Raw genomic sequence first — 66,988 nt, forward strand, 5'->3', positions numbered from 1 at the left:
CACTGCCCTGCAGCATCTGAGTTGGTGCTTTGAAATGCTCACTGCTTTTTCCTGCTCCTCCTGCCCAGAACACGAACGCATCCGCCAGCAACACCAGCATTTCCACCAGCAACCAGTTGGATGCCACCAAAGGGGTAGACAAGAGAGGATCTGTAAAGAAGCACTCAGGCACTGTTGGGAGTGACAAGGAAGAGAAGAGAAAGCAGAGCAAGGTTTCCCTGATGGATGCCTGCCCAGCCGTGCGTGTGCAACACTCAGACGCAGAACAGGGGGCTCTGAGTGACAGCGAGAACTTGGCCCTGAGGTTTAAGATCTATGAGGCATCGCAGAAGTATGTGGCGCATATCTTGTCATTCTGGGACAGGGTTCAGGGTATCCTGCTGTCCCCTCTGAACCAAGCGGAGGTGCGGCACAAAGCAGAAGCCCGGCGCCAGCCTGCCTTGAGCCACGGGAGCCAGCAAAACAGAGGGAAAGAGCATCAGGTGACACTGGAAAAGGAGTGCAGGAAGAAAGAGCGCCTGGAGGAGTCTGTGAAGAAAGAGCGCATGGAGAAGGAGAGCACCAAGAAAGAGCGCCTGGAGAAAGAGGGTGTGAAGAAAGAGCGCCTGGAGAAGGATTGCTCCAAGAAAGAGCGCGTGGAGAAGAAGCGCACGAAGAAGGAGCGGCTAAAAAATCTGGAGGCTCTTGAGGACTCCGCGTTATCTGAGCTGGAAGGGGAAGGTGCAGAAGGGTCATGCAGAGGCCAGCGTGGCAGGGTGCCCTGCTTGACCATCGAAGCACTGGGCTCAGAAGATGTGACCAGGAAGATCCTGGAGAGCAGCAAGCTGCCAGTGGCAGAGCAGGTAAAGCCCTGTGAAGCTCAGGTGCTGAGCCTGCCATGCTCTGCCCTGGTGCATTGCGTCCCACGGACAAGGGCACAGAGCCTTGTCCAGGCCACTGTTCCACAACGGCTCCGGAGCAGCCCCGTGGCTGGAGAGGTTCTCACCATCCCTCAGACGGGTGCAAAGCGGGAGTGCTCTCTCTTCAAGCATCCTGTCCGTTCAGTTTCCCAGTGTGGAAATCATTCCAGATGGTTCCAGGGCAGGGCAGCTCACGGTCGGTGTTGCCTTCAGCTGAGTCACTCAGAGGAGAGATTTCTCTCTAGGTCTCAGCTGTAGGTCCTGGCACTGCTCTGGAGCCTGCCCACCCCACTGGGCGTAAAAAAGCACTGTACTCCCTAGAAATAATAATTTTAAAAACCCCATTGCCAAAAGCTCAGTGCCTTTAAGGAAGTGGGAGGTTGAAGGTGACGGGAGTATAAAGAGAGTTTTCTCTTCTGCTTTAGATCTTGGATGAGCTGGGACTGGGTCCCTCTGGGCCTCCCATTCCCCCTCCTGCTTTGTACTCCGTGATCCGCTACCCAGAGAAGCGAACGGCCCCTGCAGCAGGAGAAGCCCTCCAGCACTTCCAGCTTGTTGTGCCAGAAGGTGCTGTTGCGGAAGGAGAACAGGCGGCGACTGTAAGTGTCGTGGATGCCCCCGCTGTGCCCGCAGTGAAGGTTTCAGGGCAGGGGCCAGGCTGCATGGGGGCACGGGGGGCAGGCGAGATGGAAAAGAATCACTGTGGAAGGGCGGTCAAATCATGACGGGGCCACGTGTCCGCAGGCATCCCTTCTGTCTGTCCAAAAGAGACAGCTGTGCTGTCTCTCTGCTGAGAAATAGGATGGTTCTTTATCATGAGAGAAAAGAGCCACAGCTTTCTTTCCAGGGTGGGATGTCTCCAGGCAGGTCTGACCTCTCTCTCTCTTCTCTCTCTCCCCTTGCTGTTAAGACCTCCAAGAAACAGGTCACTCCAACAAGGGGGCGGTCAAGGAAGGAGAAAGCTGTGGGTAGCCCGAAGACTCTGAGGAAGAAGCGCAGCTCCAGCCGGGGCAGCAGAGATCTCCAGAGGCCGGACACAGGAGCACCCACATGTCCTCCCAGGTTGGACCAAAGTGATGTGGACACGGTTCCATCCCCAGGGAGACCTGTCAGGCGAGCTGTGAGGCAGGAGGTGACCCCTCTGCTTCGCAGCCATCTCGCCAGACAAGGTCCCTCATCTCCAGCTCTGCAGGCACCCTCGGCCGGTGCCTCCATGGCATGGCAAGTCCACAACCCTCCGTTCCTCATTTGCTTCTTCCCAGTGTTTGAAATCTCCTTTTTAATTGCCAGGCTGAGCAGCTGTCGGTGGATAGTGCCTGCCCACGGTGAGGTGCAACTGAAGGTCCACTTCAGCTCCACGGAACTGGGCCAGTTTGAGCAGACGCTGCATTTTGAGATCCTGGGGACAAAGCGTCTGTACCAGCTGCCCTGCAGGGGCACCTGCCTGTATCCCGCCATCAGCCAGGACCCGCGGTAAGGCTGGCGCGTGGGAGCCCTCACGCATGGCTCCCCCTGAACTCAGAGCCAGGGCTGCCCCTTGTACCCCTGTGACCTTCTGGCTTGGGCACAGCGTGCTGCCTGAGCAGCCCAGCATCTTCCCGTGCTTGGAGCTGGGAACCAGTCCTGGTACCTCAGCCACCCAGAAGGGTTATGGCTTTCTGACCAGGTTTCCTACCTAGGAGCATCTCACAGCTCCTCATTCCCTGTTTCTCTCCCCAGGCTGGTGTTTCCCCACCAGAGGGAGAGCAAGGAGGATGAGGACATCATCTCCAAGAAGTATGTCATGGACACGGGTGTTTTCCACTTTGGACCGCTGCTGTGTGGGAAGCCAAGAGACGGGTACGTGCTCCCAGCCCTGAGTTAGCAGCTGATGCTCACACAGAAGGCGGAAGAAGCCATGTGCCTGGCATACTGTTATTTTTCCAGGTGCCTTTCCACTTAGATTTTGTAAAACGCTCTTTGAGTGCGTGACTGCATCGTCACACCTCTGGCATGGAGGCACCAAGTATAAGGGCAGACATCAAAGCAACGCAAGGATGAACCCATATTCCGTGCAATGTGCCCCAAAGTGATCCTTTTTCTTAGCCTGCTCGTGGGAACATGGTCTTCCAGTGCAGCCTGCCGCTGCCCGGACACGGTGCTTTCCTCAAGATGTGATCAAGGCTGTGGTCCTGGCATCTCCTCTGCAGCCTTTTCCCCTTTTGTGGACAGGTACAAGGAGCTGCGCTATCCCAGCAACTGCGAGAAGATAACCATCCTGAACGTCAGCCCCTTGGAAGCAGAGGTGCATTTCTCCTTTGAGCGCGATCTCCAGGAGAGCACGTTCCTTTTAGAGCCTCCCAGCATGAGGCTGCAACCGAACGAGAAGCAGGTAGGAGACAGGCAGGTAGGACAGGCAGCGGTGGCAGTGCCCAGGAGCTGTTTCTCTTGCTGACTGAATGCTCTTGTGTGTTTGTTCTTGCGGGGACGGGGCTAGGAGCTGAGCGTTTGGGCGTACCCCACTTCAGCCGGCCTGGTGGAAGACAAGCTCATCTGCTGCGTTCAGGGGAACCCAGAGCCGGTGGTCTTCCGCCTGTGCTGCCAGGGGGTGCAGGTGGAGCTGGGGGTCAGCCCCAAGGAGCTGTCGTTCAACACGCTGCTTCTGCCCAGGTCAGTCACCCCACAGCCCCTCGCCGGGGACGAGAGCTGTCAGCCAGGGCTGCTCCAAGTTCCATTCAACTGCAAGACTAACATGCCCATCAAGCAGCTGGTGCTGAGTGTCTCTTTTTGTCTGCAGGAAGGACAATGAGACCCTGGCCCTGCAAAACCGCACACCGCTGCCCGTGGCCTGGCGGCTCATTGGGCTGGAAGACCTGGGCGAGGACTTCTCGGTGTCAGAAGACAGCGGCATCGTGGGTCCCCACACGGAGTTTGCTGTGCAGCTGCGTTTCAAGGCCACAAAGGCTCTCAGCATTCTGAAGACGATCCAGCTGGAGGTGAGGGGGACTGTGCCCTCCCTGGCAGAGCAGGGCAGAGTGATCAGCCCTGTGCTCTTAGGGATGGAGGCTGCTTGAAGGGTACCCTGCAAAGAGGGCAAAAGGATGAGCTTCCAGAGATTCTTTCCTTCCTGCACTGCTGGGGGGCCGTGCCCTTAGCAGCAAGGGGCTCTTGGGGACGAAGTGACTGCTCGGGTGCCCTGGTAGCTGAGCTCCATGGGGCAAGTATATTGGGAAGTCAGGAAGAGATGGGCCTGACAGGGACAGGGGTGCTACGACCCCAGCTTCTGCTGCCTCCAGCTGGGTTTGCCAGCACACGCGCTGCATCCCCGGGCATCCACGTCACCTCAGAAAACCAGCCGCTGCCTCTGCAGGGCTTACGGCTGGGTTATGAGGCTGCGCCCTGAGCCCGCGCTACAACCACCTTGCTGCTGTGCCAGGTTGAACGCTGTCCTTGGGTTGTCCAGACTTTGGCATGCTCGCTGCACCCGTCCTGGCCTCTGTCTGGGGCTCTTGACAGAGAGCGACAAACTCTCGCCCTGGGAGGCTGTTCCCCATGGTTTCGGGGATGCATTTCAGTGAGGACGCTGGGTGATTGAAGAGGAGAGGGTTGGTTGTCGATGCCCCCTGCTCTGGGACACCTCACGCCTGTGGTGGCTTTAAGATCCCTTTGCTTCCCAGGGTGCTTTAGCAGCCACGCGGCTGCTGGCGGAGAGAAGAGTTGGGCTGACAGGGTTTCTTACTGCGGCAGAACCCCGCTGGGTCAGCCCGGGAGATGAACAGGTTAGGAAAGCTTGTGTGCTCACAGCGCTTGTCACGCAGGGGAGGCCATGGGGGAAGCAGCCTGTAGAGACAAGGACTCAGATATTGTCTAGCAAAAGAATGGAGGAGAAGGGGCTAAGCAGTGCTTGTTTCTTGTCACCTCAGGTTTCAGATGCAGAAGACATCTTGGGGGTCGTTCAGACCGAAAACATCAAGCTCTCTGCAGAGGCCTGCGAGCCTGCTCTGAGCACCAGCGTTTCTCAAGGTCAGGGGGTGCCCCCGAAACAAAGTAATGCGGGTGCATGGCAGTGCCTTTGCAGATGGGCAACCAAAGCACTTCTCCACTGCTGCCAGAGCTGGGCGCTGAGGTCCCCCAGCGTTTGGGTGCGGGGTTGTCCCTGCTGGGCACGTTTGGGCAGCAGCCCCTATGGCCATTCATCACGAGCACTCCCCAGGGCTGTGGTGTGAGGGGTGGGAGGGTACAGGTGGGTGATGGGCAAGGGAAAGGGACCCCAGCCAGCATGATGGCAGGGGACCAGCGGTTCCTTCCCGAGCTGCTGGCTCTGCTTTGGTGATCAGCCCCTCCACTGTCTCTTCTCTCTCCTCTGCAGAACAACTGGGCCAACTTCCAGTCAGCGAAAACCATCAGCATGGCCCGTGCCAGCCAGAGGAGGTCAGAGAAGAGCATGGAGGTGACCTCCAAGCCCCACCAAGTGTGCAGAGCCAGGGCCGGGCTGCAGCTCTCTATCCGGCTTGGTGGGGAGTCCGGCGTATCCCTCTTCGGCCTCATCCTCCTGCCCAAGGCACAGGGACCCCTCACCATCACAGCCGGCGGCACCACTACCTCCGTCCCCTTCAAAAACCTCTTCCCGCAGCCCCTGGCCTTTCCAGACCCAGTGGAGCACCTGGCCTTCACCATCAGGGGCCCTGAGAGCTGGCGTGCCAGGAAGATCGCCTCCATCACCATCTCCTTGGAGGGTGGCCTGTACGCTGACGAGGCCCCTTTCACCAGCAAGGTGCTGCTCTCCTGCCCGGGGAGGGGCAGGCATCTCCTGGGTCTACCACCTCAGGGGCCTCCCCCCTCCCCAGTGACCTGTGCCCCCTTGGGAGGTCCCTGGACAAAGCTGCCCCTCACCCATAGTCTATTAAAAGAGTTCTCATTGGTGTCTATTCATCTTAATTTAAGCTGGATCCATCAAATTAGTGGTTGTAAAAGTAGAGTATGTTGCAGAGTTGCATTCTAATAGAGAAACAATTTGGGACTTAGCGGCCAGAGATTAATATTGCCCATGTAGAAAATCAGAGCAAAGAAAAACACACCTTGATTTCTGGCAGCTGAGCTGGGTGCGCTGGGATGCAGAATAACACCAAGTCCTTGACTCCCTGGCAGCAAGGGTTGACCGGTAGCGGAAGCCCCAGAGCCCTATTGCTTCCTGTGACCATCCCGAAAAACTGTCTTTTGAGATCTCGTTGATTTATGGTTGCTTTTCAGCATGTTAGTCCTTCATGGTGAAGCGGGGCCAATCCTGGGTGCCTTGCCTTACCGTTCTGGGTGGTATGAAATGGGTTTGTTTGTCAGCACTTGCCCCCTTTTCCCAGTTGAAAACACAGCCTCTCAACATCACTTGTAGCCTTTGCGTGTCGGTCTCTTCAGGGGTTTTTAGCACGTTACTGAGTGAAGACTGAGATCAAATTTCCTTGCCAAAGGCTGGTAATGGTTTTCCCATCTCATTTGTGCAACTATCCCCACGAATGCCGTGCTGATCTCCCGAGTTCCAGTTCTTTGTGCCCTTCAGGCACTGACAGAAGGATCAAACGGAGCCGTTTCTGCCAGCGCTGCGCTCAGCCCGCGGCTGTTCAGTGCTCACTCGTTAGGCAAGAGTTTGGATTGCCATCGAGCCCTCTCTTGTGACTCCTGATGGGAGCAGAGCTGGCTTCAGCTCTTAAGAATGAAATTTGCTAACAGAATGAGCCGGTGGCTGTAGACGCTTATACCCAGCAGGACCTTCAGGAGACATTCAAGCGCAGGAACCCTTTCCACCAGCCAGGAGAGGCCAACAGAACACGCAGCTGACGGGGTGTGCCAGCCGTTCCTTGCTAACAGTCCTTTAGAAAAGGCTTTGGGGCACAGCCACCCCAACAAGCAGTTCACCAGTTGTGTGCCGCCTTTCTTGTGCACACGGGTGTGTTCCTGTTTGCGTGTGTGGAAATCCCCAGGATCAAACAGCTTTTGCTGTGCAGCTCATCCAAGTGCGCTTTTGTTTTGAAGGATATCTGTATTTTTCTGAGTAGATGAAGGGATGTTGTTTTGCCTGGCCATTGCATATTTTCATTTGGCCGGCAAATGAGTGCAGGTTTTACATGTTTCTGTTTCTGGGTTTCTGTACCAAACATGGAACAAACGTGTGAGGCAGAGGAGGGAGAAGTCTGGGGAGGTTTGAGAGTTCATTCTCCGGAGCCACGGCTCCCTCGTCTTGCCGTGAGGGTCCGTCCTTGGTGAGCGACAGCTACAGGGGCACGGGAACAGCCTGTTCAGCGGGAGTGGTGCTGGGTTCCCACCTTCTTGGACGGTCTTTACCGTTGCTGTTTCCTGGTTCAGAGAGAGACTTCAGTTGCAAACGTGGTCCAAGCCGCACGTGGGAGGCCTGCACGCAGCTCCCTTGGCCTTGTCACCGTGTGTGACAGTCCAGGTCCCCTTGTGCGGTGGCTGTAAGCTCCTTGAACAGCAAGGGCTTTGTCTGGAGGATCTGCAGTTTCTCCTGGCCGTGACAGCCACTCTGGTAGGACAAGCCTGTCACACACTGGACTTTTATCTGCTAGCCTGTTATTAATCCTTACCCAAACGTTTTCATTCTCAGCGCTTGCCGTCACGGATTGGTATTCTTCAGAAGAAGCTGTGTGCCTTTTTCCTCAGGGTTGGCTCTGCTGCACTGACAAGGGTTCCAGCTGATGGGCTGTGGCTCGGCTTTCTGATCTATCTTGAGACTGCTTGCTAACGAATTTTGATTGCAATTATTCATGCCAAGTGTTTTTTTCATTGCCTTCCTGCTTTGGAAGCGAGCTCCAGATTCGGGAGCTGGGGGAAACCCTTCTGTGTCCTAGAGTGTGGTGGTTTAGCCCAAGTCACCACACAGCTTCTCACTCACCCTCCCCCTGCCCAGTGGGATGGGGGAGAGAAGCTGGGAAGAAAGGAAGACTTGTGGGTTGAGATAAAAACAGTTTACTGAAATACTAAAAACTACAAGGATAACAGAATATAAGGATATTAATATCTACAAAATATACAAAATGGACAGTGTAGGATTTCTCACCACCCGATGTCCGAATGACCAACACAGCCCGTCCCGAGCAGCGATCACGAAAGGACACCGAGCAGCAAGCAAAGGGGGAGAGCAAGCCAGCAAGGGAGAGGGAACGATGCCAGCAAGCAAGAGAGATGGAAAGAAGATGGATGCCAAGGGTGCATGCCAGAATGGAATGCCCAAATGGATGCCCCCTCCCATGGGCAACCCCCCCTTCTATGCTGAGGATGACGTTCATGGCATGGAATACTCTCTTTGGCCAGCTTGGGCCAGTTATTCTGTCTGTCTTCTGCCCAGCTTCCCACATCTGCACGTTAACGAGACTTTAACGAGACTTGGCAAGCCAGACAGTGTCCGTGGTCTCCTTCACAACAGCTCCTATCATCAGAGTGTTTTTGCCAACAGTCTTCACAGATGAAATCCAAAGCACACCAGCTACTGAGACGAAAATTAACTCCATCCCTGCTGAAACCAGGACACAGACGTAGGAGATGACGCAAGAAATACTGCTCAGATACCTGAATTTCCTTCCAGCTGGAAGGTCTTTGTTGGGGAAGTCTTTACACTGCAGGCGGTGTTCACTGAAGCTGATTTTAGAGATGCTCTAGACTGTCCGCATTGGCTGTTGGTGCAAGGAGTTTGGAAGTCTCATTCAAAGGTCTTTGACATGAGGGCTGGGTTGGAAGGGCCTGTGAGAAGGACTGTCAGGTTGCTTTTGGTGGAAATAGCCTTGAATGTCGTTTTACTGAATGACAGGGAAATGGCAATGCTCAGAATTGTATTCAAACTCACAAACAGTTCTATGAAATGTTTGTGTTCCCAATATAACCGTACAAAAACAGCGCCTAAAACATCGGGAATGGCAGGTTAGAAAGGAAAGGGAAAATGTGGATGTCTGCGTTTTGCTGCTACAGACCTTAAAAACGGACTTCTTCAGTCCTTCCAGTCAACTTAGACACTGCCCGCTGGTGATGATAAACCTTATTTGAATTTGGATAGATCCTAAGATGCTAGCCTGCCTGCCCGTTTTTGAGTGTCCATAGTTGGTGTTGAAAGCCAAGCCAAACCACTGAGCACAAAGCAACTCAGCTCTCTCTCTGTCTGAGCAGGTATTGAGCAAATTCTCTCTTCCCGTGCTGTGCCACGTTCTGTTCTGGTTTTGTTTAGTGAGGGGGGACTACGCTGGCAGCTGCTCTAAGAAGCTTCTAGAAGTTTCCCCCTTGTCCAGTGGACTCGGCCGGGCCTAGGGCGGACCTGCTGCTGGCCAGGGCCTAGCCAATTGGTACCAGAATGTTCCGTGATAACGCCTCTGCGATAACGTATTTAAGAAGGGGAAAAAAAAAAAAAAAAAAAAAGAGAAGATGTGAAGGAGCTGAGCGGGGGCAGGGAGGCGGAGGCACGAGCCCTGCACCCCTCACCCTCTGGCCTCCCGTCGGGCGGCGTCTGGGCCTGACTCAGCCTGGCCCGGCTGCAAGGAGCGGAGAGGAGATGAGATGGGAATGAGATGTGAAGAGACCCTGAGAGGCGTCTGCCTGCCTGTTGTGAAGGATTTCTGTGAGAGGAACGGCTGCAGGTCAAGGCACGGCCGGGGAGCTGCAGCTAGGCCATGAGACTGTTCCAGCCTGCTAAATAAACGCCTCAGGAGGTCAGGATGGGATTCAGACAGCAAGAAGAGAGTAGGGTCAGTCAGCTCTCCACATCTATATTCTGACGTATTTTATGGAAAACCGGTAAAGGTCAGGGAGATGAGGACAAGAAGGAACACAGACACTCGCCTGCCCAAAAAAGTAAAAACCAAGGACCGACAACTTCCTCTACTTGTTTGCATGAGGGTCCCAGTTTTAAGCAACCCTGTTACTCTGGCCAGGACAAACAATCCTTCAGGATACACATCCTTGTTAGGTTCAGAAATGTTTGCAGCACGAGGTTCTCAGAGGAGCCAGACAATTCATTCTCTGGGTCCAAGAGGGTCCAAGCACTTGCTCTACATTTTTAGGGCTTTCTCTGCACAAGAAGGTCTGTTCTGGGGGCAAGCTGCTTCAGGTCTCTACCAGAGGAGAGACAAGGACAACTCCCAGGTGCCTGAGCCCTTCTCTGGCAGCAGAGACAGGGAACTGCAGCAAGAGCGACTCCAGGGATACCTGGATCAAGAAAGAATCAGCTGACGATGCCACAGAATTGGAGTTGCTTTGCAGAACAGCAGAGTGTGGGCGCGCATTCAGATGCACAACTGCAAGAATTCCTCTTGTGATGCCGTACTTTGCGCCCCAGCCTCTCTGCTTGGATGGCACGGGCCAGCTGTCGCATTTTTGTGACAGCTCCCATCGTGTCCGCACAGTACCGGCACCAGTTCCACCACAGCTGTGAACAGCAGTTGCCCCACTGGGGCAGAGAGGGACAGGGTCACAAAACCTCAAAAGTGCCAAAACCAGCCCCATCCCCACTGCCAGGGCAGGAGGGAGCAGCACACAAAGGTGGGCATGGCCAGGCCACGGGTGCTGGCCCCATCCCTTCCCCTTGGACAGAAAATTCACCTCCCCGCAAAAATCACACTTGGGGTGGGAAATGGTGGGGATGGGAGACTGTTGGAGTAGGAAACCGTGACAGGGCTGAGAAGTCATGGCTGGGTTGGGAATCCATTGTGGGGATGGGAAATGAGCACTGGGGACAGGAAATCATCAGCGGGACAGGAAATCCTTGAGCTGGGGAGTTGCTGTGGTAGGAAAAGTCAAACCCTGGCAAGGCTGGCTGAAGCAGGTGCTGGCGCAGTGTTCGCCATAGGGACGCAGGCTGGTTGTCCCCCAGAAACCTGACTCTGACCAGCTGCCATGGCAGGTACAGCAGCAGGCTCCAGCTCCTCCTGGGGCTCCTGCCCTCCAGGTAACCCCCTGTCGGACCCACCTGCCAACAGCTCACCCCATCGCCCCGCTTTGCTTCCCCCACAGAGAAGCTCCCTCTCCAGCTGTCGATGCCGCCCAAGGTGCCCGGTGTGAGCTTCATGGTTCCGGGCGTGCCGCCGCCGGTCCCCGCCTGTGTGCTGCCCTCTGTTCCAGAGCTGCCGGGGTCCTGTAAGCCTGCCCAGGTCCACCCCGTCACCTACCAGGTGCCACAGGCCAGCGTCTGGCACGGGGTGCCAGGGCCCCTGGGGGCCGCGGGGAAGTTGCAGCAGCTCCCCGAAAGCTGGCAGCTCCCTCCCGTGGTGCAGCTCCCCTCCATGCCTGCTCCCTGTCCCCCTGCCCGTGGCTGGGAACAGCAGGTGGTGAGGGGGACACTGGTGTCCCACCAGCCGACGGGGCTGGGGCTGTGGGCTGTGGTGCAGGGGGAGCCCCTCTACCCCACAGGCTCCTGCCCGCTGCATATCGCTGCCTGCCACGGGCCCCCGCCACCCTGCCGCCCTGCAGCTCAGCATTGGGTGCAGGGCCCCCCTGCGCTCCGCACCCTGCCCGGCAGCACCCAGAAGCCATCACAGGCCTCCAGCGAGGATGGGGAGACCACCAAGAACAGCGTCCCTGCCACCAGCCCACGCCAGCCTGTCCTCGCTCTGCCCACTGGCAGAACCACAGCAAAGCCCCAGGGTGAGCTTTGCGGGGTGACGGAGCCTGCAGGCGAGTGGCCAAGCCGAGGAAATCTTGCATCGCCCCGCGGTTGGCTCGGCTGTGTTTGCTTTTCCTGCAGCACTGAGCACGCTGGAAGTTCCGGGCAAGCCTGCTCATGTGCCCGAGAAGGGGCCAGCCGCTCTCACCCAGCCCTTTCTGGAGCAGCCAGCGCACGCCACCAGCAACAACACGCTCAGCCGACCCCACGCTGCGCACCCTGAGGACACTGTCCCCAGTGTCCCCGACAGCCCCAGCTTGGCCGCTTTCCTCCACGAGCTCCCCGACCTCTCCCAGTACGGGACGGAGGGCGGCTGCCATCAAGAAGGAGTGGTGCTGGCAGGCCTGGGGGACAGCAAGGACACCATCCCTCATGTCCCCGACTTTACCGCCTTCCTCAAGGAGCTCCCCGACCTCTCCAAGTATGTGGCTGAGTGCAGCTGCCCACAGGAGCAAGTGGCACTGGCAGGGCTGGGGGACAGCCAGGGCACCGTCCCTCACGTCCTGCTTTTCCCCAACAGCCTCGCCAGCACTGCTTTCCTTCCTGAGCACCACAACTTCTCGGGGGACGTGGTGGTTGGCAACTGCCCCCAGGACCAAGCTGTTGAGACGCAGCGAGGGGACGGCCAGGACACCGCCTTGACTGCCAATGTCGCCAGCTTGACTGCCGAGGCCCTCGCTGAGCTCCTCGACCTCTCTGAGTACGTGGCGGAGGGCAGCTGCCTCAAGGAGTGAGTGGGGGCAGCGGGGCTGGGGAATGCTGAGGACGCTGTCCCCGATGTTGCCAGTGTCCCCCGCTTGACCACCTCCCTCAACAAGCTCCCCCACCTCTTGGAGTGCAGGGCAGAAGGCGGCTGCAACAAGGAGCAAGTGGTGGCGGCGATGCTGACTGCGGGATACAGGGCCAGGCGGGTGGGAGGTGCCTGCGAGCACCACGGGGCGGACCTAGGGATCACAGGGTCAGGGGGCGGTCGGGTGTACGAGTAGCGGGGGGTATATAAGGCTTTGTGACGCAGCAGTAAATTGGCATTCAGAGCTAGACACCATGTGTCCGTCTCTTGTGTACCTGCGTAGGGAGTTGCGCAGACGGACAGGCGCCTAAGCCGTGCTGCCGATCGAGAGGTGACAATTGGTGACCCCGACGTGATAAGGCAGGCCTGCATTGGTGAGGGAGGCGCGCAGTAAGGCGTCTCTGTTTCAGCTGCTCGATATGGCTTCGATGGAGCAAGTGGTGAGTATGCTGAAAGGCGTGGGGCAGCAGGTGGAGAGCCCTGTGCATAAGAAGGACCTGGACCCGCTCTTCCGTTGGATGGTGCGGACAGGTATAGCGGCCGCTCCTTCTCACTGTGTGAGTAAGGGGGCCCTCGAACAAACAGCAGAGGAACTATTCCAGAGAGCCTGTGTTGGGAACAAAGAGGCTCTCTCCGGTCTTCTGCCGGCATTAGGCTCCCTCCGGGCCATGCTGGAGAAAGCAAAAGACTGCAGGGGTGCGTGGCAGGCGGCATGTGCTTTGCTGCGGCCTGAGGCTTGGAACCGCCCAGGAATGTCCCTTCCCAAGCCTCTAACAAAGGACCAGCAGGAGCCGTGCCCAAAGGGGTTAGTGGGTCCGGGCGCCAGGCACCGCTCCCCAGCACCCACTCGGTTGCAGGACGACCGAGCGAGAAGGCGGGCAACGGACAAGGGTGCAGGGAGGAACAGGGTGGGGGAACAAATTGTGAGAAGGTTTGCGTCCCAGCTAAAGTCGTGGAGGGAAAAGAAAATGGCGGCGGGGAAGAAGATGGCGGGAGGGGTCCGGAGAGCCGTTACTGGAGCCATTTACAGTGCCGCTCCACACGCTCCCCTCTGGCCCTTCAGCGCCGTCTGAGTGTCAGATGTGGGGAAGAGAGGGTGGTGGGGCGTACTGGGGTTTGGGAAAAGGGGGATTGGTCCGGATTCCCGAGGCGCCTCCAGAGGGCACCGGCTCCGGAGCCAAGGGGACGAGTCCCCTCTTCAGTGCCCCCGCCATATGGGGTACCGATAGCAGGGCGAGAGGATAAGGCGCTGCTCCCAGAGCGAGCAAGGGAAGAAATACAGGAGAAAGAGGGAAGAGAGAAAAGGCTTGAGGAAAAGGTAGAGGAGTTACGAGAAGAAATGAAGCGCTTGGTGTGCAAAGAGGGGGCACCGAATAAGGAGAGGAAGCGAGCAGCAGCAGAACGCTGGACGATCACCGCACGGGAGTGCATGCTTGCTGATTGCACGCTGCAGCCTGAGGAGGGGCCAGCGCGAACGGCATATCCAGGGCTGATCCAACCAGGGGGAAACCGTGCTTGGAATCCGCTTGATTACAAGCTTTTAATGCAGTTGCGGAAAGCTGTGACAGAAGGGCGTATCATGGGACCCTCTGCACAACTGCTGTTGGACACCATCGCCATGGGCGGCCCATTAATATTTGATTGGCGACAATGCGCTCGTGCTTGCCTTACTCCTGCTCAAGTCCCCATCTGGGAGCAGATGCTGCGAGAGGAAGGGGAAAAGCTGCTATTGCAGGCGAGAGATGAGCCAGACCATCCCATTTATGGGGCCCACATAGATATGTTGCTAGGCGCGGGACCCTGGCTCGCTCCGCAAGATCAAGTTGAGTTGCCACTTCCTGTGCTGATTGCTGCAGCTGGGCTCGGGCGACAAGCCTTTGAGCGTATGAATCCTGTGCTCTCAGGGACACCGAGTTATCTCCATATAAGACAAGGCTCAAATGAGACTTTCGGCCACTTCGCAGACAGAGTGCAAACTGCAATAGCAGGGTCCTCTTTCCCAGCAGCTGCACAGGAAGTGCTAGTGCGAGACTGCGTGCGTACAAACTGCTTAGCGGCGTACACGCAAGCTCTTGCAGCGCTCCTGGCTACGGCTAGTGTGAGGGATATCATCCAGCGAGGGTGCGAATTTGGTCGCACATAGGAAACAGCACCGCTAGCTGAGACAAGCGGGCAGCAGCAAGCAAAAAGCAATGGATGACAACAACGTGCCCAACAAGCCAGCTAGAACCCGGGGGGCTGCCGGGGGGAAAGGTGCCCCACACCCCCCTGACCGCTGCTGGAACCTGGACAGAGAATGAGAGGAGCACAAATCCCCCACAACACGTCACCTGCACTCACCCACTTCAGCCCCAGCCCTCTCCCAGACCTCTGCTTCTTTCTTAATTCATTACAGGTTGGATGTTTGTTTCCTAGCACCTCTGTCTGCGGCCGTTCCTGCAACAGGAGGGGAGGGGCTTAAATCAGTCCCTGCCGCACGAGTAGCTCTGACCCTCCACCTCTGCCCCCAGCCTAGGAGGAAACCCCGTGGGTCCGCATGGAGACGCTTCATCAGAACCTTAATGCCCAGACTTGGGGTAAGGAAACTAGAAAGGGCTCTTAAAAATCTTCCGCTCCCATGGAACCACAGACCATTGCACAGCAGATGCCACTTGAGCCTTGCAGCAGGAAAATTCTTCTGTAGCCCTGAGAGTAGGACCGACCCCTCTGGGACTTGAGGTGCTCACCCTGCAGCAAGGAGGTGTCTGTGCATCCATTCATACCGCCTGCTGCACCCGCGTTAACAACTCAACAAACCAAACGCCGTGTCCGGGCCATTTCAAACATCTTCAGCCCAGCTTCAGTTTAATCTCTGCTGTGAAAAGGCCCAGTAGTGGGGTCCTCAAAACCTCCTGCACCTTCGGGGGGACAACACAAATCTACAAGTGGGCTGTAAGCGCAGGCGGTGCCTAAAGGAAATGACAGGAATTCAGCTTCAGAGCTGTAGATTTCCAAGGACTGCTTCACTCCAGCGCCAGGCCACCAGGCCAGGCCAGTCGTTATTCATTTTAAGCTTCATCGCACTCTAGGAATTGCTAACTGCTGCTTCATTCTTTCCCCTCACGCTGCGGAGACCGCTGCTGCCACTCTTTCCTTCAGGAAGCCGTTCAGGTCACTTCACAGCCGCACAGAGCGACGGGATGAGTCAAGGCAGCGGCTGAAACGTAAATAGGCAGTCTCAGCCGCGACACGCGCTCAGAGCCAAACCGCTTCTGAGCTCTGCTGCACTGACTGAGCGCACTGGTGAGTCAGGGTCACCCTGGGGAAGCCACCAGAAGCCGGTACCTTCTGCTCCAGCCCCGCTGCAGCAAACCCCGCTGTCCCAGCATCCAGCCCAAGGAGCAGCGGCTGTCCTGGCTGTCCCCTCTGGAACCCACGGACACACTCGCTGTCCTGGTTTCGGACGCTGCGGGCGAGGAGAGAGCCCGTGGCGCGTGCCCAAACGTGGGCCTGAGCCATCAGCAGCCCGAGCTGCGCCCCCCTGGCCAGAGCAGGCAGCCCCCCCAACACGAGCAGCCCTCCCCGGGCCGGGCACCGCGCAGCAGCACCCACAGCCGGGCCTGGCGCCGCCGCCACAGCCCAGGCTCCGCCCAGAGCCGCCCTGGCCGCGGGGATCTGAGGAGCCAGCGCCGGCCTGGGGCACGCAGCCACCGTCGGGGAGCGGGCGGCCACAGCCCGGGGCCTGCACCTGCGGGGGTGCCGGCTCTGATTGGTGCCCTGGGCTGTCACTCTGCCCGCATCTGCCTCTGATTGGTACCCGGGGCTGTCATTCTGCCCTTAGCTGGCTCTGATTGGTCTGCTGGGCTGTCACTCTGCCCTCCTCTGCCTCTCATTGGTTCGCTGGGCTGTCACTCTTCTCTTTTCTGTCTCTGATTGTTGCCTAGGTCTGTCACTCTGCCCTCGTCTTGCTCTGATTGGATCCTTGGCTGTCACTCTGCCCTGGTTTGGGCCTGCCCTTCCCTGTGTGGATGCTGCCTCTGATTGGCCCCCGGGGGGGTCAGGCTGCTGGGCTGCAGTGCCCGCCCTTCACCTGAGGCGCTGCGTCCTCTGATTGGCTGCGTGGGATGTGCCCCTTGCCCCTCCCATCAAGTGATGGGTCAGGCAGCTTATCAATCGTGCACGTGCTGCTCTCCCGCCAGCCGTGATTGGTGCCGCCGGCACGCCCCGCCCCGGCAGGCGGCCCAGCTCTCCTGGCTGTTCCCACCTTTCCTGTGGGCCTCCCAGCCTGAGCGGGCGTTTGGGTTTTGTACCCCCTGGCTCCCCGCGGCGAGAGCCGCATCCTCGGCCACGCTCCCTCCCTGAGAGCCCCGGGCCCTCCCCTCAAATAGGCAAACAAGTGCATCTGCAGGAGCCCGGGGGCAGCTGCGCCTGCGCTCCAGAGACGCCTGAAGCTGCCCTGAGCCCCAGGAGGCCCTGGCGCCTCGGCCTGCGCTGGGCCCTGCAGCCCCGCGGGGCCTGGCAGCGCTGGGGAGCCCCCGGGACAGAAGGGAGGGGCCGTGGTCGGCCCCCCTGGGGAGAGCGAGGGCTCCGTCCTTCCTTCTGGCCGCAGGAGGGTGCCCGGGGCGGGCACAGGGAACTGACTGCCTGCGAAATAGCGCTTGATTTGGGAGACTGACTGCGAAATATCGCTTGATTTGGGAGACTGCCTGCGAAATATCGCTTGATTTGGGAGACTGCCTGCGAAATAGCGCTTGATTTAGGAGACTGACTGCGAAATATCGCTTGATTTTGGAGACTGACTGCGAAATATCGCTTGATTTAGGAGACTGACTGCGAAATATTGTTTGATTTAGGAGACTGCCTGCGAAATATCGCTTGATTTTGGAGACTGACTGCGAAATATTGTTTGATTTAGGAGACTGCCTGCGAAATATCGCTTGATTTGGGAGACTGCCTGCGAAATATCGCTTGATTTGGGAGACTGACTGCTTGCGAAATATCGCTTGATTTAGGAGACTGCCTGCGAAATATCGCTTGATTTAGGAGACTGCTAGACAATGCCTAGCAATCCTGTTTGCCTTGAAACTCACTTCAGCTTGTCAGGGACTGGAATTTGTCAAGAAACTGGTATTTGTCAAGGACTGATATGTCTAGCAAAGGACAGAATGTCAGTTCAGATTCGGTCAGAAGTGGGAAACTGCTGAAATGCCCCAGTGAAAGGAGAGCGTGGGTGAACGACTGAAGCTCATCTCCAGGAAGATCAGACCCCTGGAGAAGGGAACGACCACCAGAGACAGCTCTGAAATGCTAACGCAAGTGGTTTTTTAATAGCCCCGCCTCGCTCAGGCACATGTATGTCTGTATTGTGCAATCCTATGGATGTGTGTACCTGCACCAGATAAATTTTGGATAAAATGTGCTGTCGGTGTGCGTGCTTTTGGAGGAGCGATCCCCCACGCACCCGGCGCCGAATAAACATGCCTGCTTTGTAACTCACTCCGACTTGTAGAGTTTGATCCGCGCGTCACGCTGACCCGGGGTGTCCTTGCAGCAAAGCCCCCGTTGCCCCACTGGAGCACAAGAACCCGGAGGGGAGGAAGGGGAGAGGCGCGTTAGGCAACCTGCCCCCTCCTGAGACAGCCCACAGCACGAAAAAGCACTCGCATCCTGCCAAGTTTGTCCCCGTGCACAGAGGTGGACACCTCCTGTGTGCTCTGGGCTGGCACAGCCTCCCCGAGTCGTGATCTGGAAAGTCTCATTTTTAAGGGACAATGTGTCTTTCATTACCCACAGCAATTTATTTCGCTGTCCCGTACCCGCGGTGTCAAAAGGAGGGCAGGAAAGCTGGTGGCGGGGCTGGCAGGCGTGTCCCAGAGGAGCAGCTGAGGGCTCTGGGTGGTGCACGGCGCGGAGCCATTGGGCACCAAAGCCAGCTCGGGTCGGAACCAAGAGGTTCCCCTCGTTTTCAGGGCCCAAAGCGCCATTTGTAGCACCAGCCCATCCTGTCAGTGCCCACCGCCCCACTTTTAGGGCCAAAATCCTCACTATTCGGGTCCCAACCCGTCTGCTCTGACCCCCGGCCTTTTCTGGGGGCCCAAATTCCATCCTGAGGGCCTAAACGCGGGAGGCCCAGCCCGTTGCCTGGCAACGCCCGCCCAGAAGTCAGGGGGGCGCCAGTGGGCCCAGGACAGCCAGTGCCATTTGAGTAGGCGGGGCCAAGTCACGTGATTGACAGTGAGCAAAGAGCCAATCCCAGGAAGCATCGCCCCAGGGCAGGGCGGGCACTGTGCCTGCAGAGAGTGACAGCCCGGGCCGCCAATCAGATGGAGGCCGAGCTGTGCAGCGCAGCGGCCTGGCCGGCAGAAGAAAGAGGATTTCTTGCGCGCTGAGGCCAAATTCACCCGCTGGCCTGTGCTCCTGCAAGAACAGCTGGGCGCAGTGCTCTGCAGCGCACAGTGTGCCCATCCGTCCCCAGCCTTTCCGTCTGCAGCGCCGTCGGTTGGCGTCAGACCAGGCCAGAGGCCGCTGCTGCTGCTTCAGCCCCAGGGAGGTGGGGTCCCTTGAAATGAGAGCGCTGGCGTGTGGGCAGTGCCAGCCACGGCGTCTGTGGGGACACAGAGCTGTGCCTGTGGCTGAAACGGCCGCTTCTGCCAAGCTCGTGGGCCCCGAAGGGCCCCTCTGGGTCTGGATTTGTGCTGTTGAGCCATCTGAATTCTCCAGGTCCTGGCCCAACTGCCCTTGTGTGAAGCCCTGCCTTGTGCCTACAGATCCTTTGGCTGTGTGACCCTGCCCCATGTCATGAGCCAGGAGGAGTTCCCAGGGGAATACTGCTGCCCTGAAGAGAAGAGGTGAAGGTGCTTCTCTCTGCTGCTAATGTAGCTCACGGCCAGAAAGACTGACCTGCCTCAAGCTGCTGCAACCTCTGTCAGGTCTTGCGGGGTCTTCATCTGGATGAGAACATGCAGGGAAATAACCAGGCCGTGGTATCCAGATGGCAATGTCTGCCTGGTGAAACGGGGCTGAAGGCGCTGTCCTTTGTCTGCTGCTCTGAGGCTGACGGACGGAAAGCAGTGGCTGGGAAGAACTGCAGGTCATATCTTGCCCTGCTGACCCGACCTGGGAGCCCTGTGTTTCCCTGTGTCTGGCTCATCTCTGCAGCAGCGTAGGGAAGAGAAGGAAAAACGGATTGGCCCACAGGTAACATCTGACTCTGAGCTGAAAGGATGGTGGGCGGAGGATGAGCTCAGGCCGTGCTCAGGATCGCAGTGCACACGCTCCCAGGGGAAGCGCGTTAATGACTGCGGTGCTACTCAGGGCCAGTTCTTGAGGCAAGGCCTTTTTGTCTGAGAGGAAACGTGGGGAAGATGAATAGCCGACGCGCTGTTTTTAAGTATTTGCCACTTGGACGTCCCGTGGGATTTGCCCAGGGCTCAGGGTTTGCAGTGTCGTGGACGGAGTCTTACTGAAATAGCGGCGATGCTCCCTGTGAAGCAGAAGTTAATCTGCAGAGACCTGGTTTGGAAGTGCTCTGGTTTGCCATCTTATGCAACTGGAGTTTCCCGCTGTGCTCGTGACGGCCAGCCAAGCAGTTCTGTTTCCTTAGCTGCAGAAGCATCTCTGGCCGTGAGATGAAGATGAGGGATCTGAGCCACAGTCAGCAGGCACTGACCTCCCTTGAGCCCCGTGCCAGAGCCTGCCCAAGAGCCCTGGGCAGGGGCACTCGGGTGAAACGCATCCGTTTGAAGGGAGCCCCGGTGCGCAGAGCGATGGAGCGCGGAGGCCGTGTGGAGCTCCTGGGTGAGGGAGTCAGGGGGAGCCTGGGTTCAGGAGAGAGTGGAGAGCTGTGTGTATCAGGCTGTGCTTCTTGGGGTGCTTTGTGAGAGCGACAGGGCCGGCTGTGCTGGCTGTGCGCGTGGGTGTCAGCCTGTGCCCAGAGCCCTGCCACGGGCAGGCTGGGAGGTGCGAGGTGCCAGCAGAGCAGGGCAGCGGGCTGAAGCAGGGTCCAAGTTATCACCAAGCGTGCCGGAGAGAAGAGCAGCTGGCCCCTTCTGAGGGCAGCGCTGGCACCTCTGTGGGCTGTGTGGGACTTGGCTTTTGGCATATTGGGCCAGAGTGGGTGTTTGCAGATGGTGTGTGGCTCTGCTCACGGTCAGTCCTGCAGGCTAGCTGGCTTGGTCTGAGCCCTGGCACAGGTGATAGAGCTGGGAGGAAGCCTTTGGGTCCTGCCATGAGTTTCTCTGGCCGCTGCTGTGTTTCAGGGTAACACCCCGAGGGATGTGGCTGTGCTGGAGCGGGGAGGCTGTGCTGGCGGCAATGTCAGAGATGCCTGCAGTGGCCATTGTGTGCTTTCCCTGAGCTGCTGTTGCTGCTGTGAGATGAGGCCCTGCTAGCCAGGCGCTCTGGTGTGCCTGCCCCAGCAAAGGAGGGAAGTGCGGCTGGTTTCTGTGGCGCTGGGGCAGCAAGGAGCGGGTCAGAGATCCCTGCTGATGGCGTGCGCTGCTCCTGCGGGAGTGGGTGGGCGCTGAGTGTCCCCGTCCCCTCTGCCTCCGTGTCCGCCATGGTGTTCCGAAGCCGCCTCCTCCCCTCTGTGTCCCTGCTGTCGCCATGGCGGTGTTGGGATGCCCTTGTTGCTACGGGAACGAGGGCAACAGTCCGGCTGAGAGCTGGGATCAAGCGGGTGAGTGTGCCTCGGTGTCCCCGCGGCGTGGGAAAGGTGAGGGATGCTGGTGAGCACCCCCGTGCTGACGTGGCTGCGTCTTGTCCCCTCTGAAAGAGGGAGGGCAGCCGTCGGTGCCGCTGAGCCCAGGCTGCTGAGGGTCGGGAGGAGGGGCTGGGGAGCGCGGCTGGGCAGAGACCCAGGGCTGTGGGGGAGCTCGCGGAGGGCTGACACCCCCTGTCCCACGCAGCGGTGTGGGGGCACCCCTTGTGTGAGAGGGGGGAGAGAGGCAGGGCTGCGCCTGGGCCAGGGCCACCTCGGGCCTGACAAAGCTCTCCTGGGAGCAGGTTGTGCTCCCCTCCTGTGGGATCCCTTCCCCTGCGACCAAGCTGCTTTTCTGGGGGAGGATTTGAGGGGTGAGGTGGCCTGTGGAGCAGAGTGGGGGCTCTGCTGCTGCCTGAGAGGCACCTGGGGGCGGCAGCGCTTTCCGTGTCAGGGCCTGGGAGCTGGAGCCCCTTCTTCCCCCGCAGAGCTGGACAGGGAGCAAGCTTTGCTCCCCAAAAGACAAACTGCCAAAACTTCTTCCTTTCTTCCCATGGGATGCCCTTGTGACTGCATCCAGGCTGTGGGTTAAACGTGGAGGAGACAGAGGCTGCCTGCCTCGCGGCTGCTGCTGTTGCCCTCCTCATCTTGCACGTGGCCTTTTGCATGTTCTGGCTCAGCCTGTCAATGAGGGGTGAGATTATTTGTGCTTGCTCTGTCTATAAAATGCGGTGAAGGCTTATGATGAGAAGTGCAACAGCTGGCCCAGCTGGAAGGGACTGCAAAGCTGACTCACCGCGACTCCCCTTGTGTTTTAAACCCTTGGGTGATTTTCTGGGGAGCGGTTCCTGCGTACACCTAGGGAAAACAGCAAGGCTGGACTGCTCCAGGAGGGTGCAGATTTCTCAGACAATCTGATCCCCACAGGAGTCTTCCTGTGATTTCCAGGAACTTGGAATGGGCTCTTGACAGGAGCCCCTCAGGAGTGGTACGGCTTCGCTCACCTGCTGCTCTGGATTCAGCCATGCACAGTCAGCTCTGACCGCGCGTCTGGCTGCTGGCTGCTGCCCTGGGGATCCACTCATAGTCCTTTGGGTTCTGCTCTTCCCTTCCAAAGTCGCCAGCTGCGTGGGAGCTCTGATGCATTGTGAACCAAAATGAAATGTGGGCCAGATGCCCGGCCAAGAGTGAATAAAAAGGCAGAGCTGGTGCAAGTTGGGAAGGCAGGAGAGCAGAGGGAAATGCTGGGAGAAGAGACAGTCGTAGTGTAAGGCCTTAAGGCAGGAGCCATAGCTGTACATGACAGCATGTGGAGCTGTGGATCTCCAGCAGCCTCTTGGAAGGGAGCTTGGTCCACCTCAGTGTCAGCTGAGAGTCGGCGTTTGTTTAAAGAGCGAGCAGGAAGGTTTAACACCAGGCTCCTGGTCATTCTCTCAGCTGTGCTGGAGATTTTGCACTGAATTGCAGGGTGACAGTGCCGCAGGGAGAAAGCACAGAGGAACTGGAATAAAAGGTGATAACAAAAGGGAAATCGTGCTGCTGTGGAGTGGGCCGTTGGCCTGGCAGGGCATGGTGGTCTGCGCTGGGTCCCCCTGGGGAATGCAACACCTGGCTCCATCCAGACAGCCTAGCACCATTCCTCTGTAAGAGTTTGTCGGGTGCAACGTCCTGCGCGGCTCGTTGGCAAGCTTTGATAAATGAGCTTTGCCAGTTAGCAGCCTTGCAGATTCACCTCCGGAGCAGAGCCATCAGGTCTCCTTTTCAAGCGAGCTCCCCTGTGTCAGCATGAATCCCAGGAGAAGTTGTACATTAATGTCAATGAAAACCTGCCAGCTGCCAGCTGGGTATGAAGGTGTTGGCTGGGTAGCCCTTGGCTGATGGCAGAGCAGTGGGTGCCTCTGAGGCTAGTGATGGGCTCCGCACGGGATGCAGAGACAAGAGAAGAGGGCTGGTGGGATCCTACGTGGTCGCTGAGGCCACTTCTCTTGTCTGCCTTCCTGGGGTTGTGTGGATCCCTGGCCTTTGAGACAAAACTGCATCTGGTGCTGATGTTTGGGTGGTTTCAGGAGGCTCAGTGGCTGTGGTCTCTCTGGGGGAGCAGGCAGAGCTCTGCTGACAGGTTTTGCTTTGGTTGTCGTCTTCCAGAAACAGAAGTGAGTGCTTCAGTCCTTCAGGGGCTGTTGAGAAGCGCTACCTAACTCTTGGGAAAGAAGACTTTGGTGCTTTTGATCAACCGGTTTTGCAGAGCTGTTCTTCATGCTCTCAGCAGTATCGCCCAGCCACGTGGCTGCTGCGGTGGGATTTGAGCAGTCCTGGCTTCCTCTGCCCTTGAGCCTTTGTGCAAACCTGGCCACCCTTGTTGGGGAGCCAGCAGCGATAAAGTAGCTTCCCTTGGCGCGCGCTCCAGAAGAGAGACTGGAGGGGGAAATAACCTTCTCCTGAGGATGGGCATCCCTTGGGTGGGCAAAACCGGGTTATTGAGGTGAATCTATTAAAAGACACAGTGAGTGTTTCTTGTACACGAAGGAATCCATTTCCATTGCATATTCATTTTGCTTTCTGTCTAGCTGTAGTTATTTATCTTACAATGTCACTGCAGCGTTAATCTCGGGGAAACGTCTGTTGATCCTGTGTTCTCACAGTGCGTCTTCCTAAAGCTCAAAGCAGCTGCACTGTTGAGGCAAAGGGCGGTAGGTGTGGGGCAGTGGCGGTTGGCTGTTCCCTAAGGGATGGGGGGCCGATGTGGATAACATTGGTGCCAGGGCAGGGACCCCACCACGGGGGCCAGCCCAGCATCCAGGTGGGCAGATGAGGCTGCAAACCCTGCAGCTCCCAAATAGCATCTTCAGAGGAAGCCAGCTGAGGCAGCAGCTCCCAAGGGGAAGGTGAAACGGCAGCCAAGCTGTTCTGCCATCCAGGCAGCCAGGACAGGCCAGCTCGGCATCCGAAGCAGCGAGACCTGCAGGAAGCACCTTGGAAAAATGCTCTGGGTCTCAAGCGCCAAAGGCTGGTGTTGCTCTGTCCACAGCAACTGAGATGATGTTCTTCACGCAGCTTTTCTTCCATGAGGCAAACAGACCAGCTAGTGGATGGTGATGAACTTAGGGGCAGCCAAGGTCTGGCTTTTGCTGAAGCTCTGAGCTGGGTCAGCCTTTTTGGAGGTGGCTTTATTGCGCAGTGTGCAGTGCGCTAAGGCCGTGGGGGTGCTGAGGCTGAGGGACTCCTTGGAAATGGCAGCTCCCATGACATTTTCCATCTCTGCTTCTCTTCTAGCTTGGTTCCGTGCTGCTGTTACTCTTTCAAGACAATGAAGAAAGGAGGACACACTCATCATCTCTGTGGGACAATGGAAGGTTTTGCCCCATCTCACCGGTGTGACCGTCTGCCTGCCATCACAGACACCAAGGGCAAAGCTTCCTTGCAGAGCCGCAAGCCTGCCTGCCCTGTGTTTAAGCTCCATCCTCTGAGGATGGAGCTGATGCCAGGCCAGAGCATGGAGATGGTGCTGGAAGGCTTCTCCAGCACTCCCCAGGTGAGGTTGCCCCGAGGGCTGAGCCTTTCCCATCAGATCACCTGCGCTGGGACTTCTTCTGCAGCCCCTTGACATTTCCCTGAGAAAATGAGCAAGTGCTTTCAAGGAACTGTTGTAGTGGCACAAGCAAGCTGCCACCATGGCGGTACCAGTTGCGTTCCTTGCTGGCCACCATCAGTTGCTAAGGCTTTTTCATGTTTCTGTAGCTACCATAAACCCACCTTGCTGCTAGCAAAAGATGGGCAGAAGGAAGCATTACTAGCTCAGGGGCAAACGGCAGGTTACGAGGTGTCACGTGCTGAGGTGGAAGGGAAAGGCAGAGAAAAGATGCTACACTTTGACTAGGAGCACAGGCAGAAAGTAAAGAAAAATGCAAAAAAAAAATGCAAAGCTTCTGGGGGAAGCAGCGAATAAAACAAAACACCGGTGAAGGGAGGGAGTGTCTGGGAACGACATTTTTTTCCTCTGTAGACAAAGATGGACAGAGGGCTGCTCTAGCTCTAAGTCCTGGAGGAGAAAAACAAGCACATTGTGCCAGCTCTGGTGATCACAGTGATGGTCCCCACGTGGGAAACTGTTCCCAGGGATCACTGTATTTGACAGCTTGACTTTTGTCAGTGTTTCCATAACTGCCTGCCCCAGTCTCGCAGCCAGCCCCGCTGTCCCAAGGGCAGCCAGGTCTTGCGGCACCCTTGGATGGCAGCTCAGAGAGGGAAATGTCAGCAGGATTGCTGGCTGTTCTCCTCCCAGGCCCCTTCTTTCCAGGGGAAATCCAGCTCCGCAGAGAAGCTGCCGGCTAACCCTGCTGCGCATTCCCTGCCTGCAGCATTCCTGGGCACAGATGTTTAAGCGAATGGGAACTAAATCTGCATTAAGCTCCTGCTGGTATGAGTGGTTTGAAGGTTGTTTGAAAGCGTTGCCTCAGTGGTAGCTTGAAGAAGACTTGATTACTCCCCTCGCTGACTGTGATGAGACTGTCCCAGTGCAGCTCTGAGCCCACAGGTTTAGCTGAAGAGGAGACAAAGGTACCAGAAAGGAAATAAAGTGCTCAGGGCACTGGTGAGGGTGTCTTGCCTGGAAAGCTGAAAGGGCATCTGTGGGCACAGCTGTGGCTTTGTGGCTCCTGCAGTCAAAGCCAAGACTCTGGGAGTGGGCTTTCCACCTTCCTTGGGTCTTGAGAACTTAATACTCCTCAGGCTGGTCAGAAGCCCAACTCCCTGCCTTGCCCGTGCGACACAGATGATTTGGAAGGCTGTAGGCTCAGAGGAGGAGTTGGGTTGTGGTGGTGTACAAGAAGGAAGAGTGAGAAATGAAAGGAGGAATTGGAGAAGTGAAACCATGGGAAATGAGGAAAAAGTCCTGAATGTAAGAGCATCTGGCTTAAGCAGAGGCTTTTCTTGTGAAGGCCAAGACCTCTCTTTCCTGGGGTGCTTTAGGAGGGCAGAGTACACGAGTGATCCCCTCTTGACCTGAAAGCAGGCTGGCTCCTTGGGTTTTTCCATGGATCCTTTCCACTAAGCTTCCAAGGCAGGGTCTGCTGGCGTTGGCCCTTCCAGCACCTCCTTCCCTTCATATGGTTCTATATTTTTAATCAGCTCCAACAGCTCTCCGTACGTATTGTGCTTAGCAAGGGGGCACATCAAAGCAATAATCCTTTGTGGCAGGGATTATTACGGCTGTAGGCAGCAGGTGACTCACAGGTGCCTTTTGTGGACGTTGGGGTGTAGCATTATGGACACTGGCGTGCAGAATAAATAGGAAGCAGCATCAAAAGAAAAGGGGGCTCTTGAGGAGACCAGTGGCTGTCACTTCATGGCAGCAGTACGGTCCGTGGCTGGGTGATGGTAAATGCAGGGTGTGTTCTGGATGCCGTGCTAGCACCCGCCGGGTGACCTGCGACTCTTGCACACAGGTGGTGAAGGAGCGGCTGCTGTGTCACGCCATCGTGGGAAGGGAGGGAAGGAAGAGGCAGATAATGCACATGGACGTCACGTGCGAGTTCATTGCTCCCGTCCTGCAAATGTCCTCCAGGGCAATCACTTTCCGGGTGGAGAAGGTAAGTCTCGGGACTGCATCCTGGCATTTAATAGCGTGGCCGAGGCCTGAAAGCCTGTGGGGTGCGTGTGCTTGTGCTCAAGGAGGAAATGAAAGAGCTTCTCCAAGTCAGAGACGGGACTTCTTTTTAACTTCAGCCAAGTAAAACTGAGATGACAGCTGCTGCGCTGAAGGGGATCATGGCCACATCCAGAGAGACACAAGGTTCTGCAGTCAGTGTGAAGGGAGGTTCTTGAGGATCCTCCAAGGCACGGTGAAGTCTGAACAGCAGTCCTGTAGGGAAGCAGAGGAAAACTGAGATTGCTGTCAGCTCCTCAGGGTGATGAGCAAAACCTGTCATCTCTTGTCTCTCTTTGCCTTCTCTGACATTGGTATGGATGCTAGCTCTTCGCATTTCCCCAACACTCACCTTCTTCAAAGGACCTGCAGACGTCTTCAGCTGCAGCGCTGAGAACAACCCAATTCAGGTGCCCTTTAGTCTCTGGATCCCAACTCCTGCGTGAACTTTCCCTCTCCCGTGAGATAAACATGGGTCTGACAAAGAGAAGATATTTCAGTGTTTAGTTTCTGTGTTTTCAGGTGTCTCCTCTGGTTCCCAGGCATCCTGAGAAGCACAAAATCCTGTGAGCTGGCAGTCCAGATTTAATTAGAAGCTTTTCAGCTCTCCCTGATGTCTGCCTGTGGTGTGCTTGACGCCACGCGCTCCGATTTATGGAGGGCTATGGCACTGCAGCTGTTTGATATCAGCACGCACAGCACTAGTTTCCCAGACACTGTCTGGTTTCTATAAACCATGCAGGAAACCCAGAGCAATGCCCCCTGTAGCAGGGGCCTCAGGAGACAGGTTGCTACCGGGCAGCTGAGGTTTCTCGCTGACTGTGTGTGCGTGTAAATGTTCCAAACTAACCTCAGGCTACTGCAGGCTCTCCACTACAGGGTAAATCCTATTCCCTCCGCTGTCCCCACACGGGATGCTGCAGTTTCTGAACATGGAGAGCATCTGATAGTCTTAGAGGAAAAACTTTTGGAAGGATACAAACTAATGAAAATCGTAAATAGAGATGTATGCATGTCTGGGGTTGAAAAAGTTGCAATGCGTCAGAAAGGGAAGGAGGTCCATGGCCACTTGAACTTGATTTTTTCCCCTTGTCTTCTGTTTCTGTAGCAACCCAGTGATGTCCTTTGCCTTCAGTACAAGTCTCTTTCTTTAAAAAACGACTCCTCCCTGCCAGTCAGCCTTGTCCTGGCCTTAGAGCAACCCTTCTTCATCTGCGATGCGCACCGGCAGCCCCTCCCTGCAGATGTCCAGGTGAGCAGCCGTGGACCTTCCTGCTGGTGGGTGTTGGAGAGGGAGGAGTGTGGTGGCGCGTTTCTGGTGGGAGGCCCTCCAGTAGAGAAGTTGATACTTTAGAGTCAGCAGTAGACTGGCCTGAACTAAATCAGATTTGAGACGAGCTGCTGAAGGAAACAGAATATCATCTGAATTGGGGAAACACACCTGGCTCTAAGACATGGAGAGAAGGCAGCAGGCAACTAGGTCTGGGCAAGCCGGGTAGTAAAGGCGTCTCTTGGAAGCCGTCCCAGCTCTCCAGCCGCCATCCTCAGACCACTTCTGGAGCTGCTTGCTCTCTTGGAGGGCAGCTCTGCCTTCAGCCTGGTGCCTGCCCTGCTGTTAGTGGAAGGTGTGGGACGTGGACCCTGCTAAACACGTGTTGTTGTAGGCACGGCCACCACTTCTGTGCCGTGCTGGTGACTAGCCCCGGCAAGGGTGAGGACGCAGTGCTGTTGTGCTTGTGTTGAGTGTGAGGATAAAGAAGTTTTTCTAGAGTCAGGGGAAAAGGCCCTGGCTTGCCAGAGTGCTCCTTTGGTGATGTACTCAGCATACAGCTTTGGTGGGTTCCGAGTACAGTAGAACAATATTTCTTTCCCCCTTGTATCGCTATCGATGCAGAGCACAGAGATGTGAGCCTGAGGCAGTCTCAGAGAAGACTGCTGTGGTGCTTGCGGTCAGGTGCACACTGTCCAGAAAATGAAGCATGACCTGAAGCCCACGTAGGGGTCACACTTTGAGCATTGACACGTTTTATGCCCTCAGACCTTGGGACTTCATCAGCTGGTGGTGAATACTTTTCATCTCCTTGCAGCCCATGAAGCTGGAGGTAGGGGAGGAGCTTCATCTCTTCATCAGCTTTAACCCTGCTTATGAAAAGGATTTGAATAGCCGGGTAGCAGAGAAGACTCTGAAGATACAGTTTCTAGAGCACCCGCATGTGGAGCTGGTCCCCGTTAGGGGAGAGGTCTACTTTCCCAGTCTCCGCATCCAGACCACGGCCCTGGACTTTGGCGGCATCTTGAATGACACCGAACAGGAGCGTTACGTCGAGATGACCAACTGCAGCCCGCTTCCTGTCCGGTACCACTGGATGCTCCTGCCAAACAGCCACGTGAGCCGGAGGAGGTATGTGCACCTCTGCCCTCTCCTTGAAGCTCTTCTTCCTGATGTCCTGCCTGTCCTTGGCAAAGACCAAGGCTGTTTGCCTGGGACCTGACAAACTGCTTTCCACTTTGCCTTGTGGAAATAACACCTGCCAGCTGTGGTCAGGGGAGATGCTCAGCAAACAGGTGATCTTCACCAGTTTGATGCTGGGAAGGAGACAATGTTCTCCAGCCAAGCTGGGGCTGTAGGATACTACCAGCACGTTTTGCAGAGCCGTAAGCTAGAATCCTGCTTTATTTCTGGAGCTACAAAGCCATGCTTAGGCCCTTGGACAAGCAGATGTATCATGTGGCCTCTTTTCCTTCCCTGCCAACTCTGTTTGTTGTCGTCTCGTACTAAGAAGCTACAACGGCACTGCCACCAGCACGCTGTGCTGCTGTCTCAGCCTCTTGCTGCTGTTTGGCTGTAGCCTCTGTACTGGTTCCCCTGGGAAGGAAAGCTGGCGTGGAAAGCTGCTTTCTCAGAGCTTGGTGGCCTGAGGCAAACAGCACCTTGGTGAAGTGAGTTTCCATCTGTTAACGTGCACGTCACCTTCACGAACCAGCTCTTGAGTGTTTCACAGCAAACGGCAGGTTCTGCTGTGGCTTCGGGTACAGCTGTAGATGTTGGCGGGAGGACTTGTCTGAGCATCCCTGGCGAGCAGGGCTGTCCAGCGCTGGCCTGTGGGTTCCAAGCCCAGGACCAGTCTTCCAGTTGCGCTGGAGCCCATCTCTCAACACATTGCTAGCAGTTCCTCCCGCTGTGGCCTCTCTGCACAGGGCAAACGTCTGGTCTGGACAGTTTTAATTACAGCAGCAAACGATGTTGCTGTAACGCTGTAGGAAACAAAGCCAAGTTTACCATTGGACATGGAAGTGCTGCTATTCCAAATACAAGAGATCACCACGAAACAGTTTTGTTGAGGGAACTGGGATCTGGCCCGGAGGAGACGAGCTGTTGGACCTGGAAATGAGCTGTTGCTCCGAGCAGGGCTTGGGGGAGAAGTCCTGGGAACTGGGGTAGCCCGTTCACAGCTGAGCCTTACCAAGTAACAACAAGTCTTCAGTGTGGCCCTTCTTGATGCACGGCGCCTTCAAGAACAGACCCTAAAAGGCAGAGGGAGGTCTGCAAGAGCAGGTGGAGGGAGGTGGGCAGGGAAGGAGGAGCAGGGCTGTAAGCTCTGCTTGGAGGCCTCTGCCATCTCCTGCTGAATTAGACTAGGGTTTAAGTACAAGCAGGCTCCATCCCTGCTCCAGCCTGATCGCACTTAGAGAACGCTACCAGCACTGCTGCTTGCTTGGACGGACCTACAGCTGTGGGTAATTGTCAAGGGAAATTTCAGGAGAAATATCCAGTAGAGCTGCAGATTCTCTCACTTAGGCCCTCTGGGTGTGGAAGGCACGGTCTGCAGGGGTGGGTGCTTTCAGGAGGGCACTGGGGGGTCTGTTGTAGCTCATCGCTGTCCAGATCTGCCCCTTTGTGTCTCAGTGTCACCTTTTTGCACAGTTCATGTGTCTTTTCTTGCTGCGCTTCTTACCTCCCCACAAGGCGTTCACCTCTGTCCTCTTCCACTTCTCCTTGCAACCAGTTACCAGCTGCCCGCACCAGCGCTATTCCAGCAGCGAGGCGCGTCATCCCCGGGCAGCGTGGCGAGGATCAAGACTCAGAGCCCGGTGAGGATGAAGGAACTGAGGCAGCTGGGGGAGGCAGAGCCCCTCGCCTTGAGAGCAGAGGATGTAAGTAGGAATGTGTCTCTCTCCTGCATTTCCAGTGTGGCAAGCAGTTACGCAGCTCCCGCTCCCACGGGTGGCTCTCGATGCTGCTCACAGAGCAGCTTTGCACCCCTCCAAGCACATCCCACAACACTGCTGCAGCGACTGGTCACTGGAGAGGCTGTGCGGGACGTGTCATAGGATTGATGGAGGGCATTACCTCTGCTGCACCCATGGAGGGCATTATCCATCTTGTCTCTAATCGAGTGGTCAGCAGGAAATTTCTGCAGTAGATTTTGCTGTAGCGTCTTGAGAGAGAGCAGCATGCAAATCAGAGAGAGAGTGCAAAGCATCAGGAGTCAGAGGAGCTGGGCTGGAGTCTTCCTAGGGGCTCCTAGGGCTCTCACCTCCAAGTCTTTGTGTTTCTCTAAAGGCAGTAAAACCTGTTTCTAAAGGCAGCAGAGAGAATTTGTTGCTGCCAGGAGACCTCCAAAGTACTTCAGTGTAGTGTATTAATGAATGCCTTAATGAGTGAGCAAGGGAGAAAATTTTTCCCGTGGTTACTGTGCTGGAAAGTGGAATGGATGCAGGCTGAGACGAGGATGATTTTGCCTGTGTTTGAGGGAGAGGTCCCTCCAGCCATGTCTGTCCTTTTCTCCAAGCCATGGCTCCCCTTCTGCACCCATTTCAGTGCTCGACATCTTGATCTCTCCTCCCTCGCTTCCAGGTTTTCGACATCCTGCCGCTGCACGGTGTGCTGCAGCCAGGCGAGAGCCAGCGAGTCACCTTCACTTTCTTTGGCCACGCCAACATTGTTGCCCGCGCCATGGCGCTGTGCAGGGTGGAGGGAGGCCCGACCTACAAGATGGCGTTGAGTGGGGAGGCTTCGCTCATCAGCTACCACCTAGACGTCATGGAGATTGACTACGGGCTGCAGGTACCGTGCACTTCTCTTGGCAGAGGTCCTTGTCACGAAACCACCACCAGCGCATTGCTGCCACCTAGGTCCAGGGCTCTCTCCCCTTCCCAGCTACTTTTTGAGTGATACGTCCTGCATCCAGGCTGGGTTTTGATGGCCATCTCCACCCCTGCTCCCCCAAAATTGGCAGTTCCTCCTCTTCAAGGTCACTCATGCTGCCTCCTGGGGCAGGCAGGATCCCAGAGGTGATCTCCAGGGGGACATGCCCCAAGACATCCATCCACTGATCCGCTCCTAAAGCCTGAGGTCCAAGGAGATGCTCTCTTTCCATGCTCTTGATTAACCAACACAGTAAACCAGGGAGGAAGTGAACTTGGGCTTCCCGTCACTGTAGCTGGAGAGAATGTCCCACAATGATCCCTGCTTTGCTTCTTTTCAGCTCAAAACCCCCCAGATATTTCCAGCTGTTGGCCCTGTACATGTTGCACGTCCATCTCCCTTTGTCGCTGTCACTGCAAGCTCTGCAAATACTTGCGTGCGGGTGCCTGTTCTTCTGAAATGTCTTGGTGCCTCCTCCTTTCTTTCAGCCAGCTGTTAGATGACACCTTGAAGTGCAGAGGGCTGGCATCCTCTTTGGTTTCTTGATTACTGATCTGTCTATGGTTGGTATTGCCCCTCTGCATGCCGCCATCACTCTCTGTTCCTGTGCAGGGCTAAGAGCTACCCTGTGGCTGTGGGCTCCCCAGCCTGACCTGGGAGAGTCAAGTGCCCGTATCTTCTCTGCAGTCCCTGCTTCTCTCTTGCGTTGTGTTCATTTGCTCTCATCCCAATGCAAGCAGCAGGAGACTCCCAGCAGCAGGCTGGTGTGTGTAACTTCCCGCTCCTCTGCCCTCTCTTCAGCCGTTTCACAAAGTCGCGGAAGCAGAGCTCACCCTGCAGAACAGCGGCAAGGTGGGAATCACCTACGCGGTGCTAAGCCCCAGCACGGCCACTGCAGACAGCCCGCTGCCCGGCGTGCCCCTGGTTGTGCCCAGCACGGTGAGTAGCACAAGCGATGAACCCTGGGCCTGTCTCAGGCTGCCCAGGAGAGGGTGAGAGGGAAAAAAGGGAAAAAAGACAAGACCCACAGAAGCAGCCAGGAGAGACAGGGCTGTAAGCAATTGCTGCTGGGGGGCAGAGAGGGTCAAGCAGGTGCGGGCCTGAGAGAGTTCCTTAACGGCCGCTGCTGGCGGGTGGCCCTGCTGTCACACAGCACCCACCGGCGGGAGGCACGAGTGCTTGGGAGCTCTCTGGCCCCCAGCTGCTGAGCTCTCTGCTCATGCTGGCGCTGGAGCCGGATGGCGCAGACTCTGCTGAGGGTCGCCTTCCCCCGGTTGTGTGATTGGACAGGACTTATTCCTGGTCCGAGCCTGCACAAACCCTGCCTGCCCCCTGCCAGCACTAAGCAGGGGAGACTGAAATACTTTCTTGTTTGGGCGTGAAGGTCCTTTGCCAGAAATGGTGACAGCCCCTGTACTGGTCCCTCACTGCTCCAGCTTTGCTGCTCTGCAGCAGCTTTGTGGGGCAGTGAGGGGGGCCAGGGAGGAGCGGGGCTGTGGAATAGCAAGGAGAGGAGTTTGCAGCACCCCACCATCCCAGCTTCTCCGTTCTGCGTGGGTGTCTTTGAGCTGAAGCAGTGTTCCTATCTATGTCCCTTTGTGCAATGGGAAGAGGAAGCCAAATGGCTTTCACGTTTCCTCATGCCTGTCTCCGAAAAGGGCTGAGACGCTGATGCCCCCTTCCCGCGAGCTCCCGAAAGCACAGCTCTGCTTGGGCCCGGGCAGTGGTTGCTGTAGTTGCTTCATGGGCCCGGGCAGCTTGGCAGGGCTGGCTTTCGCTGCAGCTGTGTTGTGTGCTGCAGTAAGGGCACAGGAGACCAAGTGGCAGGATGTGTCCCGCTCAGCAGCTTCTCCCTGCAGCGTGGAGGGGAGCCGGGAGCTGAGGGTCCAGCCCAGTGTGCAGAGGGCGAGCTGCAAAAGCTGAGACCATGTCCTGTCACCTCGAGCAGTGGTGCTGTCTGCTTGTAGTTGCTCCTGACCTGGCTGGTGTCAGCCCAGCCCGGGACTCCGACAGCCCTTCTGGAAGCCCAGAGAGGAGGTGGCCTTCCTGGCAGCACCTTCTTCCCTGGATCTCCTCCTGCACTGGGCTCCTGCTTCTCCAGAGATGTACGTTTGCAGATCACTGTGAGTCTGGAGAGACTCGAGCACCCTGGGTGCAACCACACAGGCAGGAGACGTTTGGTTGGGATCTGTGAATACGTCGGCGCTCAACACCAGCCTGGGCACCACTGACGTGCTGGGACAGGAGCTTCCGGCCCGTCTGAGAGTGCGGGCACTTCCCTCATCTTGCGTGGCGGCTGGCAAAAGAGCCTTTCTTCCCTCAGCTTGGCTCTGGCTGGCAGAGGGCACACCTCGTGAGCAGAAGAGCTGTGCTCACGCTGAGCAAAGGGCAGGCAGTGCTGTGGGAATGCAGCCTTAGGAGCCCTCTGAAGGACACAGTGCATCCTGGTGCAGGAGATGTGAGCTTTGGGACAGAAGAAGGCCAGAAGGCCATGTTGTCTGACCCTTTCTCAGCCTGGAGAACATGCCTTCTCTTGGCAGCATGTCTATCGTCTGAGCCATCCCTCCACCAAAGCCTCTTTGGTGCATTCCCTCCCTCTTCTCCCGCGCTCTGCAGGGTTACGTTGGACCTGGCACGCGGAAAGTTCTCAAAGTCTATTACCTGCCGGGAGTGCCTGGAGGCTTCTGCAGGACTTTCCAGATCCGAGTGGCTCACCTGGAGCCAGAAGAAATTTCCCTGAAAGGAGAGGGGAGCTTTCCCAGGATCTGCTTGGACCTGCCCAGGAACGTCAAAGGTAAGCACTGCCCGTCTGCTCCCCAGGAAGGCCCTGGGGTTTTTTTCCCCCATGTTATATGTCCCTAGGGCATCTTGCTTGAGGAATGTGTTTCTGGGAGAGGCCAGTGTTAGGGGAATGGGGCTTCCCAGCTTGAATGGGAATGGTGCTGTGCCCACACTTGTATTTGTGGATGTTCTCTTCCTTCAGGAAATGAAAAATATGAGAAGCTGCTCAAAGAGGCAAAAGAAAAGGTGGAAAAAGACAGCCAGAGGGACGAAGCAGTTGTTCTGAGGGAGGCTGCGGCAGCGGAGCCACCCATGGACAACTCGCAGAGTCTGGTGAGGAACAACTGCTTCCCTCTTTGGCACAGGGTGCTCCCCCTGTGTCCTTTGGGCCCCTTGCACCCCACAGCAGGCTTCCTGGGGTCCTGCTGGCACTTGGGACCTCCCTGCCCACACCTGCCCATGGTCATGCATCAACTCAGCATTGCCCATGGGCTGCCCACCTCGGGGCATTGTCCCTCCCATAGATGCACCAGCTTCCTGACTGCCCCAGGGAGGGATCCTGAAGACCCTGCTCAAGGCATCGAATTGATGGTTCTTTGTGCTGGCGCTGCAGGTCATGGCTGGGGTGTCTGTGGCTCACAACAATGGGGACAATCTGTTTAACAGGGCCTGCAGCATGACAGGACAAGGGGTCATTGTTTTTAACTACAAGAGGCCAGATTCACACCAGGAATAAGGAGAATTTTTTTTATGATGAGAGTGTTGAAGCAGTGGCCCAGGTTGCCCAGAGAGGTGGTGGATGCCCCATCCCTGGAGACGTTCAAGGTCAGGCTGGACAGGGCTCTGAGCAAGCTGATCTGGTTGGAGATGTCCCTGCTCGCTGCAGGGGGTTGGACTGGATGATTTCTGAAGTTCCTTTCCAACCCAAACCATTCCAGGATTCTAGGATTCTCTGAACCCAAGCCCTGCCAGGTTTACAGAGTTAATCGCAGCAGCCTGACTTGTGCCCTGGGGTTGTGCTGTCGGTGCTCAGCTCCAAGTGGCACCGGCCCAACAAAAGGTTCCCTTTTCAAGAGAGCTTTTGTCCAAGCTGCTTTGGCACCGGCTGGGCGCAGGCACTCGGAGCACTGGAAGGTTCCTGGCTTGTCCGTCTGCCTCTCTGACGAGATCAGCTTTTGTAACAGTGACGGGCAGGCGAAGGCGCTGGAGTTCATTTCCCTAGAGATAAGGTCCTGGCTAAGAGAGCAGGAGGTGTCACAGACACTGAGCAGTGAGCCAGGAGGACCCCATCACCCCTCTCCACAAGAGCAGGCTGGGATCCTGTTTCAGAGACAGGGTTGTGCCTTGGGAAGGACCTTTGCTAACCAGCCACTGTCTTTCCTTGTCATCAGCTGGACACTCGGCTGCAGATGCAGATGGAGCAGATGCTGGTAGAGGAACACGCCCTGGCACAGCAGAAAGCTCTTGCCTCCCATCCCCCGGAGGAGACAGCCTTTGACCAGCCTTCTCGTCAGAGCCTTCTCAAGTCAGTGGGGACTCCCATAGCCTATCTCCAGGCACCCCGAGGGTAACAGCCAGAGGCGCAGCCCTGCTGCTGCTGTTTTGGGGACAGATCTGGTTGCAGAGCGGTGGGGGCAAATCCTATTTCAGGGTCCTGAAGCAAGTTCAGGCTTGGGCTGTACCCCTGGCTCAGCAGTTCCACGGAGACCAGTGGAGGTCCAGTGAACTTGTCTGCAGTGGCTTTTCATAGCACACGAGCGGTGACCGGTATCCATTTTAAAGTAACTTTATTTTAAGGTCCCTTTGCTAGTTGAGGAAGCCTAGAACCTACACTCCCTGGGACTTGCCAAAGTCTTACTACCAGATAGTCAGGCCTTGGGATTCACTGACTAGAGCTGAGTTTCTACAGCAGTGGACACAGAAATACCCACATTTTTTGCATCGTCCACCCACTTGGAAACGTAGCCAGGCTGTGGTTTAAGAACTGTCCTTACTCGTCCTTTCAGGGCTCAGCTGCCCGAGTACATCCTGGACCTTGGCTCTGTCATTCCTGGTGACATCCACACGCACAGCGTGAAGATCACCAACACTGGCCACTTCCCTGTGTCCTTCCACGCCGATGGACAGGTCCTGCGTGACACAGGTAACCAGTGCTGGAGAGACTTCTCGTGGGCTTGAAGGAGCCTTGTCTGACAAAGTAGCTTCAGCTGCTGGCCATGGGGAGTTTTTTGAGTGCTTCTTTGTCTAGTTCTTCCTCCTTGCCACCCTCTCTACCTGCTGCTTTGGAGCCTGACTTCTCCTGGCCAGCAGGACCCAGAGACCTGGCCTGCCTGTGACTGCCCTAACACTTCCCTGGGGGCTAGATGGGCTGATCAGCGTGGTCACCTCTCAGCAACCTCTGCTCTTGACTGCCAGGAGTGTCATCTGAGTTTCTTTGTGCACTCTGGGCTTGTGTTACAAGCAGACGGACTCTTTGGGGTTTGGAAGTGCATTGCTTAGAGTTCATAAAGATGACACGCTTGTGTTCAGCCTTTATTGAGAACGTGGCCTGTGAGGTCCTGTGTTGTATGGAAACAGGCTTCTGAAGCAGGCCTTTGAGGTAAGGCTGCACTGCCATCCAACGGTGTCTCGCTGTGTCTGAGGGGTGGTCAGGTGTCTCCTCTAAGTTGTTTTCCAGGGAGCACCATGGCATGGAGGGATCTTAGTTGGAAATTCCCCTTTGGAGAGGTCTGTGCATCCTTCCGTGGGATGCCTGAAGAAGGAATTGCTGGAGGTTCTCAACTGGTAGATTTCCTTTTTACCGTGTGGACCTTGGATTCTGGCTGTGAAAACCCTTTGTCCGTGTGTGGTGAGAAGGGAGAAAGAGTGGCAGGCTTCTCCGGAGAAGCCAAGGGGTCCTTCAGAGAGCCAGCAGCCAGGACACTCGTATGGCCTTAACACGCTTGTGACACATTGATGTGGGTTGTGCCTCTCAGCTGCTTTATTTTCATCTGCTCAAGGTTTCAGTGTGGAGCCTGCCCGTGTGAAACGTCTGCCCTGCTGGGAGACAGAGACTTTTGAGGTGCGCTTCGACCCACAAAGTGCCAAGCTGCCGCTGGGAGAGGTGGACATGCTCCTGCCCATCAAGGTACCGCATGCTTCCTCACCTCCCTCACCACCTTTCAGGGCAGGTGGCAGCTTGGGACAGCAGCAGATGTCACCTGGGCTTTCAGCGGGATGCTCTGTCCTTCACTAGGTAACAGGGGGCCCCACATTTCACGTCCGTCTCCGTGCCAACGTTGCTGTGCCGTCCCTCTGCCTCTCCAAGGATACAGTGGAGTTCTCCACTGTCCAGTGCGGACAGTGCCAGGAAGAAACCATCCAGCTCCACAATCCACTCCAGGTCCCCTGCAAATGGTTCACCACCAGGAGTGAGCCTGTTAAGAAGGTAAAGCACAGACTCCGTGGAACGCGTAACGTCGTGGTTGGGCTTTCTTTGCCCCTCTTGCCCTTTCTGCGCCTGTGGCTGCCTGAGCCCTTGGGCTACAGCCCACCTGAGGAAGCTTTAGAGGTACAGAGCAAATCTGGTTTGCCTGCACCTGTTCACTAGCTGATGCTTCACTTCTTTGCCAGCTTCACCCATTGCTCCTCTTCTGACAGTGCATCTGCGCACCCTGCCTGCACATTTTCCCTCCAGTTCTAGGCCAGTGGTGGCTGTGGCTGGTTTGGACGTGGGTGCTCGCAGCACCATGACAGTATCTCAGAGCACTGCAGGAACCGAGAGTCTGTCCTCACAGACCAAGGAGACCTCACACGATTGGTTTCTGTGCTCAGGTGGACAAACGTTTGTCGGTGCGCATGCATCGGAAGCTGCTCCAGGAGTTGAAGGCCAAGCCCTGTGTCTTCGAGGTGCTGCCCCCAGCTGGAGTCCTCGCTCCAGGACAGCGATGCCACGTGCAAGTCAGGTTTTCACCTGTGGAAGAGGTGAGATTGGCGAGGCAGAAACACCTGATAGACCAATTTAGGTCCATCTGATAAACAAATATGCGGTTCCCCTGCACACCAGGACTCATCCTGCTCACTCACCCCCAGGAGGTCTGTCAGGGCAGTGTGGTAACGAGAGCCCAGCGTGGGGAGGAGGAGATGAGGTCTACCTCCGCATGGAGCTTTCTGCAAGCCCCGTCCCCACTGTGCCTCGGTTTCCCTTGCAGCACAGCCTTCTGAGAGGGGCTTTGAAATCCCCATGGGGAGCTTGCACAGCGAGCATCAGGGCACTGCAGTGTGGCTACCTGTGGGTGCATGATGGGGAACTCTGCCTCTTTCCCATCATCTTCCCCCTTGCCAGGACGTATTTGCAGGCTGCATTGCCCTGGTGCAGAGCACGTGGCGTGCTCACAGGGGATAACGCTGGAAGGGCCCATCGAGGCTAATCCCGCTGCTGGTACCAGCAGACAAAACAGCCGCCAGACACCCTCCTGGGCACGGCAGGACAGTCACCTGCAGTGCTGTGCTGCCAGCAGTCCCCATGGCCCTGGCCCAGCCTGTCTGCATGTTCCCAGGCAGTCTGACCTTGGGGAGGGCTTGAATGGGAGGCCCTGTCACCTGGGGCTTCATGGAGGAGCTTTCTGTGCTTCTCTCTTTGCAGAAATCCTACAGAAGCAAGGTGAAGATTAACATTTGCCAGAGCAGCCAGCAGCTCGAGCTGCAGATGTCGGGGCATGGGCTGCAGCCACAGCTGGAGTTCAGCCCCTCGGTGCTGGAGCTGGGACCATCGCTGCCGTGCAGCTGCGGGGCAGAGGGGACAGTGGTGGTGAAGAACCCGTGCGATTTCCCCATCGAGTTTTACTCCCTGGAGTTCGACCAGCAGTACCTTGCTGAGGAGCAGGTGAGAGGGAAGGTCTGGTCCCATGGGCACACTCCCGTCGCTTCCTAGCGCTCCAGCCTTCCCAGGCTCGTGCCAGGGAGGTGGAGGCAGTCCCCAGGGCAAAGCCTGGTGGCATTTCAGGGTTGGCCACCTCTGCTGGCAGGTGTGTAGGGGCTTGGATAGTCCGTGCCGTTGGGAGGAAGGAATGAGGGAGAAGATGGGTTGGCTGGGGAGTCTATTCGTGTGATGAAGGTCAAGAATCACATCCCACCTACGTTTTTTTTTCCCTATGCACACAGATCCTGCGGACGCTGAAGGATTACGATCGCCACAACACCTTGTTGCTGCCACCACGTGCCCCGGGTGAGAAGCTGCCCCCAGAGGTGCTGGAGTACTATGAGGACCAGAAGAGGCTGGAAGAGGAGCAGGCACAGTCCAGGACTGGGGAAGCAGCAGGCCAGGACAACGGTGAGGGATTGGCATTGGCTCTCCTGAGTGTGGCCACAGCAGGGAGCTCAGCCCACACACCCTGAGCTCCCCATGACCTCGTTGTCCATGGAAAGCCCATGCTTTTAGCAGCTTCCCATTCCCTAGCTTGGTGGAGGAATTTCCAGGTGGAAATCTGTGGCTTGTAACACGCATCCTCTGCCAGCCCTGAGTGCAGCCAAAGCAAGCTCGTATCTGCCTGCCGTGGACTGGGGCAGTAGTCAGGATGTCCCCTTGTGTCCCTCATCCACAAAGAGTAGGATGGGATGAGTTCTTCAGACAGTCGGACCAGGTCTAATACCACTGGCTATGTCCGATTTGTTTCTTCCCAGCAACAAAAGCACAAGCTCAAAATTCCCCTGAGGGCAGCCAGAGCCTGGACAGACTTCCCTGTGCCTTGGGAGTCTCCCTCCTTGGGCAATTTTGTGTCTTTTGCATGTGGCTGCGCAAAGTGTCAAATGGCAAAGAGCAGATGCCTGAGCATGTTCACTCTCTTCTTCCCTCCCTGTGTCCTTCCTGCTGAGCAAACTTTGAAAGTGTCCGGTCTCTGTCAGCTCAAGGAGGGAAGCACTCTGCTGGGATCATTCACACCATCTCATCCCACAGCTCGGTCGTTCCCTCCTCCATTTTTGATGAAAGCCAGTCCAACAAGGTGGACTCTAAAGCTGAATGTGGAGAAGAGGAGGAGGAAGGCGTTGAGAAAAGATGCGGGACAGATAACAACCCTAAGCTCGTCACCTGGTTTATGTCCGTTGTGGCAAAGGGGTCTCAGTGGAGGACTTGAGTGTCAGCTCCATCACTTCCCTGCAGCCTGGGGCCACCTTCACTCCTGTAGGCCCGGAATGCGCTCTTCTCTGGGAAGTCTGCAGGATCCCGGGAGGAGTCTGGGGCAGGGACAAGGGAGAGGCCAGGGAGGTTTTCCCCAGCTTTGCCACATGAGCATGTTTGCCCCCAGGAGCTGCTGGGATCAGGATGATGCTGTTCCCTTTGCTAGGCAGGGCAGGGCAGGGCGCTCGCTGTCCTACGTGGCATTGCAAGCTGAGTTGTCTTTTGGTGACCTCCTGAGGTCAAAGGTGGGAACTCGTTGTAAATGCTGTTCTGGTGAATTCAGAGCCCGGCCAGATGTCCTGCTAGTAATATTCCTCAAGCATCCGGCTTTTGGATAATGGCTTGATCCTCAGCTTGCAATCTGCCTTGGGACTGAGTAAGATGCCTGGTTCTGCCTGTGTCCCCTTACTCAGCAGGACCTGAGACCAATCTCCCATGACGACAGTTCATGAAAGATTTGGCCCAGGCCTTTCAGGCATTGCTGGCTGCTTGCTTTGTTCTCTTTCTGCCACCCCATTCTGCCACCCCATTTCCTGTACCCTGAAGAGGCACCTTCACCAGCATCTAGGGCAGACCCTGATCTGCACAAGTCTAAAGGAAGGGCATGGTGAGATCTTGGGTGTGACGTTGGTTTCAGCAGTCTCCTCTCCCAGGACCTGAGGGGATGGGAGGATGATCAGGATGACAGGTAGGCAGGAGACCGACTTTTCTACCTGCTTCTGCACAGGAGAGCATCAGCAAAGCACCGCCAGCAGCAAGGAGGCAGCGGGAGAACTGGACAACAGCCCTGTCACTAAGGCCATTGCCCGCCACCTTGGCATCGATCTCTCTGCAGAAGGGCGCGCAGCCCGAAACCGGAGAGGGATCGTCGTCATCGTCCATGGGGCACCCCTGACAGGTACGTGAGCGGCAGGCCGTGGCTGCCAGGATGGGGGGCAGCAGGAGAGACATATATCTCCTGGTGGACCACGGTGCTTGGTTGACCAAGTGAAGTGAAGCAAGGTGAGCCACAGCTCTGCTGGTACATGAAGCAGCCTCAGGCCTTCGCCTAGCTGGTGCAGGTGGTGTGGCTCATCTTGTGTCCCTGCTAGGAGCTGGGCTCTCATTCCCGCAAGCAGTGTGGCCATGTTCCTGTTGCTTTGTGGGACCACATTGCCTCGGGTCCATGTTGCCTCGTGGGAGCAGTCCCTAGCCCACACTGACCCTCAAAGTGTGCCCAGAGGTTGCCTGAGACAGCAGCGAGCAGCACAGGCTAGCGAATAATAGTCTGAGTGGTGGTGGGACAGGGCTGGAAGCAGTGTTCTGGCCCAGGGTCGAGGTCACCACAAGGGACAAAGTCCTCAGCTGAAGATGAGGTGGAGATGATCCACATTTCTAACCATGCTCAGGCTGCCTCCCTCATGGTCTCTCCTTAAGGGGCACGTGCTTTCCCCCTGCCCTTGAAAATGTGAAATACTTTTTGGGGCATTTCCAGAGCCTGTCCCTGACAATGCCTCATGTGCAAGTGTCACCAAGCAGTCTTCCTCTCTCTCAAGGCAAGACCACGGCAGCGGTCGCGCTGTCCAAATACTATGGCGCTGCCTGCTTGTCCATCGATGCCGTGGTGGAGGAAGCCATCTCGAAGAGGAGCAGCTCAGCAGGGCTGTGTGCCCAGGAGCTGTGCATCAGGGCTGCCATCAAGCAGAAGAGCCGCAAGGAGACAGAGCGTGCGGGTAAGGAGAAACGCTGGACCCCCAGCAGCGCTTCAGAAACCCACCATGACCATCCACCTCCCTTGCTCCAGAGAAGCAGCTTGACAGCCCTTGGGTCTCTTGGGGAACATGGCTGCAGCGTGTAGAAATGCAAAGCCGTTTCTTCAAACATCTCTGGGTATTAAAAAAATTCTCTATTTTCCGGGATCCGGCAGGGGCACTTTTCCTGCTCCTGAGCTTCTTGGCACGGGTTCCTTTTTCTAGGAGCAGTGAAGCACACTTGTTTGTGTCTTACTGAGAGTTCTCCTGTTTCCTCAAAGCTGAATCCAGCTTGCTCCTCAGGGCCGTCAGGCAGAACTGCTGCCCACTTTAAGAAGGAAAAAGGTCTCTAAAGTGGCTCATGAAGCATTAGACGACTGACTTTGAGTGTGGCTTCACAAAGATGAGAGGAAGGGAAGGATCACCTTCTGGGGCAGTTTCAGATGAGAGAGATGCTGCAGATGAGCTCTTTTCTCCAGAGATGTTCCTATACAGGCTGTCAGGTTAGGCAGCTCGTGCCAGTTGTGCTGTTCTCCGTTGTGAGACCGGAGACTTTAAGGAAACTTTATTGGGCAGCTGGTGCCCCAAGCTCTGCAGGGTGAGGCCAGACCCTGTCTGTGGTGGGGGCAGTTTTGCGTTGCTCAGCTTTGAACTTGGCTGGGTTGGGAGCTGGTGGAAGGAAGAAGGGCCTGGGTCCCCGGTGGGGTTATCCCATGTGGAGGATTTAGCTCCAGCAGAGATGGGTGATGCAGCTGGGGCAGGGCTGCGTGTTACGGTCTCTATCTGAGAATGTAGGATGGGGGCAAGGTACAGAAACAATAGTCCTGGAGGACAAATCCTTGGCTTGATCCATAGGGGGAGTGACTGTGGAAAAGGTGTTACTTGTGTGCACGTTTGTTGGGACGGACACAGGGCTGTGAATTAAAAGCTCTCTAGCTTTCCAATCTAGTTTCAGGTGGTGTGCTTTCTCGTGCTAATAAGAGAAGCAGGGAGGGAGCTGCTTCTGGGAGCAGTGCTGCCAGTGCCAGGCAGGCTGGGGGACAAGTGCTGTGTCCCTACCAGGGCACAAGGCTGTGCTCATGGAGGTGCGAGGTGCCTGCTTGCTCCCCACAGCGCCCGTCGCCAGCCCCACTGAGCCGTTTGTCCCCTCCACAGGTCAAAACGCAGATGCCTCCCGCCGCCGGCAGTTCCGGGCCCGTGGCAAGCGCAGCCCAGACAGGAGCCAGTCGCCCTCTGCCAACAAAGTCAGCCTGCAGTCTGTCGGTTCCCAAAGCTCTGCAGCGGCCAAGACAAAGAAAAAGGAGCGCCTGTCCCAGAAACAGCATGTAATGGACCTGACAGGCTCCCGGGTGAAGCGTGATCGGCACAGCTTAGTGCATGGCACCTTTCTGTTGCCTTTGAGAATCATAGAATCTTAGAGGGGTTTGGGCGGAGGGGACCTTTAAAGGCCACCCAGCCCAACCCCCTGCAGGGAGCAGGGACATCTCCAACCACATCAGGTTGCTCAGAGCCCCGTCCAACCTGGCCTTGAATGATTCCAGGGATGGGGCATCCACCACCTCTCTGGACAACCTGTTCCGATGTTCCAGCGCTCTCATCATGAAAAATGTCTTCCTTCTGTCTAGTTTGAATGTCCCCTCTTTGAGTGTAAAACCGTTACGTGTTTTCCTGTCGCTACAGGCCTTGTTAAAAGTGCAGGGGCTGCTTACCGTGGCGGGGCTCTGTGTCACCCAGAGCCTGGTGTGGGGAACGATAGTGCAGAGAGGCAGCTGGGCAGGTTGGGGATGGCGTGGGGTGGGAACAAAAACCTGTGTTCTGCCAGAAAAACTCGACTGAGTCGTATGGTTTGTTGGCAAAGTGGCTGCAGGTGGTGAGCAAAGCTGTGGGACGCTGTGCCAGGGGCTTGCAAGCTTGGGTCTCTTGTGGCCAAGGGATGTGACCCCCAGGGTTGTCCCCTGGAGCTGCTGGCCTGCCCTTTGGGTCTATTGTCTTGCGAGCGAGAGACCTGAGCTGCAAGCCCAGCAGCTGGAAATGTTCAGGGGGTTCCAAGGTGGTTTATTTCTCTCGTGGTGTTCAATGTTGCAGGGCTCATTGAGTTCTGAGCTCAGCTCAGCCCTTCCCTGCGTTCCTGCGCAGCGATGGCTGAGCATCAGTGACAGCGCAGCGGGAGAGCTGGGCGTGATGAGCTGCGTGCTGCCTGAGGACTTGCTGGTGGCCATCCTCTCGGAAAGGCTGCAGGTACGTGGGGTGGGGGCAAATGATACGTTCCTGCTACAGAGAGACAGGCGGTGAGGTACAGTTTGCAGAGGAGGGGATCTGTATCTGCTGTTGGAGAAGTCCTGGGCTGCGTGCAGGCACGCCTGGGTCAAGCTGCAGATGCTAGAAGCCGGCAGAGCGCAGGGAAAGATCAGAGCTTGTCTGAGCCGATGCTCTTGGAACGACGACGCGCTGCCCTTTGCCGTTTGGGCTGACTGAGTAGCTGAGAGCCCAACGCGTGCCATCGCTGACTTTCTCTTCCTTTGCCACTTGATTCACAGCTGAGCGACTGCTTCCAGGGAGTGGTGTTTGATGGCCTGGAGACCTGCTTTGCATGCAGCACGGCATCTGCGCTCCTCTGCCTGGTCAAAGCTGTGGGAAATCGGCCTCACATCTATTTTGTGAACCTCTTCCGGGATTATGCTTCTTTGAAAGCCAGGGAGACAGCCGCGAAAGAGCAGGAAGGTAAGAATCTTCATCTCCGCGCCTTTCCAATCTTCTCTCAAGCCCTCAACCTTACCCGTGTGTATCTGTGTCACCAGCAGAGCTTGTAAGAAACGGTTTTATGAATCCTTCCGCCTTTTGCCTCAGTGTAGCCAGCACTCAGCTCACAGTTGCTTAAACACAGCAGAGCTGAGGCTGTAAGATTCCCCTTGGTCTCTGCCATTAAAGCTTGGGCACAAGTGCAAGCTGTTGTGGCTCAGTAACTACCCACCCTCCAGCTGTCCACAGCGCTGGTGCACGTGAGCCAGGCAAGGTACAGGCGACAGTTTGGGGGATTCTCTGAACGCTGGAGCAGGGATATGAGCTCCCCAGGATGGCCTGGCAGGATGATAGGCTGGGTCGGGACAGAGCTGTGAATCCTTGCAGCTCCTCCAGAACTTGCAGTGGCTAATGGTTTCACCTCTGGTCTGTGCTGAAGAACGGGAGCGGGAAGAAGCTGCCAGGAGGGAGGAAGCACGTCTCTGGGAGATGGATGAGGACGAGTACGATGCACTGATGGAGGAAGAGAAAACTCAATTTAATCAGAGGCTCCTACAAGCCCGGCGTGAGAGGAGGAGGAGGTCTGTAAGCCTTCCATGGACAACTCCCCAGGATAGTGTCCCTCAGGGCCTTCCCTGCTCCAGAGACCTTGGTTGAGCTAAGAGGGCTTTCAGAGCAAACGCCAAAAGCGTCTATTCCAAGCCGCACAAGGATGGCCAGTTCCACCTCCCTGGCTCCCGACAGGGGAGGGACTTTGCCCTGGGAGAGAAGAGAACATCTTCTCTCCGATTCAGCAGTGAGCCCTCTGGCATAGACGCTGGCTGCAGGCAGCTGGGCTCTGTGCTTGCCTTGCCGCTGCACCCACAAGTGTCTCTGAGTTAATGCTGTTGATGGCCATCTTCTTCATCCCCCTTCCTCACCAAACCAGAGGGGCTGTGGTGTGGGCTGGTGTGAGGTGCAGCTGTGCTGCCTTGGTGTAGAGAGCAGTCCTGCTGTAGGTGAAGCCCGTGCAACGCTGATCTCCCAGGGTTTTCCTGACTGAGCGCCGCCAGCCATAGAAGCTGGTGTCTCTTCGGCTCCCCTTCGCCTGCAGCAGCAGGGGAGCCTGGGAGAAGCTGTGACCCAGCAAAGCAGCCCTGTCCAGGAGGATGCACAGGGGAAGTGTCAAACTGGGAGGGGGACCTGCTTCAAGTGAGCATGCGTTTCAGCTTTTCTGTCAGCACAGGCCCCAGTTTGTTGCTCTGGGAGGAGATGGCTAGGGCTGCTTCCAATCTTGATTTCCAGGAGAGACGGCACAAGTTTCCCGTGGTGACGGCTGGGTTCCAGCAGGAAGCCTGGTTGATGAGAGCCTGTTTTGCAGGAGGGGAGTTACCTTTGCTTTCTGACTGATGTGAGTGTCCTCAGTAAGGAGCAGGCTATGCCCAGGGAGAAGGGCTGGATAAGCCTCGTAGGTGTTGGCGCAGGGATAAGGAGGCGTTAGTGATTTGTGAGCTGGTTGAAACTGGGAGAGCAAGAGAGGGCTTCTGGCATCAGTGCGCAGAGATGGTGGATCCGTCCTTGGCAGTGTGCTGGAGGGGTCCAGGTGGACCTGATTGGAGAAGCAGCACAATTTAGACTTTAGGACAGCAAAGCCTAGATTTGGCTGGCCCTGGAGGACCCCTCTCACCTTGCCGCCCTTTGGATGTTCCCAGGCTCCCCAGGTTGAGGGAAGTCCATGGCGATGGCCTAAGAGTTCTGTCTGGCCTCAGGGTCAATGAATGGCGTGCAGGGCCAGCTGGGATTGCAGCGAGCCCACATTTCTGGTGGTGACTCACAGGGCTGTTTTCTGTTTGGCTTCCTGAAGGGCGATGGAGCAGCCTGACGAAAAGCACCGTCAGGAGCTGGAACCCCTGAAGGAGGAACAAGAGCTGGAGAATTCCAAGAGGAGTAGGAGCGAGCTTGGAAAAGACCAAGTTAACGCTTCAGGGAAGAAAATGCAGCCTGGAGTCAGACAGGTGGGTGGCTGTGTTTGTAGAGATGAGTAAAAGCCCTGGGGAGCTTCTTCCCACGGAGCTGTACCATTCCCCGAGAAGCCAGCAGCCACACGCGGCGCTGGGCCCAGGAATGGGCCTCAGTGAGTAACACGTGGGGTTGTGCTGGGAAACAAGAGCCGGTGTTTGCTCATGCTGCTGCTTCGCCAGGGATGTTTTCCCATGGGTTTGCTGGCGAGCTGCTCTTGTGGGATCATGCTGCCTTTGAGTCTTGGCTTCACATAACTCCAGACATTCACTGTGAAGCCCTAGATAGTTTTAGTCCAGCATTTCTCCCCACTCTGCACATGACTTACACCTCTGGGCCATGATCCGTCTGGGATGGGGTGTCTTTTGCTACATGCCTGGCAGGAGATCCCGCCAGGCCTTAGGTATTCAACCAGACTTCCTCAAGTGTCAGCCAGGCACAGGGACGCTCAGCACACCAGAATGGAGCCCAGAGGACTGCACAGGGGTACGGAGGTGTTTTAATTTCCTGGTTTGGTTCGGAGAAGCTTTTCTACTTTTCATCTGGTGGGCAGGACTCCCCATCAGTCTGGCACTGGGGTGTTTGGTTTCAGTTGAGCTACCCTGGGTACCAGCTGTGTTCTGGATTGGGATTTGTGGAGCACCCAGCACAGGTCTCAGGCGAGGCTTGGGGTGCTGTTGCAAAGATCATCACTGCCCTGCAGCATCTTAGTTGGTGCTTTGAAATGCTCACTGCTTTTTTCTGCTCCTCCTGCCCAGAACACGAACGCATCCGCCAGCAACACCAGCATTTCCACCAGCAACCAGTTGGATGCCACCAAAGGGGTAGACAAGAGAGGATCTGTAAAGAAGCACTCAGGCGCTGTTGGGAGTGACAAGGAAGAGAAGAGAAAGCAGAGCAAGGTTTCCCTGATGGATGCCTGCCCAGCCGTGCGTGTGCAACACTCAGACGCAGAACAGGGGGCTCTGAGTGACAGCGAGAACTTGGCCCTGAGGTTTAAGATCTATGAGGCATCGCAGAAGTATGTGGCGCATATCTTGTCATTCTGGGACAGGGTTCAGGGTATCCTGCTGTCCCCTCTGAACCAAGCGGAGGTGCGGCACAAAGCAGAAGCCCGGCGCCAGCCTGCCTTGAGCCACGGGAGCCAGCAAAACAGAGGGAAAGAGCATCAGGTGACACTGGAAAAGGAGTGCAGGAAGAAAGAGCGCCTGGAGGAGTCTGTGAAGAAAGAGCGCATGGAGAAGGAGCGCACCAAGAAAGAGCGCCTGGAGAAAGAGGGTGTGAAGAAAGAGCGCCTGGAGAAGGATTGCTCCAAGAAAGAGCGCGTGGAGAAGGATTGCTCCAAGAAAGAGCGCGTGGAGAAGAAGCGCACGAAGAAGGAGCGGCTAAAAAATCTGGAGGCTCTTGAGGACTCCGCGTTATCTGAGCTGGAAGGGGAAGGTGCAGAAGGGTCAGGCCGAGGCCAGCGTGGCAGGGTGCCCTGCTTGACCATCGAAGCACTGGGCTCAGAAGATGTGACCAGGAAGATCCTGGAGAGCAGCAAGCTGCCAGTGGCAGAGCAGGTAAAGCCCTGTGAAGCTCAGGTGCTGAGCCTGCCATGCTCTGCCCTGGTGCATTGCGTCCCACGGACAAGGGCACAGAGCCTTGTCCAGGCCACTGTTCCACAACGGCTCCGGAGCAGCCCCGTGGCTGGAGAGGTTCTCACCATCCCTCAGACGGGTGCAAAGCGGGAGTGCTCTCTCTTCAAGCATCCTGTCCGTTCAGTTTCCCAGTGTGGAAATCATTCCAGATGGTTCCAGGGCAGGGCAGCTCATGGTCGGTGTTGCCTTCAGCTGAGTCACTCAGAGGAGAGATTTCTCTCTAGGTCTCAGCTGTAGGTCCTGGCACTGCTCTGGAGCCTGCCCACCCCACTGGGCGTAAAAAAGCACTGTACTCCCTAGAAATAATAATTTTAAAAACCCCATTGCCAAAAGCTCAGTGCCTTTAAGGAAGTGGGAGGTTGAAGGTGATGGGAGTATAAAGAGAGTTTTCTCTTCTGCTTTAGATCTTGGATGAGCTGGGACTGGGTCCCTCTGGGCCTCCCATTCCCCCTCCTGCTTTGTACTCCGTGATCCGCTACCCGGAGAAGCGAACGGCCCCTGCAGCAGGAGAAGCCCTCCAGCACTTCCAGCTTGTTGTGCCAGAAGGTGCTGTTGCGGAAGGAGAACAGGCGGCGACTGTAAGTGTCGTGGATGCCCCCGCTGTGCCCGCAGTGAAGGTTTCAGGGCAGGGGCCAGGCTGCATGGGGGCACGGGGGGCAGGCGAGATGGAAAAGAATCACTGTGGAAGGGCGGTCAAATCATGACGGGGCCACGTGTCTGCAGGCATCCCTTCTGTCTGTCCAAAAGAGACAGCTGTGCTGTCTCTCTGCTGAGAAATAGGATGGTTCTTTATCATGAGAGAAAAGAGCCACAGCTTTCTTTCCAGGGTGGGATGTCTCCAGGCAGGTCTGACCTCTCTCTCTCTTCTCTCTCTCCCCTTGCTGTTAAGACCTCCAAGAAACAGGTCACTCCAACAAGGGGGCGGTCGAGGAAGGAGAAAGCTGTGGGTAGCCCGAAGACTCTGAGGAAGAAGCGCAGCTCCAGCCGGGGCAGCAGAGATCTCCAGAGGCCGGACACAGGAGCACCCACATGTCCTCCCAGGTTGGACCAAAGTGATGTGGACACGGTTCCATCCCCAGGGAGACCTGTCAGGCGAGCTGTGAGGCAGGAGGTGACCCCTCTGCTTCGCAGCCATCTCGCCAGACAAGGTCCCTCATCTCCAGCTCTGCAGCCACCCTCGGCCGGTGCCTCCATGGCATGGCAAGTCCACAACCCTCCGTTCCTCATTTGCTTCTTCCCAGTGTTTGAAATCTCCTTTTTAATTGCCAGGCTGAGCAGCTGTCGGTGGATAGTGCCTGCCCACGGTGAGGTGCAACTGAAGGTCCACTTCAGCTCCACGGAACTGGGCCAGTTTGAGCAGACGCTGCATTTTGAGATCCTGGGGACAAAGCGTCTGTACCAGCTGCCCTGCAGGGGCACCTGCCTGTATCCCGCCATCAGCCAGGACCCGCGGTAAGGCTGGCGCGTGGGAGCCCTCACGCATGGCTCCCCCTGAACTCAGAGCCAGGGCTGCCCCTTGTACCCCTGTGACCTTCTGGCTTGGGCACAGCGTGCTGCCTGAGCAGCCCAGCATCTTCCTGTGCTTGGAGCTGGGAACCAGTCCTGGTACCTCAGCCACCCAGAAGGGTTATGGCTTTCTGACCAGGTTTCCTACCTAGGAGCATCTCACAGCTCCTCATTCCCTGTTTCTCTCCCCAGGCTGGTGTTTCCCCACCAGAGGGAGAGCAAGGAGGATGAGGACATCATCTCCAAGAAGTATGTCATGGACACGGGTGTTTTCCACTTTGGACCGCTGCTGTGTGGGAAGCCAAGAGACGGGTACGTGCTCCCAGCCCTGAGTTAGCAGCTGATGCTCACACAGAAGGCGGAAGAAGCCATGTGCCTGGCATACTGTTATTTTTCCAGGTGCCTTTCCACTTAGATTTTGTAAAACGCTCTTTGAGTGCGTGACTGCATCGTCACACCTCTGGCATGGAGGCACCAAGTATAAGGGCAGACATCAAAGCAACGCAAGGATGAACCCATATTCCGTGCAATGTGCCCCAAAGTGATCCTTTTTCTTAGCCTGCTCGTGGGAACATGGTCTTCCAGTGCAGCCTGCCGCTGCCCGGACACGGTGCTTTCCTCAAGATGTGATCAAGGCTGTGGTCCTGGCATCTCCTCTGCAGCCTTTTCCCCTTTTGTGGACAGGTACAAGGAGCTGCGCTATCCCAGCAACTGCGAGAAGATAACCATCCTGAACGTCAGCCCCTTGGAAGCAGAGGTGCATTTCTCCTTTGAGCGCGATCTCCAGGAGAGCACGTTCCTTTTAGAGCCTCCCAGCATGAGGCTGCAACCGAACGAGAAGCAGGTAGGAGACAGGCAGGTAGGACAGGCAGCGGTGGCAGTGCCCAGGAGCTGTTTCTCTTGCTGACTGAATGCTCTTGTGTGTTTGTTCTTGCGGGGACGGGGCTAGGAGCTGAGCGTTTGGGCGTACCCCACTTCAGCCGGCCTGGTGGAAGACAAGCTCATCTGCTGCGTTCAGGGGAACCCAGAGCCGGTGGTCTTCCGCCTGTGCTGCCAGGGGGTGCAGGTGGAGCTGGGGGTCAGCCCCAAGGAGCTGTCGTTCAACACGCTGCTTCTGCCCAGGTCAGTCACCCCACAGCCCCTCGCCGGGGACGAGAGCTGTCAGCCAGGGCTGCTCCAAGTTCCATTCAACTGCAAGACTAACATGCCCATCAAGCAGCTGGTGCTGAGTGTCTCTTTTTGTCTGCAGGAAGGACAATGAGACCCTGGCCCTGCAAAACCGCACACCGCTGCCCGTGGCCTGGCGGCTCATTGGGCTGGAAGACCTGGGCGAGGACTTCTCGGTGTCAGAAGACAGCGGCATCGTGGGTCCCCACACGGAGTTTGCTGTGCAGCTGCGTTTCAAGGCCACAAAGGCTCTCAGCATTCTGAAGACGATCCAGCTGGAGGTGAGGGGGACTGTGCCCTCCCTGGCAGAGCAGGGCAGAGTGATCAGCCCTGTGCTCTTAGGGATGGAGGCTGCTTGAAGGGTACCCTGCAAAGAGGGCAAAAGGATGAGCTTCCAGAGATTCTTTCCTTCCTGCACTGCTGGGGGGCCGTGCCCTTAGCAGCAAGGGGCTCTTGGGGACGAAGTGACTGCTCGGGTGCCCTGGTAGCTGAGCTCCATGGGGCAAGTATATTGGGGAGTCAGGAAGAGATGGGCCTGACAGGGACAGGGGTGCTACGACCCCAGCTTCTGCTGCCTCCAGCTGGGTTTGCCAGCACACGCGCTGCATCCCCGGGCATCCACGTCACCCCAGAAAACCAGCTGCTGCCTCTGCAGGGCTTACGGCTGGGTTATGAGGCTGCGCCCTGAGCCCGCGCTACAACCACCTTGCTGCTGTGCCAGGCTGAACGCTGTCCATGGGTTGTCCAGACTTTGGCATGCTCGCTGCACCCGTCCTGGCCTCTGTCTGGGGCTCTTGACAGAGAGCGACAAACTCTCGCCCTGGGAGGCTGTTCCCCATGGTTTCGGGGATGCATTTCAGTGAGGACGCTGGGTGATTGAAGAGGAGAGGGTTGGTTGTCGATGCCCCCTGCTCTGGGACACCTCACGCTTGTGGTGGCTTTAAGATCCCTTTGCTTCCCAGGGTGCTTTAGCAGCCACGCGGCTGCTGGCGGAGAGAAGAGTTGGGCTGACAGGGTTTCTTACTGCGGCAGAACCCCGCTGGGTCAGCCCGGGAGATGAACAGGTTAGGAAAGCTTGTGTGCTCACAGCGCTTGTCACGCAGGGGAGGCCATGGGGGAAGCAGCCTGTAGAGACAAGGACTCAGATATTGTCTAGCAAAAGAATGGAGGAGAAGGGGCTAAGCAGTGCTTGTTTCTTGTCACCTCAGGTTTCAGATGCAGAAGACATCTTGGGGGTCGTTCAGACCGAAAACATCAAGATCTCCGCAGAGGCCTGCGAGCCTGCTCTGAGCACCAGCGTTTCTCAAGGTCAGGGGGTGCCCCCGAAACAAAGTAATGCGGGTGCATGGCAGTGCCTTTGCAGATGGGCAACCAAAGCACTTCTCCACTGCTGCCAGAGCTGGGCGCTGAGGTCCCCCAGCGTTTGGGTGCGGGGTTGTCCCTGCTGGGCACGTTTGGGCAGCAGCCCCTATGGCCATTCATCACGAGCACTCCCCAGGGCTGTGGTGTGAGGGGTGGGAGGGTACAGGTGGGTGATGGGCAAGGGAAAGGGACCCCAGCCAGCATGATGGCAGGGGACCAGCGGTTCCTTCCCGAGCTGCTGGCTCTGCTTTGGTGATCAGCCCCTCCACTGTCTCTTCTCTCTCCTCTGCAGAACAACTGGGCCAACTTCCAGTCAGCGAAAACCATCAGCATGGCCCGTGCCAGCCAGAGGAGGTCAGAGAAGAGCATGGAGGTGACCTCCAAGCCCCACCAAGTGTGCAGAGCCAGGGCCGGTCTGCAGCTCTCTATCCGGCTTGGTGGGGAGTCCAGCGTATCCCTCTTCGGCCTCATCCTCCTGCTCAAGGCACAGGGACCCCTCACCATCACAGCCGGCGGCACCACTACCTCCGTCCCCTTCAAAAACCTCTTCCCGCAGCCCCTGGCCTTTCCAGACCCAGTGGAGCACCTGGCCTTCACCATCAGGGGCCCTGAGAGTTGGCGTGCCAGGAAGACCGCCTCCATCACCATCTCCTTGGAGGGCGGCCTGTACGCTGACGAGGCCCCTTTCACCAGCAAGGTGCTGCTCTCCTGCCCGGGGAGGGGCAGGCATCTCCTAGGTCTACCACCTCAGGGGCCTCCCCCCTCCCCAGTGACCTGTGCCCCCTTGGGAGGTCCCTGGACAAAGCTGCCCCTCACCCATAGTCTATTAAAAGAGTTCTCATTGGTGTCTATTCATCTTAATTTAAGCTGGATCCATCAAATTAGTGATTGTAAAAGTATGTTGCAGAGTTGCATTCTAATAGAGAAACAATTTGGGACTTAGCGGCCAGAGATTAATATTGCCCATGTAGAAAATCAGAGCAAAGAAAAACACACCTTGATTTCTGGCAGCTGAGCTGGGTGCGCTGGGATGCAGAATAACACCAAGTCCTTGACTCCCTGGCAGCAAGGGTTGACCGGTAGCGGAAGCCCCAGAGCCCTATTGCTTCCTGTGACCATCCCGAAAAACTGTCTTTTGAGATCTCGTTGATTTATGGTTGCTTTTCAGCATGTTAGTCCTTCATGGTGAAGCGGGGCCAATCCTGGGTGCCTTGCCTTACCGTTCTGGGTGGTATGAAATGGGTTTGTTTGTCAGCACTTGCCCCCTTTTCCCAGTTGAAAACACAGCCTCTCAACATCACTTGTAGCCTTTGCGTGTCGGTCTCTTCAGGGGTTTTTAGCACGTTACTGAGTGAAGACTGAGATCAAATTTCCTTGCCAAAGGCTGGTAATGGTTTTCCCATCTCATTTGTGCAACTATCCCCACAAATGCCCTGCTGATCTCCCGAGTTCCAGTTCTTTGTGCCCTTCAGGCACTGACAGAAGGATCAAACGGAGCCGTTTCTGCCAGCGCTGCGCTCAGCCCGCGGCTGTTCAGTGCTCACTCGTTAGGCAAGAGTTTGGATTGCCATCGAGCCCTCTCTTGTGACTCCTGATGGGAGCAGAGCTGGCTTCAGCTCTTAAGAATGAAATTTGCTAACAGAATGAGCCGGTGGCTGTAGACGCTTATACCCAGCAGGACCTTCAGGAGACATTCAAGCGCAGGAACCCTTTCCACCAGCCAGGAGAGGCCAACAGAACACGCAGCTGACGGGGTGTGCCAGCCGTTCCTTGCTAACAGTCCTTTAGAAAAGGCTTTGGGGCACAGCCACCCCAACAAGCAGTTCACCAGTTGTGTGCCGCCTTTCTTGTGCACACGGGTGTGTTCATGTTTGCGTGTGTGGAAATCCCCAGGATCGAACAGCTTTTGCTGTGCAGCTCATCCAAGTGCGCTTTTGTTTTGAAGGATATCTGTATTTTTCTGAGTAGATGAAGGGATGTTGTTTTGCCTGGCCATTGCATATTTTCATTTGGCCGGCAAATGAGTGCAGGTTTTACATGTTTCTGTTTCTGGGTTTCTGTACCAAACATGGAACAAACGTGTGAGGCAGAGGAGGGAGAAGTCTGGGGAGGTTTGAGAGTTCATTCTCTGGAGCCACGGCTCCCTCGTCTTGCCGTGAGGGTCCGTCCTTGGTGAGCGACAGCTACAGGGGCACGGGAACAGCCTGTTCAGCGGGAGTGGTGCTGGGTTCCCACCTTCTTGGACGGTCTTTACCGTTGCTGTTTCCTGGTTCAGAGAGAGACTTCAGTTGCAAACGTGGTCCAAGCCGCGCGTGGGAGGCCTGCACGCAGCTCCCTTGGCCTTGTCACCGTGTGTGACAATCCAGGTCCCCTTGTGCGGTGGCTGTAAGCTCCTTGAACAGCAAGGGCTTTGTCTGGAGGATCTGCAGTTTCTCCTGGCCGTGATAGCCACTCTGGTAGGACAAGCCTGTCACACACTGGACTTTTATCTGCTAGCCTGTTATTAATCCTTACCCAAACGTTTTCATTCTCAGCGCTTGCCGTCACGGATTGGTATTCTTCAGAAGAAGCTGTGTGCCTTTTTCCTCAGGGTTGGCTCTGCTGCACTGACAAGGGTTCCAGCTGATGGGCTGTGGCTCGGCTTTCTGATCTATCTTGAGACTGCTTGCTAACGAATTTTGATTGCAATTATTCATGCCAAGTGTTTTTTTCATTGCCTTTCTGCTTTGGAATCGAGCTCCAGATTCGGGAGCTGGGGGAAACCCTTCTGTGTCCTAGAGTGTGGTGGTTTAGCCCAAGTCACCACACAGCTTCTCACTCACCCTCCCCCTGCCCAGTGGGATGGGGGACAGAAGCTGGGAAGAAAGGAAGACTTGTGGGTTGAGATAAAAACAGTTTACTGAAATACTAAAAACTACAAGGATAACAGAATATAAGGGTATTAATATCTACAAAATATACAAAATGGACAGTGTAGGATTTCTCACCACCCGATGTCCGAATGACCAACACAGCCCGTCCCGAGCAGCGATCACGAAAGGACACCGAGCAGCAAGCAAAGGGGGAGAGCAAGCCAGCAAGGGAGAGGGAACAATGCCAGCAAGCAAGAGAGATGGAAAGAAGATGGATGCCAAGGGTGCATGCCAGAATGGAATGCCCAAATGGATGCCCCCTCCCATGGGCAACCCCCACTTCTATGCTGAGGATGACGTTCATGGCATGGAATACTCTCTTTGGCCAGCTTGGGCCAGTTATTCTGTCTGTCTTCTGCCCAGCTTCCCACATCTGCACGTTAACGAGACTTTAACGAGACTTGGCAAGCCAGACAGTGTCCGTCGTCTCCTTCACAACAGCTCCTATCATCAGAGTGTTTTTGCCAACAGTCTTCACAGATGAAATCCGAAGCACACCAGCTACTGAGACGAAAATTAACTCCATCCCTGCTGAAACCAGGACACAGACGTAGGAGATGACGCAAGAAATACTGCTCAGATACCTGAATTTCCTTCCAGCTGGAAGGTCTTTGTTGGGGAAGTCTTTACACTGCAGGCGGTGTTCACTGAAGCTGATTTTAGAGATGCTCTAGACTGTCCGCATTGGCTGTTGGTGCAAGGAGTTTGGAAGTCTCATTCAAAGGTCTTTGACATGAGGGGCTGGGTTGGAAGGGCCTGTGAGAAGGACTGTCAGGTTGCTTTTGGTGGAAATAGCCTTGAATGTGGTTTTACTGAATGACAGGGAAATGGCAATGCTCAGAATTGTATTCAAACTCACAAACAGTTCTATGAAATGTTTGTGTTCCCAATATAACCGTACAAAAACAGCGCCTAAAACATCGGGAATGGCAGGTTAGAAAGGAAAGGGAAAATGTGGATGTCTGCGTTTTGCTGCTACAGACCTTAAAAACGGACTTCTTCAGTCCTTCCAGTCAACTTAGACACTGCCCGCTGGTGATGATAAACCTTATTTGAATTTCGATAGATCCTAAGATGCTAGCCTGCCTGCCCATTTTTGAGTGTCCATAGTTGGTGTTGAAAGCCAAGCCAAACCACTGAGCACAAAGCAACTCAGCTCTCTCTCTGCCTGAGCAGGTATTGAGCAAATTCTCTCTTCCCGTGCTGTGCCACGTTCTGTTCTGGTTTTGTTTAGTGAGGGGGGACTACGCTGGCAGCTGCTCTAAGAAGCTTCTAGAAGTTTCCCCCTTGTCCAGTGGACTCGGCCGGGCCTAGGGCGGACCTGCTGCTGGCCAGGGCCTAGCCAATTGGTACCAGAATGTTCCGTGATAACGCCTCTGCGATAACGTATTTAAGAAGGGGAAAAAAAAAAAAAAAAAAAAAAGAGAAGAGAAGATGTGAAGGAGCTGAGCGGGGGCAGGGAGGCGGAGGCACGAGCCCTGCACCCCTCACCCTCTGGCCTCCCGTCGGGCGGCGTCTGGGCCTGACTCGGCCCGGCCCGGCTGCAAGGAGCGGAGAGGAGATGAGATGGGAATGAGATGTGAAGAGACCCTGAGAGGCGTCTGCCTGCCTGTTGTGAAGGATTTCTGTGAGAGGAACGGCTGCAGGTCAAGGCACGGCTGGGGAGCTGCAGCTAGGGCATGAGACTGTTCCAGCCTGCTAAATAAACGCCTCAGGAGGTCAGGATGGGATTCAGACAGCAAGAAGAGAGTAGGGTCAGTCAGCTCTCCACATCTATATTCTGACGTATTTTATGGAAAACCGGTAAAGGTCAGGGAGATGAGGACAAGAAGGAACGCAGACACTCACCTGCCCAAAAAAAGTAAAAACCAAGGACCGACAACTTCCTCTACTTGTTTGCATGAGGGTCCCAGTTTTAAGCAACCCTGTTACTCTGGCCAAGACAAACAATCCTTCAGGATACACATCCTTGTTAGGTTCAGAAATGTTTGCAGCACGAGGTTCTCAGAGGAGCCAGACAATTCATTCTCTGGGTCCAAGAGGGTCCAAGCACTTGCTCTACATTTTTAGGGCTTTCTCTGCACCAGAAGGTCTGTTCTGGGGGCAAGCTGCTTCAGGTCTCTACCAGAAGAGAGACAAGGACAACTCCCAGGTGCCTGAGCCCTTCTCTGGCAGCAGAGACAGGGAACTGCAGCAAGAGCGACTCCAGGGATGCCTGGATCAAGAAAGAATCGGCTGACGATGCCACAGAATTGGAGTTGCTTTGCAGAACAGCAGAGTGTGGGCGCGCATTCAGATGCACAACTGCAAGAATTCCTCTTGTGATGCCGTACTTTGCGCCCCAGCCTCTCTGCTTGGATGGCACGGGCCAGCTGTCGCATTTTTGTGACAGCTCCCATCGTGTCCGCACAGTACCGGCACCAGTTCCACCACAGCTGTGAACAGCAGTTGCCCCACTGGGGCAGAGAGGGACAGGGTCACAAAACCTCAAAAGTGCCAAAACCAGCCCCATCCCCACTGCCAGGGCAGGAGGGAGCAGCACACAAAGGTGGGCATGGCCAGGCCACGGGTGCTGGCCCCATCCCTTCCCCTTGGACAGAAAATTCACCTCCCCGCAAAAATCACACTTGGGGTGGGAAATGGTGGGGATGGGAGACTGTTGGAGTAGGAAACCGTGACAGGGCTGAGAAGTCATGGCTGGGTTGGGAATCCATTGTGGGGATGGGAAATGAGCACTGGGGACAGGAAATCATCAGCAGGACAGGAAATCCTTGAGCTGGGAAGTTGCTGTGGTAGGAAAAGTCAAACCCTGGCAAGGCTGGCTGAAGCAGGTGCTGGCGCAGTGTTCGCCATAGGGATGCAGGCTGGTTGTCCCCCAGAAACCTGACTCTGACCAGCTGCCATGGCAGGTACAGCAGCAGGCTCCAGCTCCTCCTGGGGCTCCTGCCCTCCAGGTAACCCCCTGTCGGACCCAGCTGCCAACAGCTCACCCCATCGCCCCGCTTTGCTTCCCCCACAGAGAAGCTCCCTCTCCAGCTGTCGATGCCGCCCAAGGTGCCCGGTGTGAGCTTCATGGTTCCAGGCGTGCCGCCGCCGGTCCCCGCCTGTGTGCTGCCCTCTGTTCCAGAGCTGCCGGGGTCCTGTAAGCCTGCCCAGGTCCACCCCGTCACCTACCAGGTGCCACAGGCCAGCGTCTGGCACGGGGTGCCAGGGCCCCTGGGGGCCGCGGGGAAGTTGCAGCAGCTCCCCGAAAGCTGGCAGCTCCCTCCCGTGGTGCAGCTCCCCTCCATGCCTGCTTCCTGTCCCCGTGCCCATGGCTGGGAACAGCAGGTGGTGAGGGGGACACTGGTGTCCCACCAGCCGACGGGGCTGGGGCTGTGGGCTGTGGTCCAGGGGGAGCCCCTCTACCCCACAGGCTCCTGCCCGCTGCATATCGCTGCCTGCCACGGGCCCCCGCCACCCTGCCGCCCTGCAGCTCAGCATTGGGTGCAGGGCCCCCCTGCGCTCCGCACCCTGCCCGGCAGCACCCAGAAGCCATCACAGGCCTCCAGCGAGGACGGGGAGACCACCAAGAACAGCGTCCCTGCCGCCAGCCCACGCCAGCCTGTCCTCGCTCTGCCCACTGGCAGAACCACAGCAAAGCCCCAGGGTGAGCTTTGCGGGGTGACGGAGCCTGCAGGCGGGTGGCCAAGCCGAGGAAAGCTTGCATCGCCCCGCGGCTGGCTCGGCTGTGTTTGCTTTTCCTGCAGCACTGAGCACGCTGGAAGTTCCGGGCAAGCCTGCTCATGTGCCCGAGAAGGGGCCAGCCGCTCTCACCCAGCCCCTTCTGGAGCAGCCAGCGCACGCCACCAGCAACAACACGCTCAGCCGACCCCACGCTGCGCACCCTGAGGACACTGTCCCCAGTGTCCCCGACAGCCCCAGCTTGGCCGCTTTCCTCCACGAGCTCCCCGACCTCTCCCAGTACGGGGCGGAGGGCGGCTGCCATCAAGAAGGAGTGGTGCTGGCAGGCCTGGGGGACAGCAAGGACACCATCCCTCATGTCCCCGACTTTACCGCCTTCCTCAAGGAGCTCCCCGACCTCTCCAAGTATGTGGCTGAGTGCAGCTGCCCACAGGAGCAAGTGGCACTGGCAGGGCTGGGGGACAGCCAGGGCACCGTCCCTCACGTCCTGCTTTTCCCCAACAGCCTCACCAGCACTGCTTTCCTTCCTGAGCACCACAACTTCTCGGGGGACGTGGTGGTTGGCGACTGCCCCCAGGACCAAGCTGTTGAGACGCAGCGAGGGGACAGCCAGGACACCGCCTTGACTGCCAATGTCGCCAGCTTGACTGCCGAGGCCCTCGCTGAGCTCCTCGACCTCTCTGAGTACGTGGCGGAGGGCAGCTGCCTCAAGGAGTGAGTGGGGGCAGCGGGGCTGGGGAATGCTGAGGACGCTGTCCCCGATGTTGCCAGTGTCCCCCGCTTGACCACCTCCCTCAACAAGCTCCCCCACCTCTTGGAGTGCAGGGCAGAAGGCGGCTGCAACAAGGAGCAAGTGGTGGCGGCGATGCTGACTGCGGGATACAGGGCCAGGCGGGTGGGAGGTGCCTGCGAGCACCAGGGGGCGGACCTAGGGATCACAGGGTCAGGGGGCGGTCGGGTGTACGAGTAGCGGGGGGTATATAAGGCTTTGTGACGCAGCAGTAAATTGGCATTCAGAGCTAGACACCATGTGTCCGTCTCTTGTGTACCTGCGTAGGGAGTTGCGCAGACGGACAGGCGCCTAAGCCGTGCTGCCGATCGGGAGGTGACAATTGGTGACCCCGACGTGATAAGGCAGGCCTGCATTGGTGAGGGAGGCGCGCAGTAAGGCGTCTCTGTTTCAGCTGCTCGATATGGCTTCGATGGAGCAAGTGGTGAGTATGCTGAAAGGCGTGGGGCAGCAGGTGGAGAGCCCTGTGCATAAGAAGGACCTGGACCCGCTCTTCCGTTGGATGGTGCGGACAGGTATAGCGGCCGCTCCTTCTCACTGTGTGAGTAAGGGGGCCCTCGAACAAACAGCAGAGGAACTATTCCAGAGAGCCTGTGCTGGGAACAAAGAGGCTCTCTCCGGTCTTCTGCCGGCATTAGGCTCCCTCCGGGCCATGCTGGAGAAAGCAAAAGACTGCAGGGGTGCGTGGCAGGCGGCATGTGCTTTGCTGCGGCCTGAGGCTTGGAACCGCCCAGGAATGTCCCTTCCCAAGCCTCTAACAAAGGACCAGCAGGAGCCGTGCCCAAAGGGGTTAGTGGGTCCGGGCGCCAGGCACCGCTCCCCAGCACCCACTCGGTTGCAGGACGACCGAGCGAGAAGGCGGGCAACGGACAAGGGTGCGGGGAGGGACAGGGTGGGGGAACAAATTGTGAGAAGGTTTGCGTCCCAGCTAAAGTCGTGGAGGGAAAAGAAAATGGCGGCGGGGAAGAAGATGGCGGGAGGGGGGCCGGAGAGCCGTTACTGGAGCCATTTACAGTGCCGCTCCACACGCTCCCCTCTGGCCCTTCAGCGCCGTCTGAGTGTCAGATGTGGGGAAGAGAGGGTGGTGGTGCGTACTGGGGTTTGGGAAAAGGGGGATTGGTCCGGATTCCCGAGGCGCCTCCAGAGGGCACCGGCTCCGGAGCCAAGGGGACGAGTCCCCTCTTCAGTGCCCCCGCCATATGGGGTACCGACAGCAGGGCGAGAGGATAAGGCGCTGCTCCCAGAGCGAGCAAGGGAAGAAATACAGGAGAAAGAGGGAAGAGAGAAAAGGCTTGAGGAAAAGGTAGAGGAGTTACGAGAAGAAATGAAGCGCTTGGTGTGCAAAGAGGGGGCACCGAATAAGGACAGGAAGCGAGCAGCAGCAGAACGCTGGACGATCACCGCACGGGAGTGCGTGCTTGCTGATTGCACGCTGCAGCCTGAGGAGGGGCCAGCGCGAACGGCATATCCAGGGCTGATCCAACCAGGGGGAAACCGTGCTTGGAATCCGCTTGATTACAAGCTTTTAATGCAGTTGCGGAAAGCTGTGACAGAAGGGCGTATCATGGGACCCTCTGCACAACTGCTGTTGGACACCATCGCCATGGGCGGCCCATTAATATTTGATTGGCGACAATGCGCTCGTGCTTGCCTTACTCCTGCTCAAGTCCCCATCTGGGAGCAGATGCTGCGAGAGGAAGGGGAAAAGCTGCTATTGCAGGCGAGAGATGAGCCAGACCATCCCATTTATGGGGCCCACATAGATATGTTGCTAGGCGCGGGACCCTGGCTCGCTCCGCAAGATCAAGTTGAGTTGCCACTTCCTGTGCTGATTGCTGCAGCTGGGCTCGGGCGACAAGCCTTTGAGCGTATGAATCCTGTGCTCTCAGGGACACCGAGTTATCTCCATATAAGACAAGGCTCAAATGAGACTTTCGGCCACTTCGCAGACAGAGTGCAAACTGCAATAGCAGGGTCCTCTTTCCCAGCAGCTGCACAGGAAGTGCTAGTGCGAGACTGCTTGCGTACAAACTGCTTAGCGGCGTACACGCAAGCTCTTGCAGCGCTCCTGGCTACGGCTAGTGTGAGGGATATCATCCAGCGAGGGTGCGAATTTGGTCGCACGTAGGAAACAGCACCACTAGCTGAGGCCTTGCAAGCTTTTGCAGTGCAGTTGACTGGCTCCAGCGGGGGGGGCGGTACTTGTTTTAATTGTGGAAAAGCAGGTCACCGAGTAAAGGAGTGCCCAAAGAAGAAAGGACGAGGAAACATCGTTTGCTGGGTGTGTGGAGGCCCTCATCGAGCACGAGAGTGTCCGCAGAGGTTCCGAGGTGATCAGGGAAATGGGGGGGCCGGACGGAACAAGGGGTCGCCTGCCCGGCAAAACGCCTGGACCCCACAAGCAGCCGCATGGACGGGCCCGTGGGCGGGGCCCGAACCCGAGCAAGAATAGCAACAAAGGCAGCCCAGGTGGGGGGTGGCTCCTCTACACTAGGGCCCCTCACCAATCAAGTTGAGGCCGGGGCATGGGTGGCGGGACATACGGCTCTTGAACAGGGGTATGAAATACCACCACAAAAAACCGATGGACAGAGGGTGGCAGTTACATCCCTGCATACAGAGACTCAAGAGAAAAAACCCTTACCCTTGATTGCACTGACATTTGACATGACTACTCGACCCAAGGTACAGGTTCAGGTTTCTCTGGTAGGTTCACGACACCACAAACCTGCTCAAGCTACGATCACCTTCTTGGTAGACACTGGGGCTGACGTGACTACCATCTCAACTACTGACTGGCCCCGAGATGGGCCTTTGGACACGGGATCAGTAACGGTGGGGGGCGTGGGAGGAAAATCCGTGGCTCATCATAGTGCTCTGCCCCTCACCCTGCGGTGGGAGGATGGCGGGGTGTCACGCACCTCCGGCCCATTGCGTCCTTATGTTCTGAGCATACCGATCACCCTTTTGGGCAAGGACGCCATGGTCGGTGCTGGCACTGTCATACATCTTGGTCCTCCGCAGGGTTTTCGTGGGGGCCGCTGGGGACATCCCTTGTTGGCGTCTGCAATGGCGATCGGATGACCCTCTGTGGATTCCTCAGTGGCCCCTACCCCAAGAAAAATTGGCTGCCCTATGGGACCTTGTACAAAGAGAAGTGCAGCAGGGGCATTTAATACCATCAACTAGCTCCTGGAACAGCCCGGTATTCGTCATAAAAAAGAAATCTGGTAAGTGGCGACTTCTCCACGACTTGAGAGGGGTCAATGCCACCATGGAGGCAATGGGGGCATTGCAACCAGGCTTACCTCTTCCATCAATGTTACCCCAAGATTGGCAATGTCTTGTGATTGGCCTGAAAGACTGTTTTTTCAGCATTCCTCTACATCCGGAAGAGACGAAGCGGTTTGCCATGACCATTCCTGCCGTGAACAACCAGACGCCGGCTCAGCGCTTCCAATGGGTGGTGCTGCCACAAGGCATGAAAAATTCCCCAACTATTTGTCAAATGTTTGTACATGCTGCTTTGCAGCCGGTGAGAGAGCGTTATCCTGATGTGGTTATCATCCATTATATGGATGACCTCCTCTTCGCAAGTGCCTGTCTGCCTCCGGCCCTGTTGACCACAATCAGACAGGTTTTGGCCCGTTTTGGCCTTGCAATAGGAGAAGAAAAGACGCAGACAGTGCCACCGTTTAAATATTTGGGTACTGAGCTCTCTCCCCGCATAGTAAAACCACAAAAGCTCTTAGTACCTACAACGACTGTGACCTCCCTCCATCAGCTACAAACACTGGTGGGCGGTATACAGTGGTTGCGGCAGTTTGCTCCCTTAAGTCCGCAGGAAATGCGTGAATTGACAGATCTCCTAAAAGGTGACACGGATCTGGCAGCTCCACGAAGACTGACAGCAAAACACCGACAGTTGTTAGCTGTTTTCTTTGAACGCCTACAACGCAGTGCCTTACGGTGGCGGGATGCCACACGGGGCATCCCAGCGCATCTCCTACTACAGGCGGCGGGAGCTGTCATTGAGCTGCATCAGGGGGAGGTTCAAGCCGCATTGTTGTTTGGCTATGTCGCTGCACCTAAAGTTGCTTTGCCTCAGTGGGATACGCTACTTGCCTTAGCGCTTCGCTGGGCTAGGGATCGGGTGCTTGCTGTTGCAGGGTCAGAGCCTCAACGAATCACCGTAGAGGTAGACCCGATCTCCTTAGACAGCATGCTGCGATACTCCTTGCCTGTGCAAACCGCTCTTGCGGGATATCAGGGCTGCTTCGCTGCCTCACCACGCACACCTTATGCAGACCTGTTCTCCCTGGCGACGGTGATGCCCATACTGCCTGTCTTAGACCAACCGGTGGCAGGCCGCACGGCGTTCACTGACGCTGCAGGGAAAACAGCACGCTATGCTGTTACCTGGCTCGACCGCGGCAAGTGGAGATCTGTGGTACAAGAAGACCCTTCCTGTTCATTGCAGCAGCTTGAGCTAAAAGCAGTATGCTTAGCTTTGGAGGCTTTTCAGGATGAACCCCTTAACCTTGTTACCGATAGCCAGTATTGTCTTCGCTCTGCTCGTCTCTGTTGTTCCTGCACTGAACCCCGAACACAGACGGCAGTACTGCTATACAATGCCTTGTCACGCCGGCGACATCCTGTCTTTATTATGCATGTCAACAGCCACACCCAACTCCCAGGTTACATTACAGCAGGGAATGCTCAGGCCGATGCAGTCTGTTATGTGGCCCTTTGTGACTTGCAGGTAGCCAAGCAGTCGCATGCTCAGTTCCACCAGTCGGCCCTTGCTTTACACCGCATGTTTGGCCTCCCCCTGCCTGCTGCCCGGGAAATAGTACAGGCATGCCCAGGATGCCGTACGGCACCGGCATTTGCCCCGGCAGTTAACCCAAGAGGATTACACCCCAATGAGATATGGCAGATGGACGTCACAGATTACCCAGAATTTGGCCGCTTTCGCCATCTGCATGTAGCAGTAGACACTTGCAGTGGAGTGATATGGGCGTCCGCCTTGACAGGGCAAACAGCGCATCTTTGTGTAAAGGCTCTTCGCATGGCCATCGCGGTTCTGGGAGCACCACAAGAACTGAAAATGGATAATGAGCCCGGGTACCGCAGTGCCACCTTTGAGAACTGGAGCACTGCATGGGGAATCCGGCACGTGTTTGGGCATTCCTGGAAACAGCACGGGTCAGGCCTATGTTGAGCGGGCACATCAGACCCTGAAGACACGGCTACGGGCTCTTAAAGAGGGGGGAAACCTGACGGGACCTGAACTTTGTCCCCATGCGGTACTGCTACGTGCCCTGTACAGTCTCAGTCAACTAGAACGCCGTGCCCAAGACCATCAGTTGACGGAGAGGGCTCCCATGGGCATGGTCTTTGTCCTCAAAGAGGACGGGTCGTGGACCACAGACCCTGTTCCCCTGCTGGTCCTAGGACGAGGATATGCCTGTGTGCAGACCCCTGCGGGGCCACGGTGGTATCCTGCTCGATGGGTTAAGCCGGCACTGGGTGACCGCCACTGTCGTAGTTCAGCCCCGAGTGGGACCAGACTACGCAGTTTCTCTCTCACTCCCCCCACCCTCCGAGAGAACAGGGAGAGATGATATAAGAAAAACGGCTCGAGGTTTGAGATAAGGACTGGGAGAAATCATTAAACTTACCGTTACGGGCAAAACAGACTCAACTTGGGGAAAACTATTCATTTATTACTACAAACAGCAGGATAATGAGACAGAGAACAAGATAACCTCCCTCCACCCCTCCCTCTTCCCAAGCTTAACATTATCTCTACTACCTTCGCCCCCACCCCCCCCCGCGCGAGCAGCATAGGGGAGAAGAGGGAATGGGGGTTGCGGTCAGTTCATCACACGTTGTTTTACGCCACTGCTTCATGGTCGGGGGAAGAACTCCTCACATTCCTCCCCTGCTCCGTTGTGGGGTCCCTCCCACGGGCCACAGTCCTTTGTGAAACTGCTCCGGCGTGGGTCATCTCTTCCACGGGGTGCAGTCTCTCCAGAACGGCTGTCCCAGCAGGCCCTTCATGGACCACAGCCACCTTCAGGCATCCACCTCCCCCGGTATAGGGTCCTTCATGGGCTCCAAGTGGATCTCTGCTCCTCCGTGGACCTCCATGGGCTGCAGAGGGACAACCTGCTCCACCATAGTCGTCACCACAGGCTGCAGGGGAATCTTGGCCAGGAGAGGCGTTACTCCTCCCCCTCCTTCTGAACTGACCTTGGTGTCTGCAGCCGTTCCTCACAACAGGCTGGCAGACGCCTCTCAGGATCTTTTTACATCTTATTCACTTCTCATCTCCTCTCCACTTCTTGCACCCAGGCCAGGCCGAGTTGGGCCCAGTCGGCTGCCTGGCGGGAGGCCAGAGGGTGAGGCCTGCAAGGCCCACAAGGCTCGCGCCTCCCCCTCTCTGCCCCCCGCTCAGCTTCTTCACATCTTCTCTTCTCCCTTTTTCTTCTGTTTTCCCCTACTTAAATACGTTATCGCAGAGGCGTTATCAGGGAACATTCTGCTACCAATCGGCTCGGCCTTGGCCAGCAGCGGGTCTGCCCTAGGCCCGGCTGAGTCCACTGAACAAAGGGGAGCGACTTCTAGCAGTTTCCTACAGAAGCTGCCACCTTAGGCCCCCCTCCCTAAACAAAACCACGACAGCCACTCATAATGAACAAGGCTGTTTGCTACTAACATATAT

General features: G+C 56.5%; 1 protein-coding gene across 1 annotated transcript; it reads left to right on the forward strand.

Annotated features, from left to right (window-relative positions):
- The first annotated feature begins 20,905 nt into the window (after positions 1-20,905).
- On the forward strand, positions 20,906-60,438 carry LOC147600340 (axonemal central pair apparatus protein HYDIN-like). The gene is made up of 40 exons (XM_086751229.1): positions 20,906-20,978; positions 24,028-24,091; positions 24,273-24,531; positions 26,444-26,587; positions 27,752-27,895; positions 28,731-29,044; positions 30,651-30,798; positions 31,502-31,711; positions 32,594-32,731; positions 34,409-34,586; positions 34,776-34,906; positions 35,965-36,098; positions 36,580-36,716; positions 37,573-37,700; positions 37,809-38,000; positions 38,387-38,536; positions 39,198-39,437; positions 39,716-39,884; positions 40,427-40,612; positions 41,452-41,628; positions 42,266-42,442; positions 43,616-43,809; positions 44,546-44,698; positions 44,998-45,181; positions 45,639-45,780; positions 47,043-47,193; positions 47,956-48,369; positions 48,532-48,759; positions 49,242-49,454; positions 49,727-49,929; positions 50,107-50,289; positions 50,536-50,655; positions 51,028-51,187; positions 51,293-51,469; positions 51,597-51,791; positions 52,719-52,826; positions 53,165-53,609; positions 58,804-59,433; positions 59,534-60,182; positions 60,294-60,438. Exons 1-40 carry the CDS (start codon positions 20,906-20,908, stop codon positions 60,436-60,438), a joined length of 8,187 nt encoding a protein of 2,728 aa, XP_086607355.1.
- The last annotated feature ends 6,550 nt before the right edge of the window (positions 60,439-66,988 follow it).

The sequence above is a fragment of the Chlamydotis macqueenii genome, chromosome 6 (assembly GCF_036417535.1).
Source record: "Chlamydotis macqueenii isolate bChlMac1 chromosome 6, bChlMac1.mat, whole genome shotgun sequence".
Lineage (NCBI taxonomy): Eukaryota > Metazoa > Chordata > Aves > Otidiformes > Otididae > Chlamydotis > Chlamydotis macqueenii.

Excerpts from the sequence above, each read along its gene's own strand:
- LOC147600340 (XM_086751229.1), top strand. The coding sequence starts at position 20,906 with ATGGCGGTGTTGGGATGCCCTTGTTGCTACGGGAACGAGGGCAACAGT. Across the intron at positions 29,045-30,650 it reads AGCCACGTGAGCCGGAGGAG|TTACCAGCTGCCCGCACCAG; the intron begins GTATGTGCACCT and ends CCTTGCAACCAG. Across the intron at positions 51,470-51,596 it reads CGCTGCTTCTGCCCAGGTCA|GACAATGAGACCCTGGCCCT; the intron begins GTCACCCCACAG and ends GTCTGCAGGAAG.